Genomic DNA, 68,874 nt, shown 5'->3' with positions numbered 1-68,874 from the left:
AATCAGTTGTTGCATGTGGACATGTTTCAAAGTATCAAAGAGAGGACATGCCTTTTTACACAGTAAAGCAAAAAAGCAATGTGATATTTAGAAAAGGACACTGCTTGCATGTTATCTTGATTAGGAATAGTACGACAGATTAGTAGTTTATTCTCTTATACAAGTTGTTGACCCTCCTCCAAAATCTGACAAAGGGGCTTCATTGAAGCCCCTAAACTACTCAATGTCGTGCTAAGTTTACAGTGGTGTTCTCGACAGATAAACGTTCATTTCATTCTGAGACGCATGGTAATGCAACCACCACCATTCCATCATTGGCATGATATTCATTTATTGTTTTATAATGAACAATATATCCCTGCTTTGCTTTTTTATTTGATACTGAGTTGTTCTGAATGCTTGAACCAATTGATAAGACAAAGTCAAATCAGATGAACATAGTATTGTAACCAGGTGATATTTCTCTGTTTTTAAAATTATTAACACGTAGCCTCGAGCTTTCTGTTTTGATTTGCCATCGACAGTCAGAAACATGCTCTCAAGCAGCATAGACTCGACTGTATGCAAACGTAATCTGCCAGGATGATTGTCAGAATGTGAAGGAATGTCATGGAATTACTTTCCCTTGTCTTAATGCATCACCACTAACATGTCTTGTGTGATTTTTGTTTGTTTGTTTGCTTTTTTGTTTGCTTTTTTTCTTATTACAGATTCCTAAAAGTCTTTGGCTCGCACAGGGATGGCAGGGCACAGGTCCTTGCGAAAAGCGCCCTCCTCTTAAAACTGTAGTCAGAGAGACGACAGACTAAAAGGACAAGTTGCAAGGCAGTCCAATTTGCGACCCAGTACAGAAATCCATTGTGGGTTTCTATTGAATGGAGCAAAAACAACACACATTGCGGGGCAACCACCATTTGTAGTCATTTTCCTCTTGATTGTTTCTGCAAGCTTGCTTCTTGTTTTTCTAACTGGAGATGAGTATCATGTTGTGGCTGCTAGGTGTTCTACTGTACCTTGCCCCCAGGGGCGGTACCTGTTTAAGGGGAGAGGAGTCTGAGACAGCCTTGTTACACTTTGGTGACTATTCTAAACCTGCATTCTATCTATCATCATGACAAACACTACACCGTAGGAAAATACTTATGGAAAGTACCGCTACACTTTGGCTGAAATTCCATTGGTTAATTCCCATGGTGAAGAAAAAAAAGCGATTGTGTCTGCGTCACGAAAAAGCAAGTTTACAGTAATGGCAGTCAGACAAAACAGAAGAAAACAAAGCTCATAATAATGAGACTTTTTTCTTGGCACTGGAGCAATGTTGCTGCTTGTTCAGTTGGATTCAATTCCAGCCCTTATTCAACACAGTAATGCCTCATGATTACTGTACACACCCATGTATGTATTTTGGGGTATATACAGTGCCTTCAGAAAGTATTCAGACCCCTTGACTTTTTCCACATTTTGTTACGTTACAGCCTTATTCTAAAATTGATTAAATCGTTTTTTTCCCCCTCACCAATCTACACACAATACCCCATAATGACAAAGCAAAAACAGGTTTTTCAAATGTTTTGCTAATTTATAAAATAAACAAAACTGAAATATCACATTTACTAAGTATTCAGACCCTTTACTCAAATCAAATCAAATCAAATTGTATTTGTCACATGCGCCGAATACAACAGGTGTAGACCATACAGTGAAATGCTTACTTACAAGCCCTTAACCAACAATGCAGTTTTAAGAAGTGTTGTGTTGTCTCTCGTGTTGTGATGTGTATTTGGTCCTATATTTATTTATAAATATATATAGGTATATATTTATTTTAAATCCTAGCCCCCGTCCCCGCAGGAGGCCTTTTGCCTTTTGGTAGGCCGTCATTGTAAATAAGAATTTGTTCTTAACTGACTTGCCTAGTTAAATAAAGGATAAATAATAATTATTTTATTTAAATAAGAAAGAATACCCAAAACAATTATCACACAAAAGATACAATATAAAATAATAACAAATAGTAATTAAACAGCAGCAGTAAAAATAACAATAGCGAGGCTATATACAGGGGGTACCGGTACCGAGTCAATGTGCGGGGGCACCGGTTAGTCGAGGTAATTGAGGTAATATTTACAGTTGAAGTCGGAGGTTTACATACACATTAGCCAAATACATTTAAACTCAGTTTTTCACAATTCCTGACATTTAATTCTAGTAAAAATTCCCTGTCTTAGGTCAGTTAGGATCACCACTTTATTTATGTCAGAATAATAGTAGAGAGAATGATTTATTTCAGCTTTTATTTCTTTCATCACATTCCCAGTGGGTCAGAAGTTTACATACACTCAATTAGTATTTGGTAGCATTGCCTTTAAATTGTTTAACTTGGGTCAAACGTTTCGGGTAACCTTCCACAAGCTTCCCACAATAAGTTGTGTGAATTTTGGCCCATTCCTCCTGACAGAGCTGGTGTAACTGAGTCAGGTTTGTTGGTCTCCTTGCTCGCACACGCTTTTTCAGTTCTGCCACAAATGTTCTATAGAATTGAGGTCAGAGCTTTGTGATGGCCACTCCAATACCTTAACTTTGTTGTCCTTAAGCCATTTTGCCACAACTTTGGAAGTATGCTTGGGGTCATTGTCCATTTGGAAGACCCATTTGCGACCAAGCTTTAACTTCCTGACTCATGTCTTGAGATGTTGCTTCAATATATCCACATAATTTTCCTTCCTCGTGATGCCATCTATTTTGTGAAGTGCACCAGTCCCTCCTGCAGCAAAGCACCCACACAGCATGATGCTGCCACCCCCGTGCTTCACGGTTGGGATGGTGTTCTTCGGCTTGCAATCCACCCCCTTTTTCCTCCAAACATAACAACGATCATTATGGCCAAACAGTTCTATTTTTGTTTCATCAGACCAGAGGACATTTCTCCAAAAAGTACGATCTTTGTCCCCATGTGCAGTTGCAAACCGTAGTCTGGCTTTTTTATGGCGGTTTTGGAGCAGTGACTTCTTCCTTGCTGAGCGTCCTTTCAGGTTATGTCGATATAGGACTAGTTTTACTGTGGATATAGATACTTTTGTACCTGTTTTCTCCAGCATCTTCACAAGGTCCTTTGCTGTTGTTCTGGGATTGATTTTCACTTTTCGCACCAAAGTACGTTCATCTCTTGGAGACAGAACGCATCTCCTTCCTGAGCGGTATGATGGCTGCGTGGTCCCATGGTGTTTATACTTGCGTACTATTGTTTGTACAGATGAACGTGGTACCTTCAGGCGTTTGGAAATTGCTCCCAAGGATGAACTAGACTTGTGGAGGTCTACATATTTTTTTCTGAGGTCTTTGCTGATGTCAAGCAAAGAGGCACTGAGTTTGAAGGTAGGCCTTGAAATACATCCACAGGTACACCTCCAATTGACTCAAATGATGTCAATTAGCCTATCAGAAGCTTCTAAAGCCATGACATCATTTTCTGGAATTTTCCAAGCTGTTTAAAAGGCACAGTCAACTTAGTGTATGTAAACTTCTGACCCACTGGAATTGTGATACAGTGAATTATAAGTGAAATAATCTGTCTGTACACAATTGTTGGAAAAATTACTTGTGTCATGCACAAAGTAGATGTCCTAAACGACATGCCAAAATTATAGTTTGTTAAAAAGAAGCAGTTTCCATACCAGGCGGTGATGCAACCAGTCAGGATGCTCTCGATGGGGGTGTGTGCTGTCCTCTTATTTTTCTTATATTCCACAATCATCTCCTTTGTCTTGATCACGTTGAGGGAGAGGTTGTTGTCCTGGCACCACATGGCCAGGTCTCTGACCTTCTCCCTATAGGCTGTCTCGTCGTTGTCGGTGATCAGGCCTACCACTGTTGTGTCATCGGCAAACTTAATGATGGTGTTGGAGTCGTGCCTGGCCATGCAGTCATGAGTGAACAGGGAGTACAGGAGGGGACTGAGCACGCACCCCTGAGGGGCCCCCGTGTTGAGGATCAGCGTGGCGGATGTGTTGTTACCTACCCTTACCATCTGGGGGCGGCCCGTCAGGAAGTCCAGGATCCAGTTGCAGAGGGAGGTGTTTAGTCCCAGGGTCCTTAGCTTAGTGATGAGCTTTGAGGGCACTATGGTGTTGAACGCTGAGCTGTAGTCAATGAATAGCATTCTCACATAGGTATTCCTTTTGTCCAGGTGTGAAAGGGCAGTGTGGAGCGCAATAAAGATTGCATCATCTGTGGATCTGTTGGGGTGGTATGCAAATTGGAGTGGGTGTAGGGTTTCTGGAATAATGGTGTTGATGTGAGCCATGACCAGCCTTTCAAAGCACTTCATGGCTACAGACGTGAGTGCTACGGGTCGGTAGTCATTTAGGCAGGTTACCTTAGTGTTCTTACTCAGTACTTTGTTGAAGCCCCTTTTGCTGCGATTACAGCTTCGAGTCTTCTTGGGTATGATGCTACACGCTTGGCACACCTGTATTTGGGGAGTTTCCCATTCTTCTCTGCAGATCCTCTCAAGCTCTGTCAGGTTGGATGGGGAGTGTTGCTGCACAGCTATTTTCAGGTCTCTCCAGAGATCGGGTTCAAGCCTGGGCTCTGGCTGGGCCACTCAAGGACATTCAGAGACTTGTCCCAAAGCCACTCCTTCGTTGTCTTGGCTGTGTGCTTAGGGTCGTTGTCCTGTTGGAAGGTGAACCTTCGCCCCAGTCTGAGGTCCTGAGTGCTCTGGAGCAGGTTTTCATCAAGGATCTCTCTGTACTTTGCTCCGTTCATCTTTGCCTCGATTCTGACTAGTCTCCCAGTCCCTGCCGCTGAAAAACATCCCCACAGCATGATGCTGCCACCACCATGCTTCACCATAGGGATGGTGCCAGGTTTCCTCCAGACGTGACGCTTGGCATTCAGGCCAAAGAGTTCAATCTCGGTTTCATCAGACCAGAGAATCTTGTTTCTCATGGTCTGAGAGTCTTTAGGTGCCTTTTCGCAAACTCCAAGAGTGCTGTCATGTGCCTTTTACTGAGGAGTGGCTTCCAACTGGCTAATCTACCATGAATGCCTTATTGGTGGAGTGCTGCAGAGATGGTTGTCCTTCTGGAAGGTTCTCCCATCTCCACAGAGGAACTCTAGAGCTCTGTCAGAGTGACCATCGGGTTCTTGGTCACCTCCCTGACCAATGCCCTTCTCCCCGATTGCTCATTTTGGCATGGCGGCCAGCTCTAGGAGGAGTATTGGTGGTTCCAAACTTCTTCCATTTAAGAATGATGGAGGCCACTGTGTTCTTGGGGACCTTTCAATGCTGCAGACATTTTTTGGTACCCTTCCCCAGATTAATGCCTCGACACAATCCTGTCTCGGAGCTCTACGGACAATTCCTTCAACCTCATGGCTTGGTTTTTGCTCTGACATGCACTGTCAACTGTGGGACCTTATATAGACAGGTGTGTGCCTTTCCAAATCATGTCCAATCAATTAGATTTTCCACAGGTGGATTCCAATCAAGTTGTAGAAACATCTCAAGGATGATCAATGGAAACAGGATGCACCCGAGCTCAATTTCGAGTCTCATAGCAAAGGGTCTGAATACGTATGTAAATTAGGTATTTCTGTTTTTTAGCAAAAGTTTCTAAAAACCTGTTTTCGCTTTGTCATTATGGGGTATTGTGTGTAGATGTATTATTTATTTTTTATTTAATACATTTTAGAATAAGGCTGTAACATAACAAAATGTGGAAAAAGTCAAGGGGTCTGTATACTTTCCGAAGGCACTGTAGATTATATACTGATCATACATAAATTACACTGTTGTCTTGCAACACATCTGCACAAATTTGTTTAGCACCAATTTTACTTTTGACTTTTAGTTTGGATACTGTGACAAATGAGTGCATTGTGTAATCGTCTGACTCAAGCACTCGGTGCAGGTTTACTGGTAAGCATACAATCTGAACGAAGATGACAGATCTCACTCATTTGCTCTCTCCTATTGTCTTGCAATACGCACATGAGTGACAGCTCCTCTCTCTGGCTACACCCCCACACAGGCAGTAACCATGGTGATTGTCTCACAACTCTCTTTCTCCGTCTCTCACCCTTCTCTCAGTTTTCTTTTTCTCTCTTTTTCTGGCTACTTGTGGTGGAGGTAGCTATTCTTCGGTTGGCGCTGTGTTTCTCTACACATGCATGCTTGCCCTGTCTTCTTGCCTGTGCCAGTCCGGGGGGGGGTCTCTATTACTCAATCTCTATTACGTTAACTCATATTTTGTGGTGTCCTATCTTCTTTCCTTCTTACCCTTACACATCTCTTGTTTGTGCCTGTGGTTTTGTGATTTTATATTTATTTTGTATTTTTGGGGTATTATTTTGTCAATGCATGACCAATTTGCTTTCCCCTTGAATTCTTGATATGTCCATGCAGTTTCGCCATCTTCCAGAGAGACACTGACAGTTTCATATCTCTCGTCTGGTTTTTAAGTTTAAAGCTTCTTTTAACTGAGGTTAATCTGGGAGCTGCTTCTCTTTACATTAGCTGATTACCAACTCAAACTGACAAATTTAAGTATTTGTATGTCCATTGATAAAGAGATGCAGTACATATTAGCGAACTGAAGTCTCAGTGTATTCTGTAAGTATTTTGTGCTTTGAATTCACTGTGTACCGTTCCTTTGAAAACGTACCTGTATACTGTACATAACTGGTGTGAAAGCAAAGTTTGTTTCTTGACTATTGATAGTAATGATGTAATTATACTCTGGTGTGTGTGATATGTGATAACTATATGCTAAAGCTTGGAATCATGTCTTCATTTTTCATTTATTTTATAGTAAAATAATGTCTGTTTATTTATTTTGAGAAGAACAATACCTCTTTGTTATTGTTGGGCTTTGTTTCTCCTGGAAATTTGTTGGAGTTTGGAAATAAATTGAAATATGAAGTGGGGAAAAAGGGACGTATTACTGTAGAAAAGCATACAACAGCTGCAGTAGTGATGTTTCGCTGACATACACTGTCTGTGTGGTTCTGCAGACTAAATGATGAATTTTACAGATACATACCATCACATCTTTCTGTCATTACAACTTGTTCTAACACTTCAGCCCACTAGATGGCATATTTGTCACAGCAAATTCTTCTGAGTTGCTGGTTCTTTCCCAGAGAGTGTGTCTGTGTGCTCACTTGCATGCTTACGTTAATGCTTAATTTGCTCAACATGCACATCACATACAGGTAGTACAGAATCTTATAACTGAAATACCGATAGTTCTCATGTGTCAATTCTCTTGTTGGATACCCTTTTCACGCTATTATGCCTGAACCATACTCTGCTGGCTTGGATATTTAGTTTTCACATTTGTATTTGTTTTTATCATGGGTCCCCATTAACTGCTGGCAGCAGCTACTCTTCCTGGGGTCCAGCAAAATTAAGGCAGTTATACAGTATACAATTAAAAACATTACACTACATTTCACAACAGATTGGGCTCCCGAGTGGGCAGCGGTCTAAGGCGCTGCATCTCAGTGCTTGAGGCGTCACTATAGACCCCCTGGTTCGATTCCAGGCTGTATCACAACCGGCTGTGATTGGGAGTCCCATAGGGCGGCGCACAATTGGCCCAGCGTCGTCCGGGTTTGGCCGGTGTAGGCCGTCATTGTAAATAAGAATTTGTTCTTAACTGACTTGCCTAGTTAAATAAATGTAAAAGAAAAAGAAAAAGATTTCACAACACATTAGGTGTGTACCCTCAGGCCACTACTCTACTACCACATATCTACAACACAAAATCCATGTGTATGTGTGTGTGTATAGTGTGTATGTTATCACATTGTTCCTTTCCAGCACAGTTCCAATAACTATGGTGGCCGTGTAACCAGGCCTGTGCAGTACGGTAATTAGTTCAGCAGGTGACGACTGCTAGGCCACGATAAAGTTAGGAACTTCTTACATCACTTCCTTCATTTGTTCTCGATTTGATGCTCATGTTTTGGAATGCAATGGGCCTCAGGACTGGGAGCAAAGTAATTCAAAACAAGTTTAGTAACTCTCACACGTTAGCCAGCAGCCCTGGCATTCTGTTTGTGTGTGAGAATTAGGTTGTTTCTGCACCCCACCCCTTATACATCCTGTGCTTCTCCTGCCCCTCCCTCTTGTCCATTATTACCTTTTTTAGTGTTTTTCGGTCCTAAACTACATGGATCATTAATACACTAGACAGCAGACCCTTATAGAATGCCTGCTTGTTCTACTAATGTACGATCACAAAGACGCAGAGCATGAATGAGCCACCATAACACAAGCTGTGCTATATTACGGGTAATTCTCAAGCAGATGCAGCCCTGAGGCAAGAATCCCCCTTCTGAACACTGAACTGTGTGTGTGTGTGTGTGTGTGTTGACAGTAATTTAGGGATCATAATGTTTGATGAGCTGGGGAATGTGCAGCCAACCCCCATACGAGGTCGCTCTGTGTTCTCCGAAGAGGAACAGGAGCCTTGCCCTTGGGAGCCAGTAATTCCTGTTTGGCTCCCAGTGCTGGAAATCATGTCACTGCTCTGGATTGAGACCCCACCCCCCTTTATTTGAAAGGGGTAATTTACACCCCCTCATACACATCTTTAATAGTGTCTAGAATGAAAAACATATTTAACTTTGCTGATCTTTGCTGAAAATAAAAGCCATGCAAGACAATGTATTAAAACATTCAGTAGTTCTTCTTGATCCTTAAAATGTGTGGGAACCATTTATGTTGGACTTCGGTCATTGATGGACTTCAGTTATATCCTTAACACCGCAGACTTATTTAGACTCGTATGGATTTATGCATTGGAGACGTGTCTGCAGTTAGTAAAAATGTCCAAGAGCCTTCCATTTTGACCAAGACCACTCCCACAGACTAGTTGTCATGTTACTAAGGTTACAGGCTGAAAATACCTTGCAAAAACAATGTATTGAACAAATTTAAACAGACTATAAAACCTCAGCTCATTATTCACAGTAAAATATCCTATTTACTATTTGGATATCATATAAATTATTTTGTTTTCGTCAAGAAATTATATGAATAGCCTAGTTTGCACCTGTTTTATATATAGGAACAATTAGAAAAGTACAAAATTGTAAAGGTAAAAAAATAAAATAAAAATCAAGCTAGAGTGTACATGAACAGTGTCATCCCACTGGGTGAAAACTGGTTGAATCAAAGTTGTTTCCACGTCATAAAAACAAAAACAAATATGTGATGACATTGAATCAATGTGGAAAACGGATTGGATTTGCACAAAGTAATCAACGTGTAAAGGAATTTCGTCTTATTACCAAACGTTTAACCTAAATCCAATGACATGCTGCCATTTTTTGTTGATTTCACATCGAATTCACGTTTGTTGACAACTCAACTACACTGAACAAAAATATAAACGCATCTTGTAAAGTGTTGGTCCCATGTTTCATGAGCTGAAATGAATGCACAAAAACCTTATTTCTCTCAAATTCTGTGAGATTTTATTTTTACATCTCTGTTAGTGAGCATTTCTCCTTTGTTAATCCATCCACCAGACAGGTGTGGCATCTCAAGAAGCTGATTTAACAGCATGATCATTACACAAGTACTCCTTGTGCTGGGGACAATAAAAGGCCACTCTAAAATGTGCATTTTTGTCACACAACACAAAGCCACAGATGTCTCAAGTTTTGAGTGAGCGTGCAATTGGCATGCTGACTTCAGGAATATCTATCAGAGCTGTTGGCAGAGAATTGAATGTTAATTTCTCTACCATAAGCTGCCTCCAACGTCGTTTTAGAGATTTTGGCAGTATGTCCAACCGGCCTCACAACTGCAGACCACCTGTATGGCGTGGTGTGGGCGAGCAATTTGCTGATGTCAACATTGGGAACAGAGTGCCCCATGGTGGTGGTGGGGTTATGGAATGGGCAGGCATAGGCTACAGACAACGAAGACAATTGCATTTTATCGATGGCAATTTGAATGCACAGAGATACCTTGACGAGATCCTGAGGCCAATTGTCGTGCCATTCATCCGCCGCCATCACCTCATGTTTCAGCATGATAATGCACGGCCCCATGTCGCAAGGATCTGTACACAATTCCTGGAAGCTGAAAATGTCCCAGTTCTTCCATGGCCTGCATACTCACCAGACATGTCACCAATTGAGCATGTGTGGGATGCTCTGGATCGACGTGTACAACAGTGTGTTCCAGTTCCCACCAATTTCCAGCATCTTCACACAGCCATTGAAGAGGAGTGGGACAACATTCCTCAGACCACAATCAACACAAGCCTGATCAACTCTATTTGAAGGATATGTGTCGCATTGCATGAGGCAAATGGTGGTCACACCTGATACTGACTGGTTTTCTGATCCACGCCCCTAATTTTTTTTTTTTTCAGATGCATATCTGTATTCCCAGTCATGTGAAATCCATAGATTAGGGCCTAATTAATTTATTTTAATTGACTGATTTCCTAATATAAACTGCAACTCCATAAAATCTTTGAAATTGTTGCATGTTGCATTTATATTTTGGTTCAGTATAAATGTAAATCAAAACTATATGTTGAAATGATGTCTGTTCCCAGTGGGATGTTTCCACTTTTTATTTTGGTGTTTATCCCTTGCTTGAAAAACTGGTGCAATCTATTCACCTGGTGCAACGCTTAGTAAATCTGTTCCAGGCCTAGGTGTACAGATGTAGGATCTTAATTTGACCAGTGTTGCAGCAGAAAAATAATTCTGCAGCAACAGGATTTTAATGTTTAGTCACATTCACACTTTTCCACCAATCTAATGTTGCTTAATCAGGGGTTAGGCTATTACCTAGCCATAATTAGGCTACCTGAAAAGTGCAATATAGTGAACTCATGTAAATCCTGCAACAACAACAACAGAGTGATCAAATGATGATCCTACACCAGTATCAACAGACCAATCCCACTGGGCAAAAACTGGTTTAATCAGCGTCGTTTCCACGTCATTTCAATGAAATTATGTTGAGCCAACTTGGAATAGATGTTGAATTGACGTCTGTGCCCAGTGGAATGCTTACAATGCGAAATTCGTTTTACGGTCAATAGGTTCCAATAAGTCCTCTCCTCAAAATTGTACAACTAGCAGACTTGAATTTAAATCTGTAATATTGGTGGAAAATAGCAAGGCAGCATTTCCTGTTTGAGAGGAAGTGGGAAATGACTGGAGGATGGTGATACTGCACTCTGGGCCCTCAGAACAATACAATGTCTCCCTCACACAGGAAACGGATCTGCGTCAAAGTGGACCTGACAGAGTTTTATAAAGGCCAACGGCAAAGACCCTAAAGAGGCAGGATAAATCACTGTTTTCAATCCACACACTCTGACTTATACCCCAGTCTTGAAGTAAAAATATCCCTTCGAAACAATGACTGTAAGCAGCTAACTATATACAGCCCTCCATTTGTATTTGGATAGTAAAGCCCCCCAAAAATATTTGGCTCTATACTCCAGGATTTTGGATTTCAAATCAAATGTTTGATATAACACGACAGTACAGAATGTCACCTTTTCTTTGACGGTATTTTCATACATATCTATTTTACCGTTTGGAAATGGAAGCACTTTATGTATCTAGTGAAGACATCAAAACTATGAAATAACACATATGGAAACTAAAAAGTGTTAAACAAATCAAAATGTATTTTATATTTGAGATTCTTCAAAGTAGCCACCCTTTGCCTTGATGACAGCTTTGCACACTTTTGGCATTCTTTTAACCAGCTTCATGAGGTAGTCACCTGGAATGCATTTCAATTAACAGGTGTGCCTTGTTAAAAGTTAATTTGTGGAATTTGTTTCCTTCTTAATGCGTTTGAGCTAATCAGTTGTGTTGTGGATAGATAGTCCTATTTGGTAAAAGACAAGTCCATATTATGTCAAGAACAGCTGAAATAAGCAAAGAGAAACATCAGTCCATCATTACTTTAAGACATGAAGGTCAGTCAATCCGGAACATTTCAAGAACTTTGCAGTCGCAAAAACCATCAAGCGCTATGATGAAACTGGTTCTCATGAGGACCGTCACAGGAAAGAAAGACCCAGAGTTACCTCTGCTGCAGAGGATAAGTTCATTAGAGTTCATTAGTTAACTGCAACGAAACCACTACTAAAGGACACCAATAATAAGAAGAGAATTGCTTGGGCCAAGAAACACGAGCAATGGACATTAGACCGGTGGAAATCTGTCCTTTGGTCTGATGAGTCCAAATTTGAGAATTTTTGTTCCAACAGCCGTGTCTTTGTGAGACTCAGAGTAGATGAACGGATGATATCCGCATGTGTGGTTTCCACCGTGAAGCATGGAGGAAGAGGTGTGATGGTGTGGGGGTGTTTTGTTGGGGATGCTGTCTGTGATTTATTTAGAATTCAAGGCACACTTAACCAGCATGGCTACCACAGCATTCTGCAGCGATACGCCATCCCATCTGGTTTGCGCTTAGTGGGACTGTCTTTTGTTTTTCAACAGGACAATGACCCAAAACACACCTCCAGGCTGCGTAAGGGCTATTTGACCAAGGAGAGTGATGGAGTGCTGCATCAATGACCTGTCCTCCACAATCACCCTACATCAACCCAATTGAGATGGTTTGGGATGAGTTGGAATGCAGAGTGAAGGAAAAGCAGCCAACAAGTGCTCAGCATAAGAGGAACTCCTTCAAGACTGTTGGAAAAGCATTCCTCATGAAGCTGGTTGAGAGAATGCCAAGAGTGTGCAAAGCTGTCAACAAGGAAAAGGGTGGTTACTTCGAAGAATCTCAAATATAAAATATATTTTGATTTGTTTAACACTCTTTTGGTTACTACATGATTCCATATGTGTTATTTCATAGTTTTGATGTCTTCACTATTATTCTACAATGCAGAAAATAGTAAAAATAAAGAAAACTCCTTGAATGAGTAGGTGTGTCCAAACTTTTGACTGGTACTGTATGTACAGCATAATGGTGTAATTCATTTGTTTTTTATAAATAAACACAGACAATTGATTTTATAAACCTAGCTGCTTTATACATGGACGCTAGACAGCATGTAGTTCTTTGAAGATGTCATTCATGAAGCATTTTCAGCAGGATGGAGTGTGTTTGCACTTCATAACTATTTTATCAGTTGGAAACACACACAGGAATTCCGGCTTGGGAATGACCATCCAGTTCCTGGCCACTACAGGAAGGTGTGCATAAAAAGCACTTCCAAAGCGGGCAGCCTGTACCATTCCTCTCCATTCAGCGAGGGAAGACAAGGGAAATACACATTTGTATACATTGATGAAACCAAAATTGGGAGATGGCCTAGATGGCAAAATAGGTATAAAATCAGTCAATTGAGTAGAGGTGATGTGGCAGCTGCAACCAGGGAGTCTCAAGACGCTTGGCATTGTGTTCTCTATTCTATGGTGAGTTGGAGGACATTTCTTTTTCTCCAGAGGCAACTTCAGTATGCAGTTGTATGATAATATGCAAAATCATGATGCAGTCTTATGATATGCAAAAATAACAAAGGATTAAACAGTCATACTCAAACTATTAGTTCTCCGTAGTTTTTAATTTACCAAACGCTATTTATTATTTGTCATTTGATCAGTTGAAACACCTAAATGTTTCCCAATGAAGCCTAATGATTGAATTATTGGAGCAATAAAAATCGCAAACTTATTACCATGTGTTCACTTAGCCTCGCAAGCCACCTGATGAATGGTTCACTTTAAACTCGCGGGATTAGGAGGCTGGCAAGGCTAGTGTTGACACACCCTGGATGACAAGTCGGCTTCAAATTGTGTAATTGACATCACTGGTTTCAATTATTCAATTCAAAACAGGCCAGATTATGTTAATTGTAAAATTCTAACAATAGCCTTAGCCTATACAACCAGAATTTGTTTATGCTTTTAAGTTTTAGTAAAGAAATGTTCAATAGGCATATGCGCTGATCAATGATCTAACAAATGCCTTGGTTTATTAGCTTAAGCATTGCAAGCTGCCCTCTAGGCCTATTTATTGTTCTGCTATTCAAAATGCAGCCCTAGACATCATGTAGCCTACCTTTGACATCAAATTGTGTAGGCTAATATCCTATTGTTTCACATAGATGGAAGCTACCCTTACTTCTAACCTCAACACCCAATGAAACTGGAGCCTCCAGTATTTCAAAGTGGGATGGAGGATTGTTGACTTCTCTAAGCCAGACCAAACCTTGGATTTCTTCCCACAGAAAAACAGAAGATAAGAGTTTCTGCCTGCTTTACGGTCCATTATTACTTTTGGTACGCGCTAGGCCAGTCTCAAACTCGTACCGTGAGTAATAATGCACTGTGGCTGTGGCTGTCACTGCCAACGATGGACAGACAATACCACCATGTCTTACTTTCACAGTTCTCCATATACCTATGCATCTCATTGTTGTAAAGCAAGAAATGTGATGCATTCATGAAAACAGTGTTTGAAACTCTAAGGCCTTGTGTCAGAAAGACAGCGTTTGAATATAATCCTTTGTCTACTTTCATAAAGAAACAGACTATCCATTTTACTTAAATATTATTGTTGAGTGGTTTACTTGAAATATATGTTTAATTTTCTGTACCTTGTAATAGTGATTGTAAACTATATGCAATTGAATAATAATAAAAATACTTAAATATAGCTTTGCCAACAGCATTGTAGGCCTTGTGCATCTCCCAAGGCTTCAGTAAAATACCCCAACGTTGAGCTTTGTTTGCAATCTGATCACCAACATACTTGCTTTGCCTTTACACTGATTGGTAACCCCCCCCCCCCCCCCCACTAGCAATGATCATGCTAATAGCTACTTTTTTTGTTGTTGAAGAAATGTACTTACTATGACTGTGATATGTGGTTGTCTCACTATCTTAAAGTAACTGCCCAGTGAAAATCTCACTTTAAAAAGTACATATTCTGGTAACTCATATCCAAATCATGTTTATGACTCGTCTTATACTCTTATTTGTGGCCAAAACATAAATTTGAGTAATGGCACTTCAAAAACCGTACCTCAATCTTGTATCTCAAACAGGCCATAAAAAAAAATGCTTGCTATTTCCTCATAGAACATGATGGCCAATCAGCGGTCTAGAGGAGGATGAGCTGGCCAGTCAATGGTCTACTTGAATCCATATTTTGAATGACCAGTATACACCCACACCATTCTGTTGTTGGGGTATGCCCACACCATTCCAATGCAGAAAAGCTGCTTTTTAGCCTACTTAATAAAAACAATTTTGAAGGAGAAGTATTTCACTCATATTGTAAGTAATTATAGGTCATATTTCATAGACATCTGGAAACACTGGTCAGTTGCTTTAAGATGACTGCACTATTAAGTCACTCTGGAGGATCAGAGCATCTGCTAAATGACTAAAATGTAAAAATGTAAAATGTTATACAGAGCTGCAGAATAAATTCCCTGTGCCTTGTGACTGTTATATTTATGTCTGATGTCGTTTGTAATACAATAAAACAGTGAGATTAGGCTAGCCCCCCCCCCACCCACCCACCCCACACGCCATTTTATCACTTACATATATGTGTTGATAGCAACTAGCTAAAACAGTATGCCTTGTTGTCGTGTTTATCGGGACGGGAATCCTTCATCTCATAATCATGGATTCTGAAAACTATCTGGAAACTCATCCACTAGATGACAACGAAGCTATGAAAACCAGTGGTGTTTATTACATTTTTTTACCCCTTTTACATGATATCCAAAGGGTAGTTACAGTCTTGGCCCATCGCTGCAACTCCACTATGGACTCGGTAGAGGCGAAGGTCGAGAGCCATGCATCCTCCAAAACACGACCCTGCCAAGCCACACAGCCTCCTGACACACTGCTCGCTTTTTTATATATTTTTCTTCTTTTATTTTGGCATTTAGCAGACACTCTTATCCAGAGCGACTTACAGGAGCAATTAGGGTTAAGTGCCTTGCTCAAGGGCACATCGACAGATTTTTCACCTAGTCGGCTCGGGGATTAGAACCAGCGACCTTTCGGTTACTGGCACAACGCTCTTAACCACTAAGCTACCTGCCGCTTAACCCGGAAGCCAGCCGCACCAATGTGTCCGCAGGCTAAGATGTGTCGAGTGGCGCAGTGCCTAAGACCGCTGCGTCACTCGGGAGGCCCAAACCAGTGGTTTTTTAATACAAAGTGGACCAACATTTTCCTAAGCGTTTCAATAACTCTGATTGCTTTTAAGGCTATAATTGAGTCCAGGGGCATCATTCACCCATTTTAGAAGGGGCATGAAGTATGTGAGGATGGAGGGGGAGGGCTGCGCCCCTCTCCAGAAGTTGAAGAATTGTGCATTTTTCAAACACCTGAAACAGCCTTTTCCTGCAATCTAGAGCCATAAACATTATACCTAATTCTATAACACACATCATCAATACAGGCACATATCATGGCATCATAAGGAATATACAAATATAATGATATTATCATAAGGTGCCAGATTACATTTAAACTAAGTATTTTTCTGCATATCTAGAGCTGTCTGTATCCTCCTGACTGGTGGTTCTTTTTTTAAAGAAGCTGAATATGCTTCTCTGCATCTCTGCTAACATCTAGGTAAAATATTTAAAGGAATGTGAGTCTTATTCCATACATTTAGTAATTGCTTGCTTTTCTAAAGTCTACCAACCTTGCCAGCAGGCATGCTAGCTAAGATAGTTAGACAAGCTACTCTAACTTGATTGGTAGCCTGAAATGGCTTCTTGGTAGCTAGTTATGGGGTTGGGAGATTGGCAACCTATCTAGCTGGCTAGCTAAAGCCAACTTCATAAAATTGCTAGGTGGCTAGTATTACAGAGAAACAACAAAACATTTTCGATGTATTTATTCATCAAGAAGGATAAACATGTATTTACACACATACCTCCTGTGAGTCCTGCCAATCACCAGCAGCTAAAATCAAATCAAATGCTGTATGTGTCACTACACTCTCTCTCCTCCGCCACTGACGATACTGTCTGCACGCATCAGAGCAGGGGTTCCCACTCAGCATTCCCACCTTCCAGCATTGGCCAACATTTCTATGGGCACAAGCACTGTTTATGACACAAACTGTTCACACCCCTCTTGTTTGGCGGAGAGAATTTTGCAGGTTTAAAGCTTATTTCCTGCAATTCTACACATTTTGTCATGGGGTGCAAAGAAAATGTTGCAGTTTTAAAGCAAATTTTCTTGCAATTCTTTACATTTTGCCATGTCTAATGTGTATTCATGTCATATTTCAGTGACAAAAAAATTACAACTATATCTGTTTTCTAAAAAACCTAAACAACAAAACGTTAGCTGACATAGGCTAGTTGATCTGGACATTTCTGACAAGTTACAAATAGCTCTCTAAGGCAGTGGTTCCCAATCAGGGGTACTAGGACTCAATTGAATTGCAGCATTTGTAATTTCACAGCAACAATTCAGTAACCTAATATTTCAATAAGATAACCTAGATTTCCAACTAATATAGGCCTATACCTTTCTTTTAACCATTTTGCAAATAAATGCACCCCAAAACATTTTTGCATGTTGTTTTTGATGATCAAAGCACCCAATCGTTGTCTATTTCAGTACAAAGACAAACAACCCTCTCTAATAGACATCCAATCAAATATATGGAAGCAAGAGACTAAACGTTCATGAAATAAAGATGCCATAAACAGCATGACAATCTAAAAAACACACAATGTAGAAAACAACATGATTATTTAGACAGATCTGTCTGAAACTGATTCTGTTTAATTTTCCCTATCCCATCAGGCAACTTTTAATGGCAGTTATCAGAACACAATCTGAAAAGTGGGATGTTCAGAAATAACAGTTTCAACACATCCATTGAGAAGAGCAAAATTACAAGACCTGAAACCATCCCCATGTTGCAAGACAGGATCAACTTTCATTACGCAAACAACAGTGGGAATGGTCAGAAGAGTTGAAACCATTACCCAACCTAGCCTTATTGTTCTTCATTGTTACATTTGTATGCCATCCATTCTCTTTGCCTTTTATACAGTAGGTCCAATTCCTTTCATGAGTATTAAAACATCATACAGGACATTGACCTTGATTTATTAGACCCTACCATGGATGATTGGTTCAATAAAAACCTTACCTCAAGATCAATCTGGACCACAAGGTGGTGATCTAACAACAAATTGCTGAGCATGTTGTTGGCTCATGCATTGAGGATAGGGGAGATACACTATATATACAAAAGTATGTGAACACCCATTCAAATTAGTGGATTTGGCTATTTCAGCCACACCCATTGCTGACAGGGGTATAAAATCGAGCACAGAGCCATGCAATCTCCATAGACAAACATCGGCAGTAGAATGGCCCTACTGAAGAGCTCAGTGCCCCGGTCAACTGTAAGTGCTGTTATTGTGAAGTGGAAACGTCTAGGAGCAACAATGGCTCAGCCGTGAAGTGGTAGGCCACACAAGCTCACAGAATGGGACCACCTAGTGCTGAAGCGCGTAGCACGTAAAAATCGTCTGTCCTCGGTTGCAATACTCATTACCGAGTTCTAAACTGCCTCTGGAAGCAACGTCAGCACCAGCACTGTTCGTCGGGAGCTTCATGAGATGTGTTCCTCTTGGCCGAGCAGCCACACACAAGCCTAAGATCAACATGCGCAATGCCAAGCGTCGGCTGGAGTGGTGCAAAGCTCGCCTTCATTGGACTCTGGAGCAGTGGAAACGCGTTCTCTGGAGTGATGAATCACGCTTCACCATCTGGCAGTCTGACTGACAAATCTGGGTTTGACGGATGCCAGGAGAACGCTACCTGCCCGAATGTGTAGTGCCAACTGTAAAGTTTGGTGGAGGAGGAATCATGCTCTGGGGCTGTTTTTCATGATTCGGGCTGGGCCTGCACAGAGCCCTGACCTCAACCCCATCGAACACCTTTGGGATGAATTGGAAAGCCTACTGCGAGCCAGGCCTAATCGCCCAACATCAGTGCCCGACCTCACTAATGCTCTTGTGGCTGAATGGAAGCAAGTCCCCGCAGCAATGTTCCAACATCTAGCGGAAAGCCTTCCCAGAAGTGGTGGTTGTTATAACAGCAAAGGGGGGACCATCTCGATATTAATGCCCATGATTTTGGAATGAGTGTCCACATACTTTTGGCAATGCTGTGCATGTTTTATTACACTAAGTACCTTTTAAACAGAAGATGTATATGAGTTTTAGAAATTCCATTTACTTTTAAATTGATCCTGCAAATTATATTTATCGGTGTCCCGTATATGGGACGGTTGAGCTAACGTGCGCTAATGTGATTAGCACGACTGTTGTAAGTAACAGAAAACTTTCCAGGACATAGACATGTCTTACATGGGCAGAAAGCTTAAATTCTTGTTAATCTAACTGCACTGTCCAATTTACAGTAGCTATTACAGTGAAAAAATACCATGCCATTTAAGACGAAAAAGTTTGCTCAATGTTCATTGCCTACACAATATATCAGTATACTATACAATACAGTATATCACCAGTGTTGGGGAGGGGTGTAGTTCAACTAGTAATTTAACTACATTTTGCAGTAGCTTAGTGGTAGTTAAACTAAATTCAAATATTTGTAGTGTTTTAAGTAGTTAATTACTTTGTTTAGCGCTGTAGCTAACGACTTCATCTACCCTCTACTTTTTTTTGCAAAAATAAAATAAAATATGGGTGAAGTAGACAATAATTTCTGTTTTAGGCATTTGACATTCCTAATTCTCACTTGAAACACAGTTTCTGTGTTTAATAGGCTAAATTTCACATTCTGTTAACAGCTGACTCCAGAATGATCTGTTCTTGCAATTTGTAGTATATGACATTTCAGATTAAGGTATGATAATTTATCATGAAGTAGTTTGGATGTAGTGAACCACTTTATCAAAGTAACTTTAGTTAAGTAAACTATATTTTTCTTAACTGTTGCTTTAGTGTAGCTGAACTACTTCTAGTGTGAAGTAATTGGTAGCTTGGTAAACTATATTTTCAGAGTAGCTTCCCCAACACTGTATATCACATTGCGTAACCAGACTGCATGTTTTTATGTCTGCAATTGCTAATAGTCGTTACCCTTACAGTATAAGATCCAATTGTCATTCCTCCTTACACCTCAGACAAACTCATCTTCTCCAATATACAGAAACAATCAGAGGTATAACACTGCACGTGTATCCATCAAATGCTTATTTCTGGGCACATTTGGACCATCTCAAATCAAATGCTTCCCCTGTCTGCTACGGATTATAATTAGGTGTAGCACAGAGAGGAAAGTGTCCAAAAAGCACAATCACAGACACATTTCCCTCTGTTTTAGAGTGCAGAGCTCTCACACTCTCCAGGGAGACTAGACCCATTTTCAGCTCAGTAATGACTGTCAGGAATCTGACAGGCTGGGGTTGCAATGGGGCTGCAATCCTGCATGGACTGAATGGAATTGACATTACATCTGGCTGGCTCTGTCAGAGCTATCAGATGTGAATTACAAGGCCGTTGTCTGTTCTTTCTTCTTCTCCTCCTTTGTTCTGTCTTTGTCATTTTTGTAGGGACAAAAGGTGATGGTAGGCATTGTGCTTAACAGATGTTTTGGATTGCTTTATAACAGGCAAGCATTTTAATTGTATTGCATTTAAAGTCAGTTACTGCATTTGGAAAGTATTCGGACCCCTTTAATTTTTCCACATTTTGTTTTACGTTACAGCCTTATTCTAAAATGGATTAAATTGTTTTTCCCCCCTCATCAATCCACACACAATACCCCATAATGACAAAGTGAAAACAGGTTTTTAGAAATGTTTGCAAATGTATTAAAATAAAAAACAGAAATACCATATTTACATAAGTATTCAGACCCTTTGCTATGATACTTGAAATTGAGCTCAGGTGCATCCTGCTTCCATTGATCATCCTTGAGATGTTTCTAGAACTTGATTGGAGTCCACCTGTGGTAAATTCAATTGATTGGACATGATTTGGAAAGGCACACACCTGTCTACATAATGTCCCACAGTTGATAGTGAATGTCAGAGCAAAAACCAAGCTATGAGATCGAAGGAATTGTCCGTAGAGCTCCGAGACAGGATTGTGTCGAGGCACAGATCTGGGGAAGGGTACCAAAAATATTCTGCAGCATTGAAGGTCCCCAAGAACACAGTGGCCTCGATCATTCTTAAATGGAAGAAGTTTGTAACCACCAAGACTCTTCCTAGAGTCCAAGACCACCAAGACTCTTGCTCTGTTTCGCCCGGCCAAACAGAGCAATTGGGGCAGAAGGGCCTTGGTCAGGGAGGTGACCAAGAACCCGATGGTCACTCTGACAGAGCTCCAGAGTTCCTCTGTGAAGATGAGAGAACCTTCCAGACGGACAATCATCCATGAAGCACTCCACCAATCAGGCCTTTATGGTAGAGTGGCCAGACGAAAGCCCACTTGGAGTTTGCCAAAAGGCACCTAAAGGACTCTCAGACCATGAGAAACAAGATTCTCTGGTCTGATGAAACCAAGATTGAACACATCATGCTGTGTGGATGTTTTTCAGCGGCAGGGACTGGGAGTCTACTCAGGATCGAAGGAAAGATGAATGGAGCAAAGTACAGAGAGAACCTTGATGAAATCCTGCTCCAGAGCGTTCAGGACCTCAGATTAGAGCGAAGGTTCACCTTCCAACAGGACAATGACCCTAAACACACAGCCAAGACAACGCAGTTGTGGCTTCGGGACAAGTCTCTGAATGTCCTTGAGTGGCCCAGCCAGAGCCCGGACTTGAACCCATTGTAGCATCTCTGGAGAGACCTGAAAATAGCTGTGCAGCGACGCTCCCAATCCAACCTGACAGAGCTTGAGAGGATCTGCAGAGAAGAATGGGAGAAACTCCCCAAATACAGGTGTGACAAGCTTGTAGCGTCATACCCAAGAAGACTCAAGGCTTTAATCGCTGCCAAAGGCACTTCAACAAAGTACTGAGTAAAGGGTCTGAATACTTATGTAAATGTGATATTTCCATTTTTTATTGTTAAAATATATGCAAACATTTCTAAAAAGCTGTTTTCGCTTTGTCATTGTGGGGTATTGTGTGTAGATTGATGAGGGAAAAAATTATGTAATCAATTTTAGAATAAGGCTGTAACGTAACAAAATGTGGATAAAGTCAAGGGGTCTAAATACTTTCCGAATGCACTGTACGTGTACTCCTCTTCCTGGGTGAAGAAGTGTTACCGCAGGATCATAACGAGCTATGTATTATCAAAACATTTTGAAATGTACTGTTCTTAGTATGTGTGATCCGTATGTGAACACAGTAGGTAAGTATTCACCACTGGATCATGTTTGTTGAGACCTTACCTGAGGACCTATATGTATTAGTGATGCATTGAGAGGCATGAATGAGAGCTATGACAGGTTCCCTAAATTGTCAGACCTGTCTTCTCTAATACTGCTTTCATTTGTCTCTTTGTATTGGGGCTTGTCAGTGCATGACAGGTTTTCAGAGCTTGTCAGGATTTCATTGGCCTTGAAAAGTGCGTTTTGGTGCTCACAGAGCCATAGCCTAGAGCCTTTAAGGTCAACATTGAAACACATTAGTATGATATATTTTACATTATAAACTGGGTGGTTCGAGCCCTGAATGCTGATAGGCTGAAAGCCGTGGTCCATTAATTTTTACTGTTCTAATTACGTTGGTAACCAGTTTATTATAGCAATAAGGCATCTCGAGGGTTTGTGGTATATGACCAACAAAGTACGGCTAAGGGCTGTATCCAGGCACTCCGTGTTGCGTCGTGCGTAAGAACAGCCCTTAGCCGTGGTATGTTGGCTATGAGCGTTGTGCCAGTAAACGAAAGGTCGCTGGTTCTAATCCCTGAGCTGACTAGGTGAAAAATCTGTCGATGTGCCCTTGAGCAAAATGTCAAATGTATACCACACCCCCTCGTGCCTTATTGCTTAATTATAAAGGGGAAAACATGCGTGTTCCTATTTTCCACCCCAAAGAATCACCATGAATAACTTAACTACTGGGCCTATATTCCCATAGAGTGCATTAGGTTTACCATGTTATTGCTGACTCTGTTGTGAAGTAATTGTACTCCATTATATAGTATGGCTCCAAAACAAACTATCTCTCAAGTGTCAATCACACAGCAAGAGTGATTATTTACATGTAATCTAATGAGTTGTGAGGCTCTTGTGGAGAGTTGGTGAAGTGGGTCAATTGATGTCTGGGCAGCCAAAATAGCCCAAGTTACATCCATCTTGGTTACATTCTGCTGCCAAGCCACAGACACAACAAGTCAGAGCATTGTAAGACAATCCTTGGTTAACACATCTGCTGTAACTGAAATTGTAGAAGCCGCCGGTACAATTAAGACATCTAACTAGCCCATGGAAATCTCTTGTCGTGCCCTAAAACCGGTGCACAAGCATCCAGCACCATTGTCAGTGCCATATCAGTGCTAACTTTAAGTTAAGTCAAAAACAGAAAAAGTAGACATGGAAGTAGAGGCGGAAATAGACGTCACCTTTCCAGTGCTCCACTGCTCTCAGAATCTTTGGTATCCCGCTACAACATCAATGGACGGTTGTTGCTGACTTTAACCTATTACGGTTCCAGGAGTTTGATTATACTACAGATAAGATGTACCATTTGGACTACAGATTATGCCATTGTATAAACACATCACTGAAAGTAATGATGCAAGGTTAATTTCCCAAAGGAGCAGCAGGTGGGTTAAATACTGTAGCACTAAAGAAGTGAGACAGAATGTGCCTTGGAAGAATGCATCCAGGCATCTACTCACCTCAGGTTTGATCATCATTTTACATCTTGCTAACCTTTGTAGCTGACCTGTCAAATCTTTCTGTGTACCCACCACTCACTGAGCTATTCACTCAGCATGGCGGAACTTTACTAGAGACTCCTCTGACATCCTACAACTGTTTCCACCAAGACGGACCAACAGTAAAGCGCCACACTTTCACAAGTCAGTAAATATTCTACAGCCTAGGTATATTTTATATTTTCAGTGCGTTATTTGTTTTGTTCTATGGTAGACAAATTATTTTTGTCAGTCAATCTTGTGTAGGCCTACTTTGTGTTTGCGTGTTTGTGTGTGTGTGTTTGTGCATGCGCATGTGTGTGTTTTCCAATAAAGAAGCAGATGGAGCTGTCAGCTTGTCCTCCATGCACGGTTAATCTCCTGAAATCTAATCCTGACATTCCCACTATTGCTGCTCTCTACACCAGTGCTTGCCATAGTTTTCATAGACTTAGTTAGGTTTTGGATCTCATCTAGCAGATTCTGTGAAAATGAGGATGCAGTATGGCTAACCATTTGGCTTTTCAATTGAGCACTGAAAAGTCCTTAGAGTTAAGCTCAATTGAGCACTGTCCTTACCTGCAAAAGGAGCACTTGCTATAAAGAATCAAGTTATTGCTATTCATTGGCCAAGACTAGATCACTCTATGAGAGAACTATAGTGCTCCTTTAAATAAAGGAAATATATAAAAGCACTAGGTTAATATGTCAGTGCACTACTATAGGCTCATATTCATTCTTGTTATTTTTAGATAACGGTCTAATATCTTGACTTCTGATCCTTTGATATGGATTTAGCACATAGAAGATGCAGAATCCAAAATCTACTCTGGGATGGAACGAAAAAATGAGAGTGACTGAAAAAGCCATTACGATGTGACATTTATCATGTAGATATAGAAATGCAAAGAGCAGAACTGTGGGTTGCATTGTGCAAATATGTGGACGGAATGCCTCTTTGATTTGGCTGGGGAATGTGAGTCAGTCAGACATTCTGTCAGTATGAATTGTACTGAACTTTTTCAGTCAGACAATGAGATCTGTCTTGAAGCTAATGACCTGAAAATGGGACTGGAGTCACATCAATTAATTTGTATTAATCTTTTAATTATTTAAAGAGAAAGGGTTTCTTCAAAGCAGGTTTTTCTGTCCTTCGATCTGATTTTTGGCTGAACCCTATTGAATGCATTTACATGTAACCTGTAAAAATGCACTTACAGTTGCCTTTGTGGATACACTAATTATGTATTGACAACATGAGTGTAGCGGTACTGGTTCTGGTTCAGTATTTCTACAGTGCTAGTCAGCATAACATGAATGCAACCGAGTACACTACCAAGGGAAATACATGCCTTGTTCCATGCCAAACCCTAAGGCTACATATAGGCTACATAGCTTTGAATAAAACCCATCAAAGTAGTACAGAATGTCTCTATCAGCAAATTGCCCCCACTGAGAACCTTATTGGTCATCTCTGTGCTGCGCTTGTCAACTACGTTGTTTGAGTGGAACTCGGTAAGTCTCTTGACGCCCGAGTATAGAGGCTGGGGATATACATAGCGTACATGCCAGATTAGTCTCTATGTATGTGCCTGAAGTGTTCTTAGCACTCATTTTCTTGGCCTCAGCTAAAGAAAAATGAGAGCACACTCCATGGTATTTGTCTCCTTTCTCTTGAATGCCTTAAAATATTAATGACTGTGTTTACTACCTCAAGGCATCCTTTGCCCTCTCTCTGTTAATGTACAGTGCTGTGGAAAAGTATTTGCCACATTTCTAATTTTCTCTACTTTTGCATATTATTGATATTGAATTTTATCAGATCTTCAACCAAAACCTAATATTAGATAAAGGGAACCTGAGTGAACAAATAACACAACAATTACATACTTATTTAATGTATTTCTTAAACAAAGTTACTCAACACCCAATGCCCCTGTGTGAAAAAGTAATTGCCTACTTGCACTCAATATCTGACCTGGCGCCTCCCGACTAGCTCTTAGGAAACTTTGCAGTATTTTGTTTTTTTATGTATTGTTTTTTACATTATTTACAAGCATTTCGCTACACCCGCTATAACATCTGCTAAACATGTGTATGTGACAAATACAAATTTGATTTAGCTAGTTGTGCCACCTTTAGCTGCAATGACTCCCACCAAACGCTTCCAGTAGTTGTTGATCAGCCTCTCACGTCGCTGTGGATGAATTTTGGCCCACTCTTCCACACAGAACTGCTTTAGCGACATTTGTGGGTTTTCAAACATGAACTGCTCATTTCAAGTCCTGCTACAACACCTCAATTGGGATTAGGTCTGGACTTTGACTAGGCCATTCCAACATTTCAAAGTTGTTGCTTTTTTGCTATTTTCATGTAGACTTTATTGTGTGTTTTGGATCCTTGTCTTGCTGCATGACCCAGCGACGCTTCAGCTTCAGCTCAAGACGGATGGCCTGACATTCTCCTGTAGAATTCTCTGATACAGAGCAGAATTCATGGTTCCTTCTATTAAGGCTATTTTGTCCAGGTCCTGAGGCAGCAAAGCATCCCCAAACCATCACACTACCACCACCATGCTTGACCGTTGGTATAAGGTTCTTACTGTGGAATGCAGTTTGGTTTTCACCAGGCGTAATTGGACCCATGTTGCGCCACCAAATGAGAATGTATGAGCAGACTTTGGCCAAAACAGAAATACTGCTTGTATCACCTATTTGTAATACTCAGTATTCATCATATTTTTTTATTTTGGAGGGGGATCACATTTTGCATGTGGTCCAACTGTAATTGTGTATGATGAGTTGAGCTCCTGAGTCAAACAGCTCAATTGTAGTTTCCTAAATTCCATCCTCTTCAATCTAACCCATTCTCTCATTATCTAAGCATTCTAATTTCCCCCAAGTACATACCATATTACCACTTTGATGTTGCTTGTGATGCATTCAACCCTTCTTTTTTTTTCATCCTTCACGATGTAAATATTTGCAAGGTGCAGCACAATTATTGTCCTTGAGCTATTGTAATGTCATTACTAAGCTGGCTATTCACCTGATTAGAATATAGCTATGTGCGTTTTTAATAAATTATTTCCCAAACTCCTGATAAAGATACAGGACAGATGTTTATCCAATGTTTTAGTGTTAGTTTAATGTTAGTTTAATTAGTTCATTTCCATTCATGTTATGATATATTTTGTTCTCTGTCACTTGGGGGTTTCTAAATAGCCTAATCAATGGAGAGGCAATGGAGAGGTCTAATGAGTTACTGCAGTCTTGTTTCCTGTAGCTGTGCAGACGTGGCCTGCCAAAATGTTACATAGTTAGAAATACTGCACAACTCCCTGTTGATATGGTCTCTAATGTTAAAGATCAAACAGGATTTACACCTCAGGTAGGAAATGTCAGCTGTCACTTTTATTGAGCTTCCTAATGCCACTGTAAAGGCCACTGTCATAAAGATTGAACTTTTATAATGCTTTTGTTGTTTACCTGCAAGACCAAAAGCCAGTGGTATTGATAAATGGCAGTGAATGAGGCAATCATGGCATAGTTTTGCTCTTAGTGTGGACTGTTGCTCTTAATATTACATACTGTATATTGTAGGCAACAAACATAAAATATGTATTGGGTTGTCTTAGTTTAGAAAGTGAATGATTTGTATGCGACTGCTAATTAATGATGAAGACCAACATTTAGTGCAGCAAAATACCAACATTTGCATTTCATGAGGATTTGTTACTTCAGTGTCTGATGTCCCATGTCACTTATTGCATAATGTTTCCACATACAAAGAGCAGAGAGCTTAACAGAGAAACATTCCTAATATGCCAACTCCAAGTTTAGAATCACAAGAGATGTGGTGGCTGACACAGAGGTATATGTTCTCTATTGTCACTCATGACATTTGTTACATGTTGGTGCAGGAGCTTTCACAGCTATTAAGAAGACAGCCCAGTTCTCTGACACATGTTTCCAAGAAGATTAAGAGCAGGCTTCAGCAGCTCATACAGTACTCCTCCTTCTATGAGAATCCTTAGCATCCTGCCTGTGTCGGCATGTCATTGTAGTCTTAGTGCTTTGACTCTCACAAGACATCAACAGCACAGCACTTTACTGTACATCATCATCTGAACTTTCTTTAGATTTTCACTCAAACCCATATAGATCTCATACGAGTACAGACGTTTCCAGATGTACAGTATAATGCCTGAACAGAAGATTGCCTAGGCGTTTCATTTCTCACACTGTGTGGGAAATATAACATCAATGTGACACCAAATAATTCAGCATAAGACATAATCCCCCCTGTTTTGCATCAAACACACCCTCCAAGCAGCTATAATAATATGCTCTGATCTTTCAGGGAAGCCATGACATTGACTGTGAATTCCGGGGGAATTTGCATGAAGCTCCTTTGTTAGTGACTGGAGGACTTACTTCTTGTTTTGTTAGTGTCTCTTGGAGCAGGTTTAGCCTCTCCGCATGTCTAGAAGGCTCTGTGCTCCCCCCAACCCCCCCTTCGAAGCCAGCACAGGGGGATTTGTGGACGAGGTAAAAATAGACAGAGCAGATGCTCTTTTTTTCTGGAAGCCATTATCAGTAGTGTCTGAGGTGTGGCTCTGGAGACTGGAACAGAGATGAGCTTTAACACTTTACCACATTGACAAAGAGCAAGGTGATAGCTGAATGATGACTGAAGAGTTGGAGAAAGTACAAGTGAGGCAGAATAGAGTTGAGAAATAAAAGCAGGAGAACATTTCGACTGAACTAGAGTGCATAGCTTAAAATTGAATGTTTCAGATTCCACATATATACAGTTGAAGCCGGAAGTTTACATACACTTAGGTTGGAGTCATTAAAACCCGTTTTTCAACCACTCCATAAATTTCTTGTTAACAAACTAAAGTTTTGGCAAGTCGGTTAGGACATGTACTTTGTGCATGACACAAGTAATTTTTCCAACAATTGTTTACAGACAGATAATTTCACTTATAATTCACTGTATCACAATTGCAGTGGGTCAGAAGTTTAGAAGGCTAATTTACATCATTTGAGTCAATTGGAGGTGTACCTGTGGATGTATTACAAGGTCTACCTTGCTTGACATCATGGGAAAATCAAAATAAATCAACCAAGACCTCAGAAAAAGAATTGTAGACCTCCACAAGTCTGGTTCATCCTTGGGAGCAATTTCCAAACGCCTGAAGGTACCACGTTAATCTGTACAAACAATAGTACGCAAGTATAAACACCACGGGACCACGCAGCCGTCATACCGCTCAGGAAGTAGACGCGTTCTGTCTCCTAGATATGAACGTACTTTGGTGCTAAAAGTGCAAATCAATCCCAGAACAACAGCAAAGGATCTTGTGAAGATGCTGGAGGAAACAGGTACAAAAGTATCTATATCCACAGTAAAATGAGTCCTATATCGACATAACCTGAAAGGCCGCTCAGCAAGGAAGAAGCCACTGCTCCAAAACCGCCATAAAAAAGCCAGACTATGGTTTGCAACTGCACATGGGGACAAATATCGTACTTTTTGGAGAAATGTCCTCTGGTCTGATTAAACAAAAATAGAACTGTTTGGCCATAATGACCATCGTTATGTTTGGAGGAAAAAGGGGGTTGCTTGCAAGTCGAAGAACACCATCCCAACCGTGAAGCATGGGGGTGGCAGAATCATGCTGTGGGGGTGCTTTGCTGCAGGAGGGGCTGGTGCACTTCACAAAATAGATGGCATCATGAGGAAGGTAAATTATGTGGATATATTGAAGCAACATCTCAAGACATCAGTCAGGAAGTTAAAGCATGGTCACAAATGGGTCTTCCAAATGGACAATGACCCCAAGCATACTTCCAAAGTTGTGGCAAAATGGCTTAAGGACAATAAAGTCAAGGTATTGGAGTGGCCATCACAAAGCCCTGACCTCAATCCTATAGAATATTTGTGGGCAGAACTGAAAAAGCGTGTGCGAGCAAGGACACCTACAAACCTGACTCAGTTACACCAGCTCTGTCAGGAGGAATGGGCCAAAATTCACCCAACTTCTTATGGGAAGCTTGTGGAAGGCTACCCGAAACGTTTGACCCAAGTTAAACAATTTAAAGGCAATGCTACCAAATACTAATTGAGTGTATGTAAACTTCTGACCCACTGGGAATGTGATGAAAGAAATAAAAAGCTTAAATTAATCATTCTCTCTACTATTATTCTGACATTTCACATTCTTCAAATAAAGTGGTGATCCTAACTGACCTAAGACAGGGAATTTTTACTAGGATTACATTTCAGGAATTGTGTAAAACTGAGTTTAAATGTATCTGGCTAAGGTGTATGTAAACTTCCGACTTCAACTGTATATCCATTTGTAAGTTATACGAATTTAACATTTAAGATATTAAGCTTTGAAATTGTGGACTATCAAGAATGAATGAATGTCATTACAGGCCATAAGAGGATGAAGAGGTTTATATAGAGAGTTGATGTTGTGAGGATTGGAAATAGATAGTTGATGTTGTGTGGATTGGAAAAGCTATGTGCACATTTAAGGCATTTCCACTGGGTAGAAATTCACTCTGTATTACAGACTTATGGTTAGTGCTGACCTCCTTCTCTGGGTAACTCTTTCAAATACACCACATTGTAGAATATAATCTGATATGTCATCTCCAAACAACAGTAACACTACTTGAAGGGGATTTACTGTACATCAGGCATTGATAACTTCTTTGTATCGATTGTCATCTCTATTCATACATACGTAGTGTTGCAGGAGAACGTTCTTGCAATGCAGGACATTTAAAACTTGTAGTATATTTGAGGATAAAAAGGCTTCTGAAGTTTGTAATTTCCACTTTGAAATTTCAGACTTGATTTTCCGTTACAAAAAATGTATCAACCCCTACAAAAATGTCCATTAATTACAATCCACATAATAATTCACATTTTCTGATGCTGCAGGATTATTTTCCTGCTGTAGCAAACTGGCTCAAATTAAGATCCTACATCTGTAACATCTTTACTGATTATATGAGTGCCTAATATATGTGTTTACTTATACTGTGGGCAATCTGACAATCTGATACGTCGAGAGCAGAATCTATTTCACATTTAATTAAAGAAATTCAACAAATGCAAGACTTAATCCTGTTGACAAATATTTTACATTGGATTGGGATTGATTTGAAGCCTAGAGAAGGATGGATGGTTTTCAATTGTCTAATCATAAGTGACTAGACTACAGAATACAACGTTGAACGTTTCTGTCTCTGAAGGGAAATACCTTTGTAGGCCTGCTGTGGTTATTGTGAATGCACCATCTGTGCTGATGTAATTACTCAGAACTAAATGACTAGAACACTGTTAATAGGACACTCACAAGGTGTAAGGACATCCCTTTAAAAACCACGTGTAACAGGAGTTGGGATGTGGAGTACAGGGTACCATATTTCTAAGAACATTTCAAAGGAAACATTGATTGATGATTTGTTTCCATCTTAAATATGGGTTCATTGCAACAAACTGTGCGTACAACACAGTTACAGGCATAAAAGGGATGTGAGAGATATCTGAGAAGGCAATCAGTCCAAAATCGATGGAGGAGCATGTTGTCCTGTGCAGTTGTGTAAAGTACTTAAGTAAAAATACTTGAAAGTACTACTTAAGTAGTTTTTTTGGGTATCTGTACTTTCCTTTACTATTTATATTTTTGACAACTTTTACTTTTACTTCACTACATTCCTAAAGAAAATGATGTACTTTTTACTCCATACATTTTCCCTGACACCCAAAAGTACTCGTTACATTTTGAATGCTTAGCAGGACAGGAAAATTGTCTAATTCACACACTTATCAAGAGAACATCCCTGGTCATCCCTACTGCCTCTGATCTGGCGGAATCACTAAACACATGCTTCATTTATAAATGATGTCTGAGTGTTGGGGCGTGCCCCTGGCTATCAGTTAAATTTAAAATACAAAGAAAATGGTGCCATATGGTTTGCTTAATTTAAAGAATTTGAAATGATTTATACTTTTACTTCTACTTTTGATACTTAAGTATATTTTAGCAATTACATTTACTTTTGATACTTAAGTATATTTAAAACCAAATACTTTTAGACTTTTACTCAAGTAGGATTGTACTGGGCAACTTTCACTTTTACTTGAGTCCTTTTCTATTAAGGTATCTTTACTTTTACTCAAGTATGACAATTGGGTACTTTTTCCACCACTGGTCCTGTGGCCGTACATGTGCCCTCTTCGAGAATCGGATTGATTCTCTCTGTGGGGAAGCGTCAAATTCAAGTGCATCCCACACCACACTCTGCTCTATATTATTAAAACATAACTGCTACCACAGGATAGGATATGTAGCGGGCACAATATGAGGACGTGGTACAGTACAGTACTATACAGTTCAATCAGCATGCAGTAGCTAAAGAATGAGTACAATGTTAACATTCAGAAGGACTATAGTATCACAGTCCTCCTCCTAGAGAAAGAGATGATTGCACTGAATTCATGGAGCATCAGGAATAATACTGTACCAACCAAAGTGGGCTACCTCATTCAAGATAAAGATCTTACATCAGATTCATCATTCCCATATTATAGTTGCCGTGCATGGTGTGCAACAACCTGGAGCTAGAGATTCTGGTGTGTGATGTCTTCTTTTATAGGCCTCGTTGCTTCTGCGTTGTTCATCATCATTATTCTCAGAGTGAAACCAATCATTTTCTCAGCGTTGGGCGAAGTGTAGAGAGCTAATAAAGAGTGTTGTGTTTTGTGGCTGAAGCTCAGTCAGCAATGTACGGCGCTGTATCCAGACCAGCTGTTCCATGCTGCCAGAGGGAAGAGGTTATTACAGTGTACCTTTGTTGCCATGGAGAGGGAATGGTGGGTCCAGATGAGCCACAATAGCGAAATGACAGACATGTCTTTAATGTGCTTTCTTTCTTCTCCTTTCATGTTCTGGATTGTACTGTGTTTTTGTGTTAGACTGTCCTATGCTCCATTGACCAAACAGTTGCATATGTCATTTGGATAATGCAGTGAGATTTGAAGCACTTATCTCAAAATCTGTGAGACATTTTGTTTGCAAATAAGAGCAAATATCTCAAGTCATTGGTATAAACTGCGCATTCAGAGGTGAATAGGTCCTCTGGCAGATGCCATTTTTAGAGATGTCTATGAAAAATACATATCTTTCCCACAATTCTTTAAAGTGAAAACCTCTGCATTTTATAGATGCATTGCAAAAATGGGTTTGATTGAGGCAATTCATCTTATTCAGAAGTTTATTTTCTAGGGCAGAGAGTCAATTGTAGAACAAAGCTCTTGTTTATTAATATGAATGTTATTGCAAATACATATGCAAGCTCAACAGAATAAGATGTCACAATTGATCTCTCTAAGAAACATACAGTAGATTTGTGATGTCAAATTGAAAAAATAGCCAATAGATACATCACTGGCTCATAGATACATTGTTTGCACATTCTCGTGATTGTTACAGTTTAGCTTTTTTTTGCCTGACAGAAATATATGTGCGAGACAAATTCTTTCAATACAATACAATCTACAAAGACAGGCTATCACAGTAAATATCTATACCAACAATAAGAACATACTGCATATCAACCCCAACGACAATAAGAAAGTAAAAAGCCTGCCTCCTAGCAGTGCTAAACTAGTCTCCTGTACAACAGCATCATAATATTGCAAAATACATCCAGAGAAGGGAACCATTTTGGTTGGTAAAAATGCCCATGCAAAAAGAAGATAGAAAAAGAGAAAATACACATCACAAAGAAACATTCATGAAACAGGGTGCAACAGTCTTTGCCTTAACTGTCTGTAGTCTGTGTTCCCAGATATACAGTATTGGAATTGACTTGTGGTTTGACTAGATTCTTTATACTGTGCTCCATTGGGCCTCATTTATCAATCATACTCACATCCTACAATGTACGTACATGTGATCCCATGCAAATGAGAGGGTGTGTTGTATTGGTTCCAGAGAGGATGTATTGCGCAAGAAAGACAGAATACTTTGAGGTGTGTTTTGAGGTGACATTACACCTGTTAGATATTTTGCTTCCAACACATGGGGATACCATTGTGGATTTATATTCTGTGTTATGACGATCACTAGTCTCCACCTTTACAGATGCAGGAATCGAGTTACGTGGTAAATTGCTGCTACATTTGACAATCTTTACTATCTGATCCAGTCATTATAATTAACAAATTAATTATAATAAATACATTGATTTTTATATAGCGCTTTTCCAGATATTTAGCGCACTTCAGAATGTAAAGGGGAAACGTGACCTCAGCCACCACCAATGAGTAGCACCCACCTGGGGAAAATGGTCAAGATTGTGTGTTGTGTCCCACAGTTTGGTTTAATACAGGTTGATAAACAAGACCCAGGATTTCATATCCCTTCAGATTCTAGAGTAATTACATTCTACACTGCGATACAGTAGGCTGCAGTATTCCTCTGTGATCAAATCAAAGAAGTCAAGAGTGGGTAATTCCATAAAAACACAATCATTATAAGACTTTTGAAGTAATCTAAATCAAGAAAGGCATTACCTTTCCAGTACCTGTTCTTACTTTCTGTTTTTATACTTTCTACACATTATATATCATGATGTACTTTATTTATTGTAACTGAGTAACATATAGGATACTGCTGAACTTCCACAGTACTCTACCCTGCACCTTAGAGACTGCTGCCCCTATGTACATAGAGTCATTGAACACTGGTCACTTAAATAATGTTTACTTCCTGTTTTACCCACTTTATTTGTATATACTGCATTCTAGTCATGGCTCATCCTATAGAACTACTGCTGTACACACATGTTCTATTCATATACTGTCCATACTGTCTTTAGACACTATTATATGTATATATATATTTATATTCCGGTCTCTGACATTGCTCGTTCTCATATTTCTTAATTTCTTAATGTATTGACATTTTTCTGGATTATGTGTGAATTTTTTATTGCTAAGTATTACTGCACTGTTGGAGCTAGATTCTGAAGCACAAGTATTTCACTGCACCTGCGATTACATCTGCAAATCTGTGTACGTTTCCAATAAACTGATTTGATTTGAGTTACATATCTCCCCTACTTTGAAGCATCCGTGGACCAGACCTGGGTTCAAATTCACTTGATCTAGCCAAGCTTGATTGAGCTTGCCTGGTGCAATGGAACCAATATAACTGTTGTAAAACTGCAAACCCCGTCCATCTGGCACTCCAAGCAGGCTAAAGCAAATGCTAAACATATTTAAAAGTTATCAAATAGTATTTGAACCCAGGTCTGCCGTAGAATGAGAAGGTCACAGCATGGCTAGCTATCTACTGCTCCTGCTCTGAGCGAATGACGTGGAACAAGGTGACATTGTACAGCACCTGGTGACCATTATTCCATGCGTACAGCGCTCTGTCTTTAGGGTTATAGTCCAGCATAGAGATGTGAGAGTACTTATTCTGGAACGGTATGTCAATGTACTCGTAGGTGGACGAGTTGGTGCTGAAGGCATAGTACACCTTGGTCCCACCGGAGTAGCCATTGGTGACATACAGCGTACCACAGATCATGAAGGCCTCTCCTGCGCTCCTCTTGGGGTGGTTGGTGGTCCAGCTCTTGATGATCTGCAGGGTGCTGGGGTTCAGTTTGCTGATGACAATGTTTCCTGCGTTTTGATTGGTGGCATAGACGGCCCAAAGCCCGCCCTCATCCACCATGAGGTCGATGTCCGAGTGGCCTCCCCAGGAGTAGTGGTACATGTTGTTGTAGCCGGCGTAGTCCAGCTGGCGTGACTTGCTGATGACGGAGGTCTTGAAGTCAAACTTGATGATTGTGTGGCTTTGGAACTTGTTGAAGTAGATGGAGCCGTTGTAGACCACCTGACCCGTGCCCGACCATGGGTGGGGGAGGCGGTGAGACGTGAAGTTGTCGGAATTCATGAAGTCGTAGATGGACATGTACTCCCGCACAAATCGGTTGTTGTGGTAGCCGTCCATGTACCACACCTAGATGGGAATACAAGTGCATTAAAAAGTCAGTACAGTGTGTTATTGGCAAAAAATAATCTAAAACCATCATGTAATATGAAATCATGGAGAGCTTGTGGTCTTTCTGCTGTAACTCTGAGATGAAATTAAGAATATCAAAGGATTCCCAGACAGAATCTCTCTACAAAGCCAGGGCTTCGACCCTCATTAATCATTGAGAGCCAGTGCAGATGACTCAACTTATCTCTGATCTCTCAGATTTTCAACGGTAGTCTCCGCTTAAGTCATTCTCTTTTAAGTGTTTGTGTCCTCATGAATTTGAAGCAAGAGAACAGACACACTGAGTGTACAAAACATTAGAAACACCTTCCAAATATTGAGTTGCACCCCTTTTTGCCCTCAGAACAGCTTCAATTTGTCGGGGCTGGCCCATGTAGACTCCAATGCTTCCCACAGTTGTGTCAAGTTGGCTGGACGTCCTTTGGATCAAATCCAATCAAATCAAATGTTATTTGCCACATGTGCCGAATACAACAGGTGTAGACCTTACAGTGACATGCTTAATTACAAGCCATTAACCAACAATGCAGTTTTTATGAAGAAAAAAAAAAGTGTTAAGTAAAAAATGCAAGTAGCCATGATTAGCTGTTCAGGAGTCTTATGGCTTGGGGGTAGAAGCTGTTAAGAAGCCCCTTGGACCTAGACTTGGCGCTCCGGCACCGCCCGCCGTGCGGTAGCAGATAGAACAGTCCATGACCAGGGTGGCTGGAGTCCTTGACAACTTCTAGTGCCTTCCTCTGACACTGCCTGGTATAGAGGTCCTGGATGGCAGGAAGCTTGGCCCCAGTGATGTACTGGGCCGTATGCACTACCCTCTGTAGTGCCTTGCGGTCGGAGGCCGAGCAGTTGCCATACCAGGCAGTGATGCAACCAGTCAGGATGCTCTCGATGGTGCAGCTGCAGAACTTTTTGAGGATCTGAGGACCCATGCCAAATCTTTTCAGTCTCCTGAGGGGGAATAGGCTTTGTCGTGCCCTCTTCACGACTGTCTTGGTGTTTTTGGACCATGGTGGTTGACCATTCTTGATACACACGGGAAACTGTTGAGTGTGAAATAACCCAGCAGCGTTGCAGTTCTTGACACCAACCAGTGCGCCTGGCACCTACTACCATACCCCGTTCAAAGGCACTTAAATATTTTGTCTTGCCCATTCACCCTCTGAATGGCACACAATCCATTTCTCAATTGTCTCAAAAAAATCATTATTTAACCTGTCTCCTCCCCTTAATCTACACTGATTGAAGTGGATTTAACAAGTTACATCAATAAGGGATCATAGCTTTCACCTGGATTCACCTGGTCAGTCTATGTCATGGAAAGAGCAAGAGTTCCTAATGTTTTGTACACTCAGTGTATAGGACATGGATACAGTATGTGTCCACCCCAATGTCAGTGGTATTCCTTAATGAACACAACAATAAAAGTTCTGCATGATATCCAATCCTGGGATTCATCTCTTTCAGACATAAGATATACATGATATCAGACACCAATTATCCCTAGAATGACTTATCTTACTGCAATGACAACCAGTAGATGTAGCTACAGTGGGGGAAAAAAGTATTTAGTCAGCCACCAATTGTGCAAGTTCTCCCACTTAAAAAGATGAGAGAGGCCTGTAATTTTCATCATAGGTACACGTCAACTATGACAGACAAAATGAGAGAAAGAAAATCCAGAAAATCACATTGTAGGATTTTTAATGAATTTATTTGCAAATTATGGTGGAAAATAAGTATTTGGTCAATAACAAAAGTTTCTCAATACTTTGTTATATACCCTTTGTTGGCAATGACACAGGTCAAACGTTTTCTGTAAGTCTTCACAAGGTTTTCACACACTGTTGCTGGTATTTTGGCCCATTCCTCCATGCAGATCTCCTCTAGAGCAGTGATGTTTTGGGGCTGTCGCTGGGCAACACGGACTTTCAACTCCCTCCAAAGATTTTCTATGGGGTTGAGATCTGGAGGCTGGCTAGGCCACTCCAGGACCTTTAAATGCTTCTTACGAAGCCACTCCTTCGTTGCCCGGGCTGTGTGTTTGGGATCATTGTCATGCTGAAAGACCCAGCCACGTTTCATCTTCAATGCCCTTGCTGATGGAAGGAGGTTTTCACTCAAAATCTCACGATACATGGCCCCATTCATTCTTTCCTTTACACGGATCAGTCGTCCTGGTCCCTTTTCAGAAAAACAGCCCCAAAGCATGATGTTTCCACCCCCATGCTTCACAGTAGGTATGGCGTTCTTTGGATGCAACTCAGCATTCTTTGTCCTCCAAACACGACGAGTTGAGTTTTTACCAAAATGTTCTGTTTTGGTTTCATCTGACCATATGACATTCTCCCAATCCTCTTCTGGATCATCCAAATGCACTCTAGCAAACTTCAGACGGGCCTGGACATGTACTGGTTTAAGCAGGGGGACACGTCTGGCACTGCAGGATTTGAGTCCCTGGCGGCGTAGTGTGTTACTGATGGTAGGCTTTGTTACTTTGGTCCCAGCTCTCTGCAGGTCATTCACTAGGTCCCCCTGTGTGGTTCTGGGATTTTTGCTCACCGTTCTTGTGATCATTTTGACCCCACGGGGTGAGATCTTGCGTGGAGCCCCAGATCGAGGGAGATTATCAGTCGTCTTGTATGTCTTCCATTTCCTAATAATTGCTCCCACAGTTGATTTCTTCAAACCAAGCTGCTTACCTATTGCAGATTCAGTCTTCCCAGCCTGGTGCAGGTCTACAATTTTGTTTCTGGTGTCCTTTGACAGCTCTTTGGTCTTGGCCATAGTGGAGATTGGAGTGTGACTGTTTGAGGTTGTGGACAGGTGTCTTTTATACTGATAACAAGTTCAAACAGGTGCCATTAATACAGGTAATGAGTGGAGGACAGAGGAGCCTCTTAAAGAAGAAGTTACAGGTCTGTGAGAGCCAGAAATCTTGCTTGTTTGTAGGTGACCAAATACTTATTTTCCACCATAATTTGCAAATAAATTCATTAAAAATCCTACAATGTGATTTTCTGGAAAAAACATTCTCATTTTGTCTGTCATAGTTGACGTGTACCTATGATGAAAATTACAGGCCTCTCTCATCTTTTTAAGTGGGAGAACTTGCACAATTGGTGGCTGACTAAATACTTTTTTCCCCCACTGTACCTCCCATTGTTCTGGTGCCGGTGAGCTAATCCCAGACAGTGAGGTATGAAATCACATTACTTAAGTTCTAATGGCATCCATTTTGGTCAATACTTGAGTAATTGGGTAATTCAAATATGATTTATGCTAACATCTTACATCTGATATTTTACCTTTCCTGAGTGTCCTCACAATTGCATATTAACACAAAAGAAAATAGTTGACTCTGCTTTATGTTTATACTGTATAATAAATATGATAGACATTGCAGAAGCAGGCCTACCCTCGTGTCATCCTCAGGTGCCAGGGGGTCAGTCATCCAGGATCCAAACCTTGATCCAGACGTCTTAATTGTGATTGGATCACTGATTCCTGTTAGCTTCCCACATGCTGCAAGAGCCAAAGACACAATGCAAGATACTGCATTTATCTCTGGAGTATCAATGCTGTCTATAGGTTGGAAAACAGTGTGTGTGTGTGTGTGTGTGTGTGTGTGTGTGTGTGTGTGTGTGTGTCTGTCTGTCTGCGTAGGTCAGTGACCTTAATGTACCAACTACAGTTGATATATAATTATGTTGAAAATTATATTTTCAATATGACTTGTTTAGGATGACAAATCCAGCTTTAGTATTACAATCTAGTGATCAGTTCAGTGATTTCTTCAGGTTTTGACATTAGTGTTTTAGCTGGAGGGCTCTCTAGCAAGAACTGTGTAGATACTGTATAAATGTGTGTGCCAGAATCTAGTCCTACTGCAATCTATTTATTTTCCTCAGAATTACAAATTACTCAACGTTGGCTCACTAACTTTGGGCTTGTGGTCTCTGTACAACAGTATCTTTTCAATGTCATAGATAAATGATAACTATGAATAATGGAAACAGACTTTTCTGTTTTTATATAAATCACACACTCAATTACTCTCCTCTACAAATGCTATATTAAAAACAGGGACAGTGAGTGCAATATTCAACTTTGAGTCAATTCACACTCACACCTCCCCCTCACTTCACATCCAGAAAAAGGTAACAGCCCCCATTTTTCTTAGATAGTGTTCCGTAATATGTAACTCTTGCTATCGCCCATTGCTATAGTACTTGGAAAGTTAAAGCTGAGCACTTGAAACAAAATTGGATAATCCTCTGATATTGTAGTGAGACATTCTTTCATTTCTAGGAATTTGCCAGCACATTAGCTCTTCTCCCTCCATACAGGGTCTATGTATTCCCATTGGTACACTTAGCATCCTAACAGTCAATGCTACCGACAGTGCCATGATTATCTGGCTTATAATGGAATCATACAGTGGTGCGAAGGAAACTGACTTCAATGCATGTTGTCTTCCCTTGGTCTCATTCCTTACCAGTATATTTCTTCTATCTATTTCTTCTACATTTTTCCTCCTGTTTTTTTTAAACAAGCATTTTGCAACATTCATTGATTTGTTCAGCCTTTCACCTACAGATGTAGGATCTTAATTTGATCACCCTGTTGCAGAATAACTTTCCTGCAATTCAGGAAAATTTAAACTTGTAGTGTAATTGATGTTTAAAAAGGCTTCTGAAGTTTGTAATTTCCACTTTGAAGTTTCAGACTTGATATTCCCTTACCAAAAATGTATCAACCCATACAAAAATGTCCATTAATTATAATCCACATAATAATTCAAATGTCCTGTTGCTGCAGGATTATTTTCCCGCTGTAGCAAACTGGCTCAAATTTAGATCCTACATCTGTACTTTCAGCCTTTCACTTATTTGTGACATCAATCAAATAGATATTGTGACAGGTAGGCTTTGTATCTATATTCCTTCCTGTGAACAACCCATGCAACAAGGAGATTACTGAGAGAAGTAATCTGTCAGTTGTTATATCCTGTCACTATTTTTAGATGACTGCCGCTACGATGGTGTGTAGCTTTTAGCCAAGAAGTGGACATAAGCTCACAGCTCATTTCTGGCACACATAACATGATGTACTAGTGACGTAGTTTTGACTAAATAGGATTAAATTAGCAAAACATAATTAAAATCACCCGCTAACAACTCTAAATCCTAACGTGTTTATATAGCGTCTAACTTGACATACTGTATGAGGACAAAGTCTCTTTTTTCATCAGCAATATTGTTAAGCATTGATGCAGTAGGCATGTAAGTACACGTAAGAGTAGGAAAAGGAATAGATGTAGTCAAGGCATCTTTGATTTCCTAACATGAGAGAATAACTGAGTATGTTAAAGCTGATATACTGTAAGGGTAGAACATGTAGGTGCGGTGGATAGATTGAGATCTGCTGGTGTGAGAAGAATGACTACTGTAGATCTGATTGGCCCCTTGCACAAGGAAGCAAAGGGGGTGTTTCAGTGTTATCTGAGCCTACCTAATTTTTGCATGCACGCACGAAGCCTCTCTTCAAGATTTGACACTCTGTTTTGTAGCTCCTCGTAGTCATAGGCTCCGATCTCCTCCTGGAGTTCATTTAGCACAGACGTCAGATTCTGGATTTCCTCTTTAAACTGCAATACCAATTTTGCATCGGCTTTGTACTCCTCCAACACTGGTATCAATGGTCTAAGTTCCTCCATTTTCGCTTTTATTGCCTGAAAGGTTAAAATAGGCTTGGTTCAGTGTTATGCGAGCAAATGGGTGTGCCACACCTGTCTTGCCCTACTCTGGCTGTCTCCCTATGGTGAGTGCAGAGTGGACCTAACACATTCAACAGTATCATGAGCAGATGTGACATCCTCACAAACATAAGCAGCATGAAACAAGTCCTCGGTACACCAAAAACAATTGGGAAAATATTTTATTTTCACCTTTTAAAATGCAACATCTTAGGGTTACATGCTTTCATGTCACATACAACAATGTTTCCGTTTTCTCTGTAGTAACCAAGTATGCATATACTAAACTAAACGAGATATGAAATTAAATAAGAATTTAATGAAAATAATACAAAAACTGAACAAAATCTATTTATGGAATGCATCTACAGTAACATGCAGAAATGCAAAGAGCAGTGAAGGTCTGAGGGTGAAAAAGGTGCTATATTTCAAATAGAATGCATGGTGCAAATAGTCATTGGTCAAGTTCAGGGATAGAACACTGGGATTGAACTGCCTCTTCAGTCTCTGCAGCGTTATAATTTCCTAAAGTTAGCCCTGCAAGCAAAAAAATGAGATACTGTTGAGTGTTGAATAATCTAACTCACTAGCCTATCTAATATACACACACAAAACGTGCAAGGGTCATCACTCCCAGTGATGTTCATGACAGAACATAGCATACACATTGCATTGGTGAGGATAGACGGGGAACACATATGCACACACAAACAAACATAAACGTCATCAAAATAGTTAACGTTTATTTATTTTTCCAGGGGCAAGCATTTAGGTGTAAGGGTTTCATTTCCACCAGGGGCTGTATGAATCACGCTTCCCAGAGTAGTAGTGCTGATCTAGGATCAGTTTTGACTTTTAGATCTTTATGAATAAGATTATATAGACAGGAGGGTCCTAGATCAGCACTTCTACTCTGAGACACTTGATAAATGCGCACACATCTCTTTGTACAATGTTGTCTATGTAAGAGCAATGTTGACATACCTTATATTGCCTGGCAATGTTCTGCTTGTGGTTCTCCTCCACCTGTTTAAACTTGGTCTCCAGACCTTTCAGCTGGACCTCCATTCTCTCCACGTACTGCAGGTCTCTCTGGGTCCGCTGGTCCAGCACCTGGATAGACTGGGTCATGTTCTGGACCTAACACATAGGACACAATAAAAAAATTAAGACAATAAATACCTAAATACAGCCCCAAATATACAAGGAAACCTGGTTTTACCTGGGTTTACATTTAGTGTTTTAGGGTCTTCCCAGGTTTAGTGCACCTGCCTCCTCTCTTTGATACATTTTGTGAATAAAAATAAACAAGATATACACTCAGTGAACACAAAGATATGATATTTGGCCATGAATGCTCCTTCAAAATTGTTGGTGCATGACACAATTAATTGTAGATATACAGTGCCGTCGGAAAGTATTCAGACACCTTTACTTTTTCCACATTTAGTTAGGTTAAAGCCTTATTCTAAAAATGATTAAATTGTTTTTTCCCTCATCAATCTACACACAATAGCCATACTGACAAAGCAAAAACAGCTTTTTCGAAATATTGGCTAATTTATAAAATAAACCTGGAAATATCACATTTACATAAGTATTCAGACCCTTTACTCAGTACTTTGTTGAAGCACCTTTGGCAGCGATTACAGCCTTGAGTCTTCTTGGGTATGACGCTACAAGCTTGGCACACCTGTATTTGGGAAGGTTCTCCCATTCTTCTCTGCAGATCCCCTAAAGCTCTATCAGGTTGGATGGGGAGTGTCGCTGCACAGCTATTTTCAGGTCTCTCCAGAGATGTTCGATCGGGTTCAAGTTCTGGCTGGGCCACTCAAGGACATTCAGAGACTTGTCCCGAAGCCACTCATGCGTTGTCTTGGCTGTGTGCTTAGGGTCGTTGTCCTGTTGGAAGGTGAACCTTTGTCCAGTCTGAGGTCCTGAGCGCTCTGGAGTAGGTTTTCATCAAGGATCTCTCTGTACTTTCCTCTGTTCATCTTTGCCTCGATCCTGACTAGTCTCCCAATCCCTGCTGCTGAAAAACATCCCCACAACATGATGCTGCCACCACCATGCGTCACCGTAGGGATGGTACCTGGTTTCCTCCAGACGTGACGCTTGGCATTCAGGCCACAAAGTTCAATCTTGGTTTCATCAGACCAGAGAATGTTGTTTCTCATGGTCTGAGAGTCTTTCGGTGCCTTTCGGCAAACTCCAAGCAGGCTGTCATGTCCTTTTACTGAGGACTGGCTTCCGTCTGGCCACTCTACCATAAAGGCCTGATTGGTGGAGTACTGCAGAGATGGTTGTCCTTCTGGAAGGTTCTCCCATCTCCACAGAGGAACTCTAGAGCTCTGTCAGAGTGACCATCGGGTTCTTGATCACCCTGACCAAGGCCCTTCTCCCCCGATTTCTCAGTTTGGCCGGGCGGCCAGCTCTAGGAAGAGTCTTGGTGGTTCCAAACTTCTTCCATTTAAGAATGATGGAGGCCACTGTGTTCTTGGGGACCTTCAATGCTGCAGAAAATGTTTTGGTACCCTTCCCCAGATCTGTGCCTCGACACAATCCAGTCTCGGAGCTCTACGGACAATTCCGTTCGACCTCATGGCTTGGTTTTTGGTCTGACATGCACTGTCAACTGTGGGACCTTATATAGGCAGTGTGTGCCTTTCCAAATCATGTCCAATCAATTAGATTTTCCACAGGTGGATTCCAATCAAGTTGTAGAAACATCTCAAGGATGATCAATGGAAACAGGATGCACCTGAGCTCAATTTCGAGTCTCATAGCAAAGGTCTGAATACTTATGTAAATTATTTTTAAATTTGCAGACATTTCTAAGAACCTGTTTTCACTTTGTCATTATGGGGTATTGTGAGTAGATTTCTGAGGAAATGTTTTTATTTAATCCATTTTAGAATAAGGCTGTAACGTAACAAAATTTGGAAAAAGTCAAGGGGTCTGAATACTTTCCTAAGGCACTGTACTGTGGATGATTGACTGCAAAAACTGTCACTGTAATCTCTAATGTGGCTAGCCAGACATTACAGTGATTCAAGTGCTCAAGAGCAATATACTGTTACGTGTACTTGAAGATCAAGCGAATCAGAAAGACCTACATCAGTGATAGGGATTGAGAGTATGCTAACATTGACTACCGGTTATTCCCCATCAAGGTGCCAAATGTGTGCAACACCTGGCTTCCAAACAAATCTACTGTATAAGACAATTTCAGATCATATCAAATGATGATGATGGGAAATTAATATTGTCAAAATACTGCAGGGTGAACTGAACTGCTATTCTCAAGGAACCATACATGTGAGTGACTCCTGTCCTCTGGCCAGAGGCTCTTACTGCTGAAAATAAGATTTAATGGTAGTGTTGGTGCAACTGGTGAATGGTGTTTGTTCTAGTGGAGCTCTGATAATAGGAGGTAATGGGTACTGTAATACGTCATGCTACATGGGGTGATTACTTTTTCTAGCAGCTGCCGGAGCTGCTTGGTCCTGGCGTCCCGCGAGCACATGGTCTGTTGAGGCGCCACCACGGTGCAGACACAGCGGCCCTCCGTGTCCTGGGCTGAGCTGTACACCTGCCATGACTCCTCAGGGTTGGCTGGCAGCACCTACGAGAGAGACAGACAGACAGGGAGAGAGAAGATAAGACAGACAGACAGGGAGAGAGAAGATAAGACAGACAGACAGACAAGGATGGGGCCAGTCAGGGAGAGAGACAGAGATGAATGGAAAATGATTATTCATATAAAGATGTGGTTAAGGATGGGGCGGCAGGTAGCTTAGTGGTTAAGAGGGTTGTGCCAGTATCCGAAAGGTCGCTGGTTCTAATCCCTGAGCCGACTAGGTGAAAAATATGTCGATGTGCCCTTGAGCAAGGCACTTAACCCTAATTGCTCCTGTAAGTCGCTCTGGATAAGAGCGTCTGCTAAATGACCAAAAAATAAAAAAATAAAATAAATGTGATGTGACAGTATTTCCATTTTCATACCATACTGTACTGGCTCTCACATTGTCCTTTCCAGCACCGTTTCACCAACTGTGGAGGATGGTTTACCAGGCCAGTACAGTCCAGCTTGGCTTGGCAAGGCTCACCGTAGCTCAGTAGTTTAAGATACACCACATTACTAGTCGCACCACATCACCACTCATATCTAAAATGCATTCGCTTACAAAACAATGCAATTACATTTTGGGAGGTTTGGACAAAAATCATGATCTCTGCCGAAAATGTGTGCTAGTTTGAAGTGGAATCATTTCACCACAGGGATTTACATAACCTTGTTCCAAGATGATGGAGTATGATTACGTAAAATGCAATCTGTAGTGTTGAACCTTGCAGTATGCTCCACCCTAATCTTCAACAATCAAACAGACTGTCCACATTCTAAAGACAAAGGGGCTGGCAAATTGAGGGAAACATCTTTGTAAATCTACTCAAATAGCTTTGCTGGATTGTGATAATATTAATTCATAATCTAGTACTTGTAATGTTTTAACATAGCCTACAGGAATTTAATCTGTGCCATGTAAGTCAATTTAACCTTACATTTTCAACCCTCCAATATATCATGGGGTAGAGTCATTCAGTAAAACAGTCATAGCCTATTTAGCAACAAGCCTTCGGAGTAATAATTAGATACTGAGGCTGGTCTAAATGTCGATTGGTTTAAGTTTTACCACTACATGAACCCAGAGCAATTTAGATATGAATAGAAATATGGCTCTAGATGTACTCTGGCAATTAGTGACATGCAGTGTATTATGCTAAGATCCATTATGTCTATAACATGCCACATTTGCTGTTAGTCTATATAATGTAGCCTAATTTTGCTCTTTATATTTAAATACATTAGTCACAGTCTTAGAACTGTTATTATTGTCCATCATTGGACCACATTGCCACACTTCTTCTCCAATATATCAGTTCATCCATATAGCAAAGAATATGTGAAAGTTGTTGTATGGCCTACACTAGGGTTAACAAGAATAGTAACATCATTATTAGCAGTTTATTCAACAATATGTTCATGGATAGGCCTACTCGTTTTGGCAATAGTCACTACAGTCAATTTTCCTCTCGTTTGATGCACAACCAACAACAGTTTTTTTTTCTTTCAATTAACAACCAACATGATAAATTATAGGCATACTAATAACTTTTTTAAACTATTTTTATTCGTACTATTGGCACAAATGTAAGCCCGCAATTTATCCTCAGAAGGGTACATGATTCTAATGGTTCCTGAATCAGCTGTCACTCACGCCGGTGCTCCGGTCCGCTTTCCCTCCTGAAGCTACCAAGAGATTGGTGGTGTTGAGTCCCACCAAGGACGGTAACGTCTGCGACATCCAGTTAGTGATCATAGCCATCGTGCTAAGCACCACTCCAATCTTCAGTAAAGGCACCGACATATCTGCGCTCTCTTCGTATTATCAAAATACACATTCCAGTGGAGAACTAAGTAGGCAAATAATATTGCCAGTCATTTGATGCAACGGCATGGCTGCAACAGCGGACAGTCTGGGTTTGAACATGTTTGGATGACAGGTGGAGGTTCTGCTCTCTTCAAAAGCGACTGTGATGATGGGTCAATGCGGTTGCTTTAAAATGTGATGCCGTTCTCCTGCAATCAATCTCGAGTTTATAAGATGACGGAATTCAGTCGCCTCTCCCATTCGCTGGATACCCCCGCCCACCGCGCACGGATAGAAAAACCCTCAGCTAAAATCCATGGTGCCACGCTTTCGCGCTTGCCACAACGAGACAGCATTCTGCACCTTTCCACCTTCTATACCAAATACAAGAGATTATCTTCATGCCAGGGAAAACTATATCTAAATAACATGACTTCAGACTTTGAAGTCAATGTGTGATATAATCAAGTTAAGCATGAAACCCCACAAAAGCAATGGAGACAAAATGAGGCCAAACGAACCTAAAGAAAACAGCATTCTCAGACTGGATGCCTTAATTGTGTAGGTTACTTAATAGCGGTGGCTTGATGACTCGATGGGGAGAAGAACTGGATTAGTCCAACCACATTGAAACCCATCAGCAACAACTCTCCACAAGGTACAATCAAGTTTCATTTCATCCAATAAAGATAGGCAAACGACAATTCGTAATCTAGGGACATCTGATTAATCGTAGAGATTTTTAAACGACATCATATTTAACATCAGGCAGGAACAATGTCCGTGGCGCAATAATGGCACATGCAGGCAGAATCTCTAGCGCTGTCCATGGTCCTGTTTTGCTTAACCAACCAGGTGCAGGGATATCTAGGGACATTCCGCCACCTTGTCGTTACAAATGGTATTGCACGCCCACTTGTCAGATACTGTGTAGCCTAGACTTAGTGCCATAGCCTGCCATACCAGCTTCAGGAATGTAAATAAGAATGTCAATTTGTCATGACTATTTGAAAGCACCAAATGCCTGATTCAACGAATCCAGAGTTTGATGATCAGTTGATTAGCGTGTGATCAAGTGTGGTAGTGCTGGGCTACAACAAAAGCTTGAACACCCTGTTGGTGTCCCAAGACAGTTGGGAAATGTAGGTGGCATTGTGGCTGCCAGGGGGAGGCGCTGTGGCACTGTGGAGTGCAATGCATCTCTGAACAGAGAAACAATTCCTTGAAAATAAAATTGAGATATTAAGAAGAGCATGTTCATGCAGACCAGCATTACAAATGAATACTAGTTATTAATCACAGCTATTAATCATAACAAAAATACTGATGATTTTTTAATTGTTTCGCATTTTAAATAGCAGTTTATTATTACTGTGTTGAATGATTTTTGTTTGCCTGTAGTATCAATGTAAAGAGATGAGGCTATTCATGCTACAACCTGCGGTAGAATCTTGTTTATGCAATGTTTGTTAAGCTTTCTTATTTAGCCTTTCCTCTGCCATATTAGACCAATAGGCCTGCAATTCTGACTAAATGAAACTGAAGTCACATCTTATCAGCATGTTTAATAGATATTCTCAAAACAGCGTTACTTATCCATGTATGTAAAAGTGGCCTACTTCTGTCATTGTGAAATTAATAATTGACTAATTTGAAGATATTTTGCTCGCTATCTTTAGTATCGCTTCTCAATTCTCCAAAATAAGTATTCAGACATGCGGATTTGGATAGTCACACCAAGAACCCCCTGAATGGGATAGGGACTCCGCAATGGGCTGAAAGTTTAACAAGATTTACCCAAAGTCTCAGTTCAGGTGAAACTATATGGGCTGTTAGTTGATACAGTAGGCTATCACTGCTAATGCCATGTGATTAACTTTCATTCAGTCGTTTTGCTCGCTGATTTCGATTTAGAAATAAGAAATTAGATTATCTCAAACATAATTGGAGTGAATATATAATTAGTTAGATGAATTGAATGTGAAACAACAATTTAAATATTTAAATATAGCCTAGACTATTTAATTGATTGTCACATTTTTATTCTAGACAAGCAGGAATAGATATCATACATTTGGCTATAGAAACACCTCGGCGGATGCGCATTAGCGCTTATCAAATTTTACGAAGGGGATGAAATCCCTTTATCGTCTCGATTTTATAAAATATTTAAATCTCTAGGTCTACACCTTCTTTAAGTAGGTAATCTGTAGGATAATTCGCTAATCATGGTTTGAGTATCTTAAATGGGGAGTAAAATGGCGTTTATAAACCTACTTGGGTGAGTTCAGTGCCCATCAAGACGAGGAGGGTGAGACTCAGAAGCTTGCTAGTAGGCTGCATCTCTTGCCTCCGATAGCACCAAATCCAGTACTTTCACATGCAGATTGTCTTTTCCACTAATGTCTTCCTCCTCTTTTACGCGTCGTCTTGCAATCTTCGTTGCAGAGCTGAGCACAAAAATAAAGGGTAAATAATAAATCTGGTGAGGAGCCGTCACTGCATGATGTTCAATGCATCTCAATGCCTTGTGCTGAAGATCCTCTTCCTTATGTCTTTCTTCTGTCAGCCACCTCGCATGCGAAACATGGAAAGAAAAACCATTAAGCTTTCTCAAATCACAACTCCACCAGCCTTTAGTCAAAAGTTGGCTCCGCAAAACAAGCACAGGGGTGCACGAGCTAAATCACGAGAATGCGGGAGGGAGCTAGCCGTGGTGCTGAAACCGGATGTGACAGGAACTGGAGTGGGAAATTCAATAATTATTTGGTGGGTTTGGCCATTAAAGGGAGATGGGGGGCCAGGGCTCATTTAACAGGAGAGAAGAGAATGGCGCTCGTGGTTCTTAACCTGTAGGACTAGACCACATGACAACAAGTTCTATAGAACGAATTAAAGTATTATTATCATGTAGTAGCCAACATAATGACTTGAAAAAATGGGTTTTGGAATCTGCTGAGATATACACTACCAGTCAAACGTTTGGACACACCTACTCATTCAAGGGTTTTTCTTTATTTTGTCTATTTTTTACATTATAGAATAATAGTGAAGACATCAAAACTATGAAATAACACATATGGAATCATGTAGTAACCAAAGAGGTGTTTAACAAATCAAAATATATTTTATATTTGAGATTCTTCAAATAGCCACTCTTTGCCTTGTTGACAGCTTTGTTGACATTTTCTCAACTCCCACCTTCCTTGATCTTTTCAGAAATGTCAGAGGGAAACAAGAAAAAGAGAGAACATATTTTCCATATGCGAGCTGCAGAAAAAATGGTGGTATTGCCAAACAATGTCATGAAGAAGAGGCAAGTCAAGGAAAGCTGTGTATGGATTTTTGCATATTTATTTGAACTGTAGGCTAGTGTAGATTTAAGTGATAATGCCCTCGAAGCTGGTGTTTGGAGGATATATTGGCACGGGTGTTGTCCGTCGAGGGCCGGAAAACCGTGCCAATATATCCTCCAAACACCGGCTTCGAGGGCATTATCACTTTAATACAACGGGTTACCAACATATTCAAATAATGGTTGACATATTTTCAATATCACTTTTATACAACGGGTTACCAACATATTCAAATAATGGTTGTCATATTTTCATTATTTTTGTGAATTTATTCATACTATTATATAGTCCAGACACAAATATAGGGTTGATACCAAGACTGCTGGTCGTTCGTTCTATTGGTTCGGTTGCCAGAGACGCGACCCAGTCATTCAGTCTTTTTGTTCTGTGTGTTTGGACGCGACCCAGTCGTTCGTTCTAAATGTTCCATTGCCATACTGGCTGGCAACGTTCTTATCCCTTGCTTGCTAGCTAGCCAACTACGGCTAACTTACAGTCACGTAAAACATCTAAAAAACAGTAGCTGCATTTGCATTTGTTTAAGCTGTTTTCTAGTGACATTTATTTGGATACATCCATAACAATGAGCTAATGAGGCACGATTTCGCCTGGCATAGAAAATGTGCTCGCTCATTAGGACACTGTTGTTCAGAGGAGCTAGCCAACAACACAGCTAACACAATAACTTCACACTGAAGCTGGAAAGACTGCAAACTAGCTGCACTTTGTTTCGTTGTACATTTTTTTCAATTGACATTTCTTTGTATGTATCCATAAAAATTATGCCAGCTGAATCATGATTTCGACTGGCTGAGAAATGCTGCCTGCCTCGCTCTCTCGTCCCGACTCCCGACCCTTACACGTTCATTACTAAGAGAATTTGAATATTGAAACAATGTTGCAAATGTCGGAGTGACAGACAGTAAGGTTTATACAAATCTCCGCTGTTGAAAACTAAATATTAGTCTTAAAGATATGTGAGATAATGTCTAGATGCTTTTTATGGTGGAGATTAAGTTTGATTAAGTTTTTTCCCTGCCTGGGTTGATGAGACAGTGGATTGCGCAGTCAACTGGAACAGAGTAAAAAGTCATTTTGACGTCATAGACAGACACCGGCTGGAATGCACTTTTAACCAATCAGCATTCAGGATTAGTCCCCACCCATTGTATAATGCTTAAATAGACACCGGCTGGAATATGGTTTTAACCAATCAACATTCAGGATTAGACCCACCGGTTGTATAATTCAATATGTCCAGTGTTTCAAATCCTTCCTGCAAGCTATCAAGGCTGAATCAATAAAGCACAATATTTTTTTCTCTGGTTTGTAAGCCTCCTACAGGGTTGGGGATCAATGCCAAGGAGCATGAGTTGTAGAATCCAATTCCACTTTTAGAATAGGCTGCAAATCATGCCTACTAGACACACACACGAGCATGGCTCAGCATGCTCCCACATCAGTTGCACTGCTGTGTAACAATCTCTATAGCGATGTTAAAGCAAGGAGGATGTTCCCACTGTATCGCATGGCACATTGGGACACATCTCTATCTCAGCTTTGAAAGACAAATCACATGAAATATTCACATTTGTTGACCCAAGATGTCTTGTGCTCTGGTTTATGGCTCTATGAAACAGACAACATTCAATAGCTGAGACAGCTGCAATCCTCCTCTTATCAGAATACCCCATTACTCAACAGCATTATAATTTGACGTGAAGCATTTTATATTTTTTCTAGGTATCCAATTGATACAGATGCCGTATCTTCATTTGACCCAGTTTCTCACAGCAGGAAAATAATCCTGCAGCAACAGGAAATGTGAATTATTATGTGGATTAGAATTTATGGACATTTGTTGTAGGGGTTGATACATTTCTGTTAGGAAGAATCAAATCAAATTGAACAGAGGAAATTACAAACTTTAGAAGCCTTTTAAATCTCAAATACACTACAAGTTTGCATTTCTGAACTTCCGGTACGTCACATGTTGAATGCAAAACAAAGTAGAGCTCGGTTTGTTGTTTTTAATGTTTTGAAAGTAATTGAAAAAGTGTTCTATTGAAAAAGTTTTGTTACTAGCTACCTTTTGAATTTGGATCCCGTGACACAGTTAGCCTCTGTTGCTGAGAACACTATACTGTGTCTGTCCAGGGATCCTGCCAAACAAAAGTTTGAAGAGTCTGCTTGGCGGAGCGGCTAGCCTACCTGCTAACTAGCTATCAAGGTAGCAATTTTTCCTTGACAGCTTGAACACAGTCTGCGATGCGGTTAGCCCTTGTGGCTGCGACCGTGGATTGTCCTGGGCTTGTAGCTGTCTAAATCCCTGCTGTTTGTTGCTGTTTAAAAAAGCTGCCAGAGAGCATGGGAACCAGTGGCGGTTGGTGCCGTTTAAGATTAGGGAGGACGATTATCTTTTTGTGAGCATGGCCTTTTTTCTATTACAGCATATTGGATGACTGTCATTCATATTCCATTCACCCAGCTCAATGTAACATCAGTAGGTTTAGCTTACTACATGACACGCACATTTTCCCTATATCCATCATGAGGTTGCTACAACCTAGCCTACGAATTTACAACGTACGTGCACAGGTCGAGATAAATATTTGAGCAATCAAGGTAACAGACAGAGACACATTCAATACCGCCTTGCACATTCTTGCCTACATCTAGCTGATCTAGGGTGTAATGATTTGTCCAAACAGTGGAAAAACTAGAGTTTCTATTGGACAAATTCAGGTATGTTTATCCCTGTTGCGTTTCATTAGCTTTCCGTTAAATAAATATTTTTCAACAGAATTGGTGGAATGAATACACCCTTGATCACACGCAAACACAGTTCCTTTTCATAGCAGCCACATATAAACAGCATGATCAATTTGATCGTTGTATAATTCCTTCCCGCATCTACGCGCTATCTTCCTCTCACCTTTTCCCTTCGCTTTTGGACTTCAGTGCACAACACAACAGCTGTCTGAGACCAGGCAAAAAAAACTTTACAAGCCAAACCTTCATACCATAACCGCTAACTGCTACACATAGCCTACATCGTTGTCACCATATTAACTTACGTCATAGTCAAAATTTCTCCTAGAACCCGCTACAATCATGCAGTACATTGTACAGCAAGTAGTTTAGCAGTTACACCGGCAGGCCCTGTTGGCAATAAATTAATAAAACCAAAAGATGACCTTGACTTCGAAGAGTTCCAGTGTTGGATAGACATCTAGCTAACATAGCATCCCTCTCTGTTTGAGCCAGGTGTTGAGAAGGCTAAACGAGCTAACTGAGTTCGCTAGCTAAGTAAATGAAAGTGAAAGTGAAAAAAATACAAAACATAGCTAGCTCTCTCTATCGCTCTCTCTGTCTCTCTCACTTCTCCTTAATTTTTTAAGACATTTATTTGTTCAAAACTGTTAAACTATTGTCTTTCTCTCTCTTTGAGTCAACTACTCACCACATTTTATGCACTGCAGTGCTATCTAGCTGTCTCGTATGCTTTCAGTACTAGATTAATTCTCTGATCCTTTGATTGGGTGGACAACATGTCAGTTCATGCTGCAAGAGCTCTGATAGGTATTAGGATGTCCTCCGGAAGTTGTCATAATTACTGTGTAAGTCCATGGAAGGGGGTGAGAACCATGAGCCTCCTATGGATAAAGCACTAAATAAACTTCAGTTAGTGCTAAACACTGCTGCTAGAATCTTGACTAGAACCAAAAAATGTGATCATAAGGCTAGGGCTGATTTCAAGGTTTTACTGCTAACCTACAGTACAAAGCATTACATGGGCTTGCTCCTACCTATCTCTCTGATTTGGTCCTGCCGTACATACCTACACAAACGCTACGGTCACAAGATGCAGGCCTCCTTATTGTCCCTAGAATTTCTAAGCAAACAGCTGGATGCAGGGCTTTCTCCTATATAGCTAAATTTTTATGGAATTCACAGATTCGGTCTCGACCTTTAAGTGTTTACTGAAGACTCATCTCTTCGGTAGGTCCTATGATTGAGTGTAGTCTGATCCAGGAGTGCGAAGGTGAACGGCAAGGCACTGGAGAGACGAACCACCCTTGCTGTCTCTGCCTGGCCGGCTCCCCTCTCTCCACTGGGGGTTGAGTCACTGGCTTACTAGTGCTCTTCCATGCCATCCCTAGGAGGGGTGCGTCACTTGAGTGGGTTGAGTCACTGACGTGATCTTCATGTCTGGTTTTGCGCCCCCTCGGGCTCGTGCGGTGGAGGAGACCTTCGTGGGCTATACTCAGCCTTGTCTCAGGGTAGTAAGTTGGTGGTCTGTTGATATCCATCTAGTGGTGTGGGGGCTGTGCTCCGGCAAAGTAGGTGGGGTTGTATCCTGCCTGGTTGGCCCTGTCTGGGGGTATCGTCGGACGGGGCCACAGTGTGACTCTCTCTCTCTCTCGCTCTCTCTCTCTCCATGTACTCTTATAATCTCCACCCGGCACAGCCAGAAGAGAACTGGCCAACCCTCAGAGCCTGGTTCCTCTCTAGGTTTCTTCCTAGGTTCCTGCCTTTCTAGGGAGTTTTTCATAGCCACCGTGCTTCTACGTCGCTTGTTGTTTGAGGTTTTAGGCTGGGTTTCTGTATAGCACTTTGTGACATCTGCTGATATAAAAAGGGCTTCATAAATACATTGTATTGATTGATTGATTGATGTTATGTATTGAAGTCCAGAGGAGGACGGAAACTAGCTGTCCTCCGGCTACACCTTGGTGCTACCCCAGAAAGTGCTGTTGAGGCTAATGTAGACCTTCATTGCAAAACAGTGTGTTTTAATGAACTATTTGGTGACGTGAATATATTTAGTATGACTTTGTCTATAAAGGATAACTTTTTTAATGTTTCACTATTTTTATTTTTATGAAATTCACTGAGGAGGACGGTCCTCCCCTTCCTCCTCTGAGGAACCTCCACTGATGGGAACATTGATTACATCCGCTACAACAGGCTCATTGTTCACCCTCCCTCCCAAAAGCCTTGGAAAAATGAAAGAGCCTCAGGGTCAGTAGCTTCAGCCCAAAATCTCTCTCTCTCTCACACACACACACACACACACACACACACACACACACACACACACACACACACACACACACACACACACACACACACACACACACACACACATTTAATTTGTTTCCATATTATGTAAATCTCAGATAAGCTACCAAGGAAAGGGCTAAGAATAGTGCATATTAATATATGTAGCCTTAGAAATAAGGTTGAACTGACAGAGTTTGCTGGGGATTTTTAAAATGCTGTTACTTAGATTGACTCACAAGGTGCGTCAATAGACTCTAGGGGGTTAATGTAGCCTTAGAAATACGGTTAATATAATCAATAACTTGCTAACATCAGATAATGTTCATATACTGGTGGTCCTCTGTAGCTCAATTGGTAGAGCATGGCGCTTGTAACGCCAGGGTAGTGTGTTCGATCCCCGGCACCACCCATACGTAAAAATGTATGCGCACATGACTATAAGTCGCTTTGGATAAAAGCGTCTGCTAAATGGCATTATATTATTATCTCTGACACTCACTTAGATAATTCCTTCGATGACACAGCAGTAGCAATACAGGGATATAACATCTACAGAAAAGACAGGAATGGCTGTTGCTGTATATGTTCAAAGCCTGTAAGGATTAGAGAGGATATAATGTTGAATGTTGTGGTTGCAAGTTCACCTGACTCATCTAAAGCGTCTTTTTTTGTGGTCTTTCTATAGGCCACCAAGCGCTAACAGTCAGTATTTGGATAATTTGTGCGCAATGCTTGATAATGTGTGTGATGTTAAGAGAGGTCTATTTTCTAGGTGACCTGAACACTAGCAACTAGGTGTCCTCTCGAGATGAAGCTTCTAACTGTAACTAATGACTGTAATATGACCCAGGTTTTCATTCAGGCAACTAGAGTGCGTATACCAATAGTGTTGGATCTGTGACATCCACTTGTATTTATCATATTTTCACTAATGCTGCAGAGCTTTCCTCCAAAGCAATATCAGTTTCCATTGTCTGTAGTGACCATAACATTGTGGCAATAACAAGGAAAGCCAAAGTGCCAAAGGTTGGCCCTAAAGTAATTTATAAGAGATCATCCCCCCAAAAATCTCAGGATTTTTGGTTGAAGATGAAAATACAATATGTTGGTCTGATGTGTATGAGGAAGTGAATCCATATGCAGCACTGGAAATATTTGTAGAATTGTTCATGCCAATTGTTGACAAGCATGCACCTGTTAAGAAACTGTGAGAACTGTTAGATTCCCCTGGATTGATGATGAATTGAACATTTTTATTTTTCAAATAAATAATGCAAAAGTGGTGGCTAACAAGTCATCCTGCTCAGCTGATTGGTTGACATACACTAAATTGAGAAATGCTGTGACTAATTTTAAGAAAAATAACAAGAAATGATATTACCAAAAAAAGACAAGTGACATAAAACACAATGGGAAAATACTTTGGAGTACTTTAAATGATGTCATGGGCAGAAAACCCTATTCATCTCCATCGTTCATTTGAAGTTAATGGGTCATTTATAACAATCCCATCATTTCAATGACTATTTCACTAGTAAAGTGTAAAAACTCAGAAGTGAAATGACAACACTGAACAGTGAACCATCATATTGTTGTATCAATGATCTAATAATGAAAAGTTAGTATGGGAGAGGTGGAAAAACTATTGTTATCCATCAATAATGATAAGCCACCAGGTATTGACAACCTTGATGGGAAACGATTGAGAATGGTAGCAGACTATATTGCTACCTTTATTTGCTACTGTATATATTTAACCAAAGCCTAAAGGAGTGTGTGTGTCCACAGTCCACTGCCTAAAAATGGTAAAGCACCCTTTGCTGGCTCTAACAGCCGCCCAATCATTTTCCTGGTTATTCTTAGTAAACAGATGGAGAGGATTGTGTTTGACCAAATACAGAGAAGGCCACTCAGCTTGTACTGCACTGACTCAGATGACTGATGATTGGTTAAAAGAAATGGACAATAAGATGATAGTTGGAGCTGTATTGTTAGATTTCAGTTCAGCCTTTGAATGTTATTGATCATAAAAATATTGTTTTTAACTCACTTGCTATAGCTTTATATTACCTGCCATCACATGTTTGTAGAGTTATTTATCCAATGGAAGCTTTTCTAACATCAGATATGTACAGTGTGGTGTCCCTCAGGGCAGTTGCCTTGGGCCGTTACTCTTCCCTATTTTTTATAAATGATTTGCCAGTGGCCTTACAAGAAGCTAGAATGATTATGTATGCGGATGATTCCACACTCTACATGTCAGCATCCAAAGCCAGTGAGCTCACTGAAATTCAAAATAAGGAGTTACAGTCAGTATCAGAATGGGTGATTAATCATAAACTGGTCTTAAATCAATCTAAAACTAAAAGCATTGTATTTGGTTCAAAACATTCTCTAGGACCTAAACCTCAACTGGAGTAGTACATAAAAGATGTGACCAGTGAGCAAGTTGAGAAAGCTAAACTCCTAGGTATGACATTGGATGGTCAATTGTCATGGGCAAGCCATATTGACAAAGTTGTTGTGAAGCTGGGGAGGGGTATGTCTGTTATAAAAAGATGTTCTGCATTTTTGACAAAGAAATCAACTGTACTAGTTGTTCAGGCTCTGGTCTTGTCCCATCCTCGACTAACCGGTGCCCCCGCACATTGACTCTGTGCCGGTACCCCCTGTATATAGCCTCGCTATTGTTAATTTACTATTGTTATTTTACTACTGTTATTTTAATTATTTGTTACTTTTCTTTCTTTCTTTTTTTAGGGTATTCTTTCTTAAAACTCCATTGTTAGTTAAGGGCTTGTAAGTAAGCATTTCAGTGTAAGGTCTACACTCGTTGTATTCGGCACATGTGACAAATAAAATTTGATTTAATTTTATCTTGATTACTGTCCTGTAATATGGTCAAGTGCAGCAAACAAAGACCTAGCAAAGCTGCAGCTGACTCAAAACAGAGCAGCAGGCCATGCTCTTAACTGCACATACAGAACTAACATCAACAACATGTATGCCAGTCTTCCTGGTTGAGGCTTGACGAAAGATGAACTGCTTCTCATCTAGTTTTTATGAGAAATATTACTGTGACGAAAATCCCAGATTGTCTGCATAATAAAATAAAGTTCAGCTCAGACACCCATACCTACCCCTCAAGACATGCCACCAGGGGTCTCTTCACAGTCCCCAAGTCCAAAACGAATTCACTGCAATGCACAGTTTTATACAGGTCAATGATCGCATGGAACTTCCTTCCATCTCCAATTACTCAAGCAAACAGCAAAATTACCTTTAAAAAACTGATAAAAAACAACTCATGGAACGGCGGGGACTGTGAGGGGACACACAAACAAACTTACATTTTGTATTCCCATTGTTTTTGAATGTTCTCTATAGTTATGTACTTGAAAATGTATCAATTGACCAATTTGGCACATTTGGGCAGACTTGATACAAAATAGTCCAGTATTGCAATGCTTCACTGGATCATTCTGAAACTTTGCACACACACTGCTGCCATTACATAAAGTGCGCCTAAACTGCAATATTACATTATCTCTTGCATTTCAAAGATCATGGAACAAAAAAATAAATAGAAAACGCATGTTTTTTTGTTTGTATTATCTTTTACCATATCTAATGTGTTATATTCTCCTACATTAATTTCACATTTCCACAAACTTCAAAGTGTTTCCTTTCAAATGGTATCAAGAATATGCATATCCTTGCTTCAGGTCCTGAGCAGGCAGTTAGATTTAGGTATGTCATTTTAGGCGAAAATTGAAAAAAAGGGTCAGATCCTTAAGATGTTAACACATATATATTTTTAGTTCAATTGTTTGTAATCTTTTTTTGTTGCATTGTTTGTATATCGTTGCATTTTAAATTTGTGTGACTTTCCTTGTCTATCAGTGTATCAGTGTCTTGTTTTACCTGTCATGTTTTTTTGTTTTTTTTTGTGGACCCCAGGAAGAGTAGCTGCTGCTTCTGCAAAAGCTAATGTGGATCCAAATAAACAAATAAACATATAAACACATTTCCTGCTGTGCAGGAAAATTCCTGTAACAACAAGCTGATCAAATTAAGATACGACATAGGTAATGATATTACTCCATAGTTGTAATATAATTTATAATATACAGTATATGCCATTTAGCAGAAACGTTTCTCGAAAGCGATTTATATTCATGCGTGTATACAGTGAGGGAAAAAAGTATTTGATCCCCTGCTGATGTTGTACGTTTGCCCAATGACAAATAAATTATCAGTCTATAATTTTAATGGTAGGTTTATTTGAACAGTGAGAGACAGAATAACAACAACAAAATCCAGAAAAACGCACGTCAAAAATGTTATACATTGCTTTGCATTTTAATAAGGGAAATAAGTATTTGACCCCATCTCAATCAGAAAGATTTCTGGCTCCCAGGTGTCTTTTATACAGGTAACGAGCTGAGATTAGGAGCACACTCTTAAAGGGAGTGCTCCTACTCTCAGCTTGTTACCTGAATAAAAGACACCTGTCCACAGAAGCAATCGATCAATCAGATTCCAAACTCTCCACCATGGCCATGACCAAAGAGCTCTCTAAGGATGTCAGAGACAAGATTGTAGACCTACACAAGGCTGGAATGGGCTACAAGACCATCCCCAAGCAGCTTGGTGAGAAGGTGACAACAGTTGGTGCGATTATTCGCAAATGGAAGAAACACAAAATAACTGTCAATATCCCTCGGCCTGCGGCTCCATGCAAGATCTCACCTCGTGGAGTTGCAATGATCATGAGAACGGTGAGGAATCAGCCCAGAATTACACGGGAGGATCTTGTCAATGATCTCAAGACATCAGTCACCAAGAAAACAATTGGTAACACACTACGCCGTGAAGGACTGAAATCCTGCAGCGCCTGCAAGGTCCCCCTGCTCAAGAAAGCACATATACAGGCCCGTCTGAAGTTTGCCAATGAACATCTGAATGATTCAGAGGAGAACTGGGTGAAAGTGTTGTGGTCAGATGAGACCAAAATGGAGCTCTTTGGCATCAACTCAACTCGCCATGTTTGGAGGAGGAGGAATGCTGCCTATGACCCCAAGAACACCATCCCCACCGTCAAACATGGAGGTGGAAACATTATGCTTTGGGGGTGTTTTTCTGCTAAGGGGACAGGACAACTTCACCGCATCAAAGGGACGATGGACGGGGCCATGTACCGGCAAATCTTGGGAGAGATCCTACTTCCCTCAGCCAGGGCATTGAAAATGGGTGGTGGATGGGTATTCCAGCATGACAATGACCCAAAACACACGGCCAAGGCAACAAAGGAGTGGCTCAAGAGAAGCACATTAAGGTCCTGGAGTAGCCTAGCCAGTCTACAGACCTTAATCCCATAGAAAATCTGTGGAGGGAGCTAAAGGTTCGAGTTGCCAAACGTCAGCCTCGAAACCTTAATGACTTGGAGAAGATCTGCAAAGAGGAGTGGGACAAAATCCCTCCTGAGATGTGTGCAAACCTGGTGACCAACTACAAGAAACGTCTGACCTCTGTGATTGCCAACAAGGGTTTTACCACCAAGTACTAAGTCATGTTTTTGCAGGGGGTCAAATACTTAATTCCCTCATTAAAATGCAAATTAATATTTAACATTTTTGACATGCGTTTTTCTGGATTTTTTTGTTGTTATTCTGTCTCTCGCTGTTCAAATAAACCTACCATTAGAATTATAGACTGATAATTTCTTTGTCAGTGGGCAAACGTACAAAATCAGCAGGGGATCAAATACTTTTTTCCCTCACTGTACATTTTTACATATGGGTGGCCCCAGGAATCAAATCCAGAACCATGGCATTGCAAGTCCCATGCTCTACTAACTGAGCCACACAGGACCATAGATGTGTAGAAGAGACAATGTTTGTTATAGTGAATCCATTCCAAAAACACACTGATATCAACAAGAGTCTTTGAACACTACCTTGAGTTTGTGCTGATTTGATGACTTCAACCCCAGTGCCATTTAATATACCTTCTATGTGTTAAATGGGGTTTGAATGGATGATATGTATGAAATCATCAATGGCAAGACAGCTTGCAGAAGATTAAAGACTCTTGCCTCCTTGCACAATTACATGTCTGCTATGACTTCTTTAATGAAAAAAAAAAGGATCTTTCAAATGCAAATTCCTCTCATAGCAAGACAAAGAAAATGATGAGGGTTTGTTCAGTAAAGGTGATATTTCTTTCTTCCTCTCCCGGCAATTTCCCATTCATGAATACCTCGTTAGGCTCCTATTAGAGTGCATAGAGTGGTTCAGATCTCACACTGGGACCGCTGCCATGTGTTCTCATCTCTCTGTCTGTCTGTCTGCCTGCCTGCCCAGACCCGTTTAAATTTAAATTGTACTGAACAAGCTGTGCCTTTTTCCTGAGCCTAGACGGAGCCTCAAAGACAAAAGAAAATAGCCTGGGGATGAGGTGGCCTACTTTTTGACACTTCTTACTCCTTTTTGTTCTCTCAGTAATGCTAGAAGTATAGGGACACTACTGATTGTGCTCATACAGTGTTTCACTAACCCACGGTACTAGGGACCCTTGAGGCATTGATCATATTTAATCATTTGAAAACCTCTGGATAAGGTCACATAGAATGACCTAGGCTCCTGATCATTTATTAATTATATCTGAGTGATACGTATGGTGGCAATATAGTGGTTCAGAGGAACCAATATTGATTTATGTTTGCCCTAGAAAAACACAGGGAGTTGTAGGACACTTTAAATTACATTCAGCCCTTTCAAGGCCACCAATTCTGTGGATCCTGTCACTCTGTCATCATACGTTACACAGGGAAAGAACTGCATTGTTGGTTAAGGACTTGTAAGTAAGAATTTCATGGTAAGGTCTACACCTGTTGTATTTGGCGCATGTGACAAATACAATTTGATTTGATTTGATTTGAAAGGGACTTGTCTGTACTGCCTGTCTACTATCATAGATTTACTAACTTGTTGAATATAGAGTGATCTCTCTCTATCACACTCTCTCTCTGTCTCTCTCTCTCTCTCTCTCTCTCTCTCTCTCTCTCTCTCTCACTCTCTCGCTCTCTCTCTCTCTCTCTCACTCTCTCTCTTTCCTGTATTCCTGCAATGTACATAGCTAGAAATTACTATTGCATAATTTCTCTCACTTACCATACTTTTGCCTTTGCTGTGTGAACAACAGTAAGCTGTGTTGCTGTTTACACACCAAGTGGTAATTAACAGAATTGGTAAGTGTTGGTAGCTGGCGCTGAACCATACATTTGTTCTCTGGTACGTTTCCGCTGATTGAATTCAGGACAGCTTGGCCAGAGTCAGAACAGTGTCTTTGAAGTATGAGCCTGCTCAAAACAGCCTCCCATAGGAACATCCAATACAATATCCCTCTGTGCTTGCACCTCCTATTTCACGCACCCTCCCCAATGCCCTGCTTTAAACACCTTTTTGATGGTTGTGATTTGTGTACATGCCTTTTCGATTCCCATTTGACCCATGAGATTTCCTGTGTACCAGCATCATAAGACAACAATACATTTCAGAACTGTATCTTATTTATAGTCTAAGCATGAATGTATTTTTGGGCAGATTTTGGTATCTGAAATAGCTCTCCCTCTCATTGGTCCATGTGTGTTGTTGTGAGAAGTTACTTACAAATAATATCTCACATTTTGTTTTTCCACAAAGTGTGTAGTATGTGGATAATAGCCTTGCCATCTCAGATGAGAAACATCTATTAAAACATCAGCTGAGCCATTTTAGAGGTCAATTAATGGGGATTGTGCTGCCTGGAAAGCAAAGTTTAAGGGCTGAAAAACAATGAATCATAATGATTTGAATCCTCATGCCATATTGTTTGACACGTCCTAATATCAGCCAATCAATTCTCATGCATACATTGCCCCCTGTTTAATACAGCCACTATGTGCAGGTGGAAAAGGCAACTGAGAGGCCAAAAACATCTTAACGGTCCAATGCAGTTGTTTTCATCTCAATATAAAATAATTTCTTGTTAACAATTAAGTACCTTACTGTGATTGTTTTCAATTAAAACGGTTAAAAATAAATAAAAATAGCTTCTTAGCAAAGAGCAATTTCTCAAGCAAGAATTTAGCTAGGACTGTCTAGAAGTGGTCTAAGTGGGGAAAACTGAAAACTATAGCTGTTATTGGCATAGAGGTATGGAACTCTCTTTCTTATTGGTTGGTCTATTAACTAATTTACTACCTGGTGATGTCACCAAGCAGGCCAAAACTCAAGCCTACCAAAACAGGGTGAAATTTCAGGCAGGCTTTTCAAACTGCTCTTACCCTAAAATGTTTTATCATCATTTTCACAATTTCACAGTATTTTCCCAAACTTATCGTGTGCGTGCATTCGGAAAGTATTCAGACCCCTCGACTTTTACCACATTTTGTTACGTTACAGCCTTATTCTAAAATGGATTAAGGAAAAATGTTTCCTCATCAATCTACACACAATACCCCATAATGACGAAGCGAAAACAGGTTTTCAGAAATTGTCGCAAATTTATAAAGAAAAAGAAAACAGAAATACCTTATTTACATAAGTATTCAGACCCTTTGCTATGCGACTCGAAATTGAGCTCAGGTGCATCCTGTTTCCATTGATCATCCTTGAGATGTTTCTACAACTTGATTGGAGTCCACCTGTGGTAAATTCAATTGATTGGACATGATTTGGAAAGGCACACACCTGTCTATATAAGGTCCCACAGTAGACAGTGCATGTCAGAGCAAAAACCAAGCCATGAAGTCGAAAGAATTGTCCTAAGAGCTCTGAGACAGGATTGTGTCAAGGCATATATCTGGGGAAGGGTACCAAAACATTTCTGCAGCATTGAATACAGTGGCCTCCATCATTCTTAAATGGAAGAAGCTCTTCCTAGAGCTGGCTACCCGGCCAAACTGAGCAATCGGGGGAGAAGGGCCTTGGTCAGGGAGGTGACCAAGAACCCGATGGTCACTCTGACAGAGCTCCAGAGTTCCTCTGTGGAGATGGGAGAACCTTCCAAAAGGACAACCATCTCTGCAGCACTCCACCAATCAGGCCTTTATGGTAGAGTGGCCAGACGGAAGCCACTCCTCAGTAAAAGGCACCTAACAGCCCACTTGGAGTTTGCCAGAAAGGCACCTAAAGGACTCTCAGACCATGAGAAACAAGATTCTCTGGTCTGATGAAACCAAGATTGAACTCTTTGGCCTGAATTCCAATTGTCACGTCTGGAAGAAACCTGGCACCATCCCTACGGAGACAAAGTACTGAGTAAAGGGTCTGAATACTTATGGAAATGTGATGTGTCATTTTTTTCTTTTTAATACATTTGCAAAATTTCCTAAAAAACAGTTTTTGCTATGCTATTATGTGGTATTGTGTGTAGATTGATCAGGGAAAAAATTGATTTCATCTAGTTTAGAATAAGGCTGTAACGTAACAAACTGTTAAGTTAAGGGGTCTGAATACTTTCCGAAGGCACTAAACAAAAATGTAACCGCCACATGAACTGTGTTGGTCCCAAGTTTCATGAGCTGAAATAAAAGATACCAGAAGTGTCCCATATGCACAAAAAGTTTATTTCTCTCAAATTTTGTGCACAAATTTGTTTACATGCCTGTTAGCTGATTAAACAGTATGATCATTACACAGGTGCACCTTGTACTGGGGACAATAAAAGGCCACTCTAAAATGTGCAGTTTTGTCACACAACACAATGCCACAGATGTCTCAAGTTTTGGCATGCTGACTGCAGGAATGTCCACCAGAGCTGTTGCCAGAAAATTGAATGTTAATTTCTCTACCATAACATAGTTTTAAAGAAATTGGCAGTACGTCCAACCGGCCTCACAACCGCAGACCACGTGTATGGCGTTGTGTGGGCGAGCAGTTTGCTGATGTCAACATTGTGAATAGAGTGCCCAATGGTGGTGGTGGGGTTATGGTATGGGCAGGCATAAGCTACGGACAACAAACACAATTGCATTTTATTGATTGCAATTTGAATGCACAGAGATACCGTGATGAGATCCTGAGGCCCATTATCGTGCCATTCATCACCTCATATTTCAGCATGATAATGCACAGCCCCATGTCACAAGGAGCTGTACACAATTCCTGGAAGCTGAAAATGTCTCAGTTCTTCCATGGCCTGCATACTCACCAGACATGTCACCCTTTGAGCATGTGTGGGATGCTCTGGATCGACGTATTCGACAGCGTGTTCCAGTTCCCGCCAATATCCAGCAACTTCTCACAGCCATTGAAGAGGAGTGGGACAACATTCCACAGGCCACAATCAACAGCCTGATCAACTCTATGCGAAGGAGATGTGTTGTGCTGCGTGACAAAAATGGTGGTCACACCAGATACTGACTGGTTTTCTGATCCACTCCCCTTGCTTTTTTAAAAGGTATACCCAGTCACGTGAATCAATAAATTAGGGACTAATGAATTTATTAAAATTCTCTAATTTCCTTATATGAACTGTAACTCAGTAAAATCGTTGAAATTGTTGCATGTTGTGTTTATTTTTTTGTTCAATATATGTTTTAAACACAGGAAAATCACATTTTTGACTGCACTAGGCCTTTCAATTTAATAAATTATACAGCACTTTCATGTATCAAAGCTTGGCAGTTTTCACATCTGGGTAACATATAATTCTGCCATGCTGTGGCTTCCCAGCTGTTATAGCCTCGTTTGGCCCACTGCAGATCCATTTGACCGGATGCCTGTCATCCCATCACTTTCTGATATCTCTAGCTTAAACTGACTGATTTTGAGGATGTAGGGAGGATGTTTCCAGATGAGCTGAGTATGCTGTGTTCTGACCCATACTGAGTATAATTGGCAGAAACAACCTGGAATACGTTCAGACAGACTCAGTGAACGAGTCCAACGATTCCTCCCTCAGAGGTTTATTTGGACATTTCTGGCCTTGGAGTTCTTCTAACCTAGCTCCACATCCTGCCTAACAACAGAGTGAGCAGAGTGATCACTGATTATAGTAATGGTTCATTTGAGCTCTGCTACAGTACTGCACTATTTTTAGCATGATGGTACTACTTTACGAAGTAGAATAAATCGGTTTTGTTTAAAAAAATCCCCAAAATGAATTAAATTGAATGATGAAAATCGTATAGGTTGTTGAACCAGAACAGAGATAATTTGAAACATTTATCAGCCTACAAGGACTTTCCTGGACTTTATTTGGTTAAATATAACTTGAAATATTCACACTGTCGGTCTCAATGACGTGTGGTTCAGGGGAAACGATGGCAATTTCAATCAGCGATGCGTCCTCCCGGCTGAGCTCACCACTCCTTTCTAGACGATTTTCAGTTTCACTAGCTTTAATGGCCAGTACATTATCCAACCGAGATACTGGAATCAGGAGACATTTGAATAGTTTCCTGAACTATAGCTGTGTCCAGGGGCGGACTGGGACCAGAAATCAGCCCTGGCATTTCTAACTCACCTGCCCATTTTCTTCCTTGAGGCCCCACACCAGCCCATTATTTTCCTTGAGGCCACCATTATTACAAGATAATTATAATTTGGGCAGAAGATCCCAAGTTAGACATGCCCACCAGGCTAAAATTTGACCAGCCCATCTGGTATGAAAAATGTATGCACTCACTAACTGTAAGTCGCTCTGGATAAGAATGTCTGCTAAATGACAAAAAAAAAGTAAATGTATTTGCCCAAAGTGCCAGGTGGCCAGTCCGCCTCTGGCTGTATCCCCATTTCAAAAGAATCATGTTCTAACCTAGCCCAATAATGGACTGAAGAAGCCTAATGTTAATCCTTACAGTCCAAAGACCTTACATGTTCTGTTTAAAGGGGAATTGGTTCTAACCATGAATCGATTCTCAATTGCGGTACGGTTCTAGAAACATAAATACCTCTACTTTCATATGACATCAAAATAATTTCACAAATGCAAAATACACACTTACTGTATACTGTTTTAACCAGTTTTAACACAGTTGCAGCCGACAGTATTTTCAGTGACAACAATTTGTGGCGTCTGTCTTCCTTTTACACACAGATGCTCGGAGATGCAGATAGCAAATCAGCACAGGTAGTCCACTCTGTTTTCCATCTGTTTTCCGTAAACAAGCGCTGTAACATGCAAATATGGCTGTGTGGGAACCCTAACCCTATAAAGGTGTGTAGTAATTTAACCTTTTTTTTGTGGAAATTATTTCTCACTGATATGAAAGATACGTTCCTTATGTTTACAAAACCGTACCGCAAGCGATGCGTGTTAATGTTTAGGGCAAGCGTCGGGGCTCTTAACAAAAATCTCCTGGTCAGAAGATACTATCGTCAATAGGCGCTAAAGCAGTTAGCGTCTATGAATGGGGTAGTTCTAATCAATTACTGGCCACGATTTTAATGAGCGCTTGAACAGATGCAGCATTTACTCATTCTGAAAAGACACCATTTGCTTTTGTTGAGCATTGTTAATATCTCCACCCAGAAGTGCTGAACTGCACAATGAATCAAGCAACAGCGTCCATTGAAAATGGGAAGCAGAGGGAACCAAGATGCTTTAATCAACACAGCATGACACGCTATTAATTCTAGTCTGGCCTTTGGCTTGGCGAGCATGCTCTTTCAACCTGAGGTGCAAATAGAGCCATTTCTTTGGTGATAGTGCAGCGCTCCACACAGATATACAGATCAGGAAAGCTTATAATTTATTCAAGGGCCTCTGCTGTCTTTTTCTGAATACATTTGCTCTCCATGATCTGTAGGCCTACGGTCTGCTTGCTTGGGGGATTGAAGAGTAATATGATAAGGGAGCTTAATACCTCAGGACTATTTTTTTTACAATGTCGGCCCTTAGGACTCAAACATCTGTATTGAGCTTTGTTTCAACTGCATACATTGGCCGGACAGTAATCTCTCTTGGACAGATTCTGCATGTAAACAGGAAGTGACAAACTTTTACTTCTGGGTAACCGAGATTAGCCGGACAGTAACTTCTCAACACATAATGTATAACTTTCAATAAATATGTATAATTTCTTCACAAAGTATCAGTATCAACAGAGAAAGGCCAGTAATTACATTTGGTTCAAGCCTAACAAATGTAAGATTTTGGTTGAGACCAAAACCAGAATGCAGACAGAGTGGCTCCTCAAGACCTTGGTGGTGACAACATCCCATTATCATCAGGGATAGATAATCATACAAACTCAGTGTGGAGTCTCATTGAGCAACACTTGGTCTGCGTCTGAAATGGCACCCTAT

At 40.6% G+C, this 68,874-nt stretch overlaps 1 protein-coding gene and 1 long non-coding RNA gene across 2 annotated transcripts; one reads left to right on the top strand and one right to left on the bottom strand.

Moving 5' to 3' along the window:
• Nucleotides 1–13,269: 13,269 nt before the first annotated feature.
• LOC311144255 lies at nt 13,270–15,474 on the top strand. The gene is made up of 2 exons (XR_014614493.1): nt 13,270–13,431; nt 14,124–15,474. It is a non-coding gene; the product is annotated as an uncharacterized lncRNA (long non-coding RNA).
• Nucleotides 15,475–35,246: 19,772 nt separating this feature from the next.
• LOC311144282 (noelin) lies at nt 35,247–47,150 on the bottom strand (the record flags this gene model as incomplete). The annotated part of the gene is made up of 6 exons (XM_084180296.1): nt 35,247–35,924; nt 39,382–39,488; nt 41,478–41,697; nt 42,706–42,861; nt 45,197–45,346; nt 47,001–47,150. 6 exons carry the CDS (start codon nt 47,148–47,150, stop codon nt 35,247–35,249), a joined length of 1,461 nt encoding a protein of 486 aa, XP_084036422.1.
• Nucleotides 47,151–68,874: the final 21,724 nt, after the last annotated feature.

Source organism: Coregonus lavaretus (genome assembly GCF_964263955.1).
Source record: "Coregonus lavaretus genome assembly, chromosome: 17".
NCBI classification, from domain to species: domain Eukaryota; kingdom Metazoa; phylum Chordata; class Actinopteri; order Salmoniformes; family Salmonidae; genus Coregonus; species Coregonus lavaretus.
This window is presented reverse-complemented; position numbering and strand designations above follow the sequence as displayed.